The sequence below is a fragment of the Silene latifolia genome, chromosome 2 (genome assembly GCF_048544455.1).
Source record: "Silene latifolia isolate original U9 population chromosome 2, ASM4854445v1, whole genome shotgun sequence".
Taxonomy (NCBI): Eukaryota; Viridiplantae; Streptophyta; class Magnoliopsida; order Caryophyllales; family Caryophyllaceae; genus Silene; species Silene latifolia.
In genome coordinates this window covers 94,360,712-94,432,800 of record NC_133527.1, presented here as the reverse complement: position 1 = coordinate 94,432,800, position 72,089 = coordinate 94,360,712, and the positions used below count along the sequence as shown (strand labels likewise).

Below are 72,089 nucleotides of genomic sequence, written 5' to 3'. Positions count from 1 at the left end.
ATCGAGTACTTTCTTCAGCAAATCTACTCGATCGACCTCCACAAACTAGTCGATCGAGTACTTTCTTAGCCGTTAGCTCATTTCCTTTGGCAGAACACTGTTCATCAGCAGTTATAACCTTCCTCGGGTCTGATTTCAACACTTCCGGTCCCTCATATGAAAGACTGCTTCTCAAATTAATTAAATTTACCGTCTCATGTGGATTTTTCTCAGTTTGTGACGGAAATGACCCGGTTTTCTTGCACATTGGTTCGTGGCTAACTGGGCAACTTGAGTTTCAAGTGCCTTAATTGATGCATCTTTCTGTTGATCACTCAGCTGCCACTGCTTTGTAAGAGACTGTAACATAGTCGTTAGCTCACCTATCTCACTCACCCCTCCAGAAGATGATGCACCGTGATTGGGAGGAGGGAAGGAAGGAGGCTTCTGAAAGCCTTGTTGATTCTTATGTGGAGTTACATACGGTTGCTGTTGGTGCGGAGGAGGGGTAGAATTGAGCACATTTTGACTTGTCCACTTTAAATTAGGATGGATTGCCCTTTGGTTGTTATAATAGGAACCCCCTCCTTGCCTATATTGTTGAAAGGCAAGGACCTGTTCCTTCTCTATAAGACAGCCAACAGCAGTATGGCCGTCGTTGCTACCACACCTCTCACATGTGACGGTCTCCCCTCTAGTAAGCAAATGGATCGTCTGAGGCTCCCCAATAGAATGTAACTCCAACTTGTCAAATCTAGCATTCATGGCTTCCAGGTGAGCCACAACTTGCTTATCAACTGCATGAACTATTCGAATACCATCCCTCGGGTTTCCATACTCAGCACTGTGATTCGCCATCTCTTCAATAAGGGCCCATCCCTTATCATCGTCAGTGTTATCTTGGAATCTCTTATTAGATGACGCATCAAGTATGGATCTGTGATTATCATATAGCCCATTGTAGAACTGGTTAGACAGAAACCACGGATCGAAACCATGGTGAGGAATAGACCTCACTAACTTCTTGAAACGGGACCATGCCTCATATAAAGTTTCATCAGGTGCTTGCTTGAAACTTGTGATCTTTGCCCTCAGCTTAATGGTGCGCTGTGGAGGGAAATATCTCTTGTAAAAAGCAAGAGCAAGGGTCTCCCAGTTGGTAACCCCTGCGGTCGTGCGGTCCAAATAAGTCAGCCACTCCCCGGCTGAGTCAGTTAAAGAAAAAGGGAACAGAACCTCCTTAATCTTGTCTTGAGTTACCCCCTTTGTGGCGGGGATAGTAGAACAGTAGTCCGTAAAGACCTCCATGTGCTTCCTCGGGTCTTCACCTGCCACACCTCTATAGAGATTCATCTCCACCAGATTGATGTAGGAAGGACGGATGTCAAATGTATTCCCATCCTCAGTCTGGAGATTGAAACCCTTTGGAATTGAGGCTGCTTTAGGCTCCGAGTGACTAGCAATGTTTGGCATCTTTACTGGTTGATGGGCAGAAATAGGAATGTCTTCTACTAAAGTCTGGTCTTCTGCGAAAAGAAAATGCGGAAGCTCTGGTTCGAAAGTACTCAAGGCTTCCTTTCGTGATTCTCTTTGCAGACGGAGTCTATGCCTAAATAGTCTCTCTGGCTCTGTATCAGTTGCAACTAACTCAAACCTGTCTGACCTAGGCATAAACAACACTGAAAGAAAATAAATAAGAACTGCCTCAAGGAATAAAAATTCCCTGAGACGGATAAAAATAAACGAAACAAAGACAGATAGGGCAATTGCCTTCCCGACAACGACGCCAAAATTTGACAGGGCTGTCGTGTACCTATCAAAAATAAACTAACTAAACTAACTATATAGCTAGGGAAGTCAGGTCGATCTCCTCAGGGAGGCAAGATATCTGTAGAAGTCCGTCTATTTGGTCACAAATGGGGGTTGTTTAAATTGGTTTTCTAAACTAAAGGTTTAAAAGAAAGAGAAACAGGGAAAAGAGTAGTAAAGGCAGAGAAATAGAATTAAACTATCAAATAGAGAAGGGTCATGTCAGGATTTCGGTTCACTACGGTAGTCCAGTGACTCGACTGTAAACAACTTAGATAAATTAATGCGAGATGGATATGGAAAGGTCCTTCCGGTCCACTTTCTATCCTAAACTTCCACTAACTTAACTTCCGTCCTCGTCAGGGTAGTCTACTGTTCATAGCAGGCCTATTTAGTCCAATCTTCCGATCCAGGATTAAATTGAGCCAGATTAAAAGGGTGACTCAGAAGCGTGCACTCAACTAAGTCGGTAAAATACAGTTAAATTGCTATAGTGACAGAATCTCACAATTCATTCATCTAAACTATTCACTACATCGTCACATTTCTACCGTAGATCCCTTAATCCCAACATGAAAAAGAATTAGCTACTCATATTGCTATTAATACTATCAAAACTAACAGCAGATAAATAACCAGCATTCAACATATAAAAACGATAATTAAATTGCATAAAAGAGAATTAGGGCAGAAATTAAATAAAGCGAAATAATCCCGAAATAAAGTTACAGTGATGGAGAAAGTAACGCAGTCTTTTTTATTTGTGAAGATGAATAAAAATGATAGCTTAAAATCTGATGCTAATGACCTAGTTAACGTAAGTTTAAATAGAAAACAAACTAAGTCCAAAAGCTAAAACAAGCTTACGGGCTAATTAAAGCCCACGCCAGAACAAACCATTCGATCGAGTAGAATAAATCCACTCGATCGAGCAAAACTCCAGAAAATCTACTCGATCGAGTAGAATAGTTACTCGATCGAGTAACCTCTCTTTTCAGCACTTCTTGATCGAGTAAATAACTACTCGATCGATCAACCAAGGCTATAAAAACCATTCGATCGAGCAATAAAACCACTCGATCGAGTCTTCTTCCTTCAAATCAGCCTAAACTCGTGCCCGACTGCCTCGTAAACCGTGCCTTCGCGCATTCCAATGCAGTATCTCACTCCAGAAAATCCCGTCTCCTCAAAATGCATGCAAAAGGACGAAAAATGGTACGATTACACTACTTTCGCCTTCATTTCTACAAAACGGACAAAACGAACCAAAGTAGCCAATTCGGGGCATAATACTATATAAATAGTACAAAAATGCATGGAAATACGTGCTAAAATAGGCTAAAAAGACTATACAATATGCACGTATCAGTGATTATGCTAGCCTACTTCCATAGGTTCAATTTTAAGGGCAAGGCTATGAAATGCACTCTACCACTAATTGGTCGGACTCTCTTGAGAGGTTTAGTTTTCGGTACTTGTCGTTAGGAGCACCGAGACCAAAACACTATTTATAACTCCACAAACAACTCTACAATTAGTAAAGAGGCAAGTAAAGGTCGGATCCCAAGGGACGGGAATTGAGATGAGATTTTCAATTGCAACTAGCGGTGTCTAGGGGTGTCACAATTTGGGGTTGGAATAGAAGATCACTAAAATAAATAGCAATGAAAGTAAACAAGCAAGATGATTAAAAAGGGGTGTAAACAATTGATAAAAGGCACTAGGGTGTCATGGGGTCATATGCGATTCATGGGAATTGATCATACAAACATATTCTCCAATTATAAGCAAGCAATTATTGTTGTGATGGATCGAGTTGGTTTATATCTTACAATCCTAGGAATGTTTGGGTCCCGGAGCCGAATCGATTAGATTGTACAACACCTACAAGTTGACTTAATCTTCCCTACTAACTATATGCATGGTCTAGTGAGACTCGAGTTGTTTTATGTCTTACAAGTCTCATTGAAAAGATAGGTGATGGGTAAAAAATGCAAGGATTCATAGGCTCGCATTTCATCAAACATAACATGTGCATAAGTTGAGATCACAACAAGCAAGCAAATAAACTATGAAAACATATTAATTTAAGCATGAATCATCCCCCATGTTGGTTTCCCCTAATTACCCATTAACCTTAGCTAAGGAAACTACTCACTCATTATCATGTTGAACATGCTAGCAAGGTTGTCAATCATACCAACAAAGTAAAACATGATGAATAAATGAAGATGATTAACAATAATTAAAAAGGGATTAAGAGAATTATACCTACTAATGATTCCAATAATAAAGCAAAGAATAATAGAAGTACTTGATGATTGATTGGAAGGTTGTCAATCTCCCAATAATAACCCAAATAATCTTCAATTACCCCAAATTAAAGATGAACAAAAGAGAGATTAAGGAAATGAGATTTGTATTAAGACTTGATTAAAAGTTGATTACAAGATTAGAAAGATATTAGATTGATATAAACTACACTAGAGATTGCTAAGAAGAACATGATTATCTAATTAGACTAATGGGGTATTTATAGTGGGGATTAGGTACACAAATTAGGGTTTACTAAGGGCTTAAATGACGATTAAGTCCTTGAGGAATCGCTCCTCTCAGAAAAATATGCGAGTCTCCTTTTTGCTAGTCTTTCCCGAGGTATGCGCATCCTTCATAAAACAAGTAGAAGTCGGATTAGCTGTCACACAATCCGAGCGTCCAGAGCACGGGACGGGCGGATTGTGGGTCTTTTGGACGAGCGGATTTGTGGGGTGGACGGGCGGATTGTGGTGGTTTTGGACGAGCGGCCTTCTGAGGAAGACGCTCGAATTGCTTGTCTTGGACGGGCGGATTGTGGGCAATCCGCTCGGATTGTAGATCAGCTTCTTCCTTTCTTCTTTTCTTCCTTTCTCTTCATACAATCCTTGAGGATTTCCTCGGGGATGCAAGGATCTTTTCTCATCATTGGCCATCTACTATAGTATGTACAAAGGCCTTCTAGTCTTATCTCTCCTTGATGCTTGGTCATTGAATTCAATCAATTTAGCTCTATTTTGCCATGAAACTGCAAGGTTTGCACTTCTTTCCTACCAACGGATCAAAACTTCAAAGAATATGCAAAACAAAGGACTAAAGACAATAAATGACCCAAATATGCACTAAAAAGCATGGGAACAAGGCTAATTCGGGGACTAAATATGCTCAAATTATGGTCACATCACTAATCCAACATTGGGATGATCTGACTCTGACATCAAGAGTTGAAGATGAGAAGAAAGCAGCAATATTGGGGAATGCACCAATTTCGAAAATTGAGTACCCAATCTGTTTATCACAACAAGGTCAGGAGAAAATACAACATTTCTATGTATATTTATCATTAAGTACTCAAGCTGTTACGGTATGTTTCTTTGAATCTTTGATAGAGATAAAATTTCAGTGGCTAACAAGAGATGATAAATTTTTCAGAAGAACCGGAGATGAGACTTACACAAACCTCTTAGAAAGATGATGATGAAGCTGAACCTGAAGCAAAAGAGGGCTACATCATGATTAAGCTGCCTAAAGGAGTTGAAACTGATAAAGAAATCAAAGCAAGAGCAATGGATGTAAGTACTAATGTCTTTTTATTGTCCTTACAGTTACATTTATTGCTTTTCTTCTTACTTTGATATTGTTTTGTACACATTGTGATACGTTTGTGTACCCAAGTTGATATTGTTTTACCATTATTTAAAAACTGTCAGGGAGAATAAATTTTGTTAATAATAATGATATTTTATCAAACTGTGATATTGTTTATTACGAACTGTGATATTTATGCTGGTTATTTGTGATATTGTTTCATAATAGTAACCAATTGTAATGCTTCTGATATTGATTCACAGTAAGACAAATAGAGTGATATTGTGTCACATGAAGTGTGATATTGTAAAACAATATCACACAAATAGGTAACGTCTACAAGCAAGTGTAATGTTGTGATATTATTAAAGAATAATAGTGATATTTTTTCAGTAAATTATGATATTGCTGTGATTAAATATTTAATACTCTTGTTATTGTTTGGTATTGCCTTATTTTGTCATTAGGTAATAGTGTATGTATGTTTAATATTTTTATTATGTTATTTGGAGAGTGCTCATGAAACTTATCTGCGTATAAAGAGGGACAACGAGTTGTTCTTTTCAAGATTTGTACATAACATGAAGAAGTTCATCAAGACGAAACCCAACAATTCAATGGATGAAACAACTATCTCTACCCAACCTGCTGCTGTGGACAGGGGCTACGGGGGCGCTTGGGAACAAGCGTTTGCATTTGTGGAGTCGCCACCAATTTATTGTGGAAAATTGGAAACCGTTCGAATACCTCGTGCCATGTCAAGACACAAAGTAGTGACATGAACACCAAGAACTCGTTACCCTTAGCATTCTATGTCTAGAATGACTCTCGTGGATGCCAATGAACAAGGATGTTCACAGAGATCTGGAGTAAGGGGTGAGGGTACGTATTAGGAAGCTCTTTTGATCAAACACCTAATCCCGCCCGCCTCGATAGCGGCATCTACTAATGATTAGGGAAAATTTTCCATACTCGATATATTGTCGATTTATATGTATGCAATGCAACATTCATTAGATTAATCCTAACATGTGAAGAATTAGACTAAGTCGGTGAAACATATAATTTTAGCATACAATTGATGTCAAAAGTAGAAATTTAATGTTGATTACATGTGAAGGCATACAATACAATATGATACAAGGAATACAACGAATACAATAAGGAAAAATTACAATAATGAAAATAACAATAATTACATTGGATTAATTGATTTATGTCGAAAATACTTCTAAAACGGATGGTTTGAGAAAGAATAAACAAATAAATTAACGAATAGATTATTAAGGTGATAATATGATTAATAGTCGATTAGATACGTAATTAGTAAACTAGGTCAAAGCAACACGGGAGTTCAGAGACAGAAATCAGCCAGGAACAGGCGCAGCAGAGCTGCGTCCCTTGGAAGAGGCGCAGCAGTTGCTGCGTCCGTTCCTTGGCCCAGTTCTGGCTGTGAAGCCGGAATTGCAAGTCGTTAACGTTCGTTGGTTAATTTTAATGATTGATTAATATTATTTACTCGGATGAAAGTGATTAATAGATTATTTACATACGATTAATGGTCATAAAAACAATAAACATGGATAAAAACTAATTAGGACGAATTATTCACAAGATTAATGAGATTATTTACAAATTAACAAACTAATCAAATTAATTAAGTTAAACAAGATTATTAATGACGAGTTAGTGATGATGATGATAATTAACAGGTGGAAATATATAAAAGATCGAATTCCAGAAACCCAATATGAATGAATCGAATTTCTACAACCCGGTTTTGACTTTAATGACGAAAACCCGCAAATATTAATTATTCGGGATTTAATGATAAATTATATGTTAATGATGATGAACAATATGTTAAATTATCATTTGAACGAAATAGGAACAAACAAAGACGAAATAAAACAAAAGACGAAACCAACAGAAGACGAAGGAAGAAGAAGAGAAGCAGGAACGGCGGCAACCTCAGGAAGAGGCGCAGCTAGTGCTGCGTCCTTTCCAAGAGGCGCAGCAGTTGCTGCGTCTCTTCTCGACGTCTGTCTCCTGTTAATCCGTAAAAAGGGTTTAAACAAAGGGTTTTAGAAATCGGTTTTAATTGTATTTTCGACATAAATCTTACAATATGATTACAACAAATAAATAACAATAAATAAAAGAAGGATTTACACCCTCAGACTTACATGTTTGACGAAACGAGATGAACTAAGTTAACGATTAGTGATGCTCGACTCGAATGTAGACGAAAGTGCCCTCGTAAGAGGAAAAAGACTAAGATTGATTAAAGTTGATTATGGTGGAGTTGGTCAAATTGGTCGGTCATGCAAAACGAGGCTGGTACTCAGAAATATTCGAGCTTACGTGGTCGAAAGTTCAAGCACGTAGACGCCAATAAGTAAGAACGTGGTCTAGAATGCAAAGGGAGAAGAGAAGGGCGGACACTCGCGTGAGAAATATGTGAGACCGAAGGTCTCTATTTATACTAATCACACAGAGGAAGTAGGGTTTTCGGAGAAACTTTGGAAGTGAATCTCGAAAAGATATGAAAAGATACGAAAAATACGCAGAAAAGGACTTGGGAAGAGGCGCAGCAGGCATTGCGTCTCTTGAAGAGGCGCAGCACTTGCTGCGTCCTTTCCCAAGTGGTTTCCTCCTGCGGAACAAAGATTTCCGTGTTTAGTTTATGGAATAACGGAATAATTTGGTTTTCCTTAATATTTTGTATGAATATTACGGGAAATTGTTTACTAAAGATTAAAAGATTTATAAAATATGGAATAGAAATATCCGGAACATTCCAGAACATTCCGACTCGGGATTTAACGGTTGTCAGAAAATGAACACGGTTTTAGGCCCTGACTCCAAATGTACTCTAATTACTGTCAAAACGACCGTATCGGCGCGTAGTTGAGAATTAAGAGGTGGACATAAATGTTTGAGCGATCACTTGACGATAAACTTACGAACTGTCACAAATCGTTCCGCGTATCAAACATGCGGCCCAATCATCACCGGGTGGTTTACGGGAGGTGCAGAAATGAGGTATCTACAGAGCCCCCACTTTGACTGAGGCTTGGACAAGGCAAAAGTCAAAGTATAGCCATCAGGTCAATCGAAGATTACAACCTGACGACTATGGCGACGCGAGGTGGTTCAAGGGGTCTGAACCAAGGACCTATCGTCGGGAACATTTTAGAGTCTGTCGACTTCCGGGGAGGGTCGTTTAAAGTCCATTAGACTACGTAAGGAGGCTCGCCAGCCATAAGAAGAGACCATACCTAAAATTCTTTGAAACTCTAGGGGAAACAAAACGCGATATTGGGAGAAGACAGCAGGACACAGTCTGGAACTGCTGGGAGAAATCTGCTTGTGTTTAACTTCAAACAAACTTCGGAAGTATTTGGGGTCGGTGTTGATCTCCATGTCTCGAGAGAGAATGACTGTCGGTCGTGAACTCTCGCTGGGGGAACTTAACCGGGAACTGATCTCCATGTCTCGAGAGGGAAAGTCTATCCCAGTACTCTCGCTAGGGGAACATAATCGGGAACTGATCTCCATGTCTCGAGAGGGAAAGTCTATCCGAGTACTCTCGCTGGGGGAACAAAATAAAGGTGTGTCGAAACACCTGTCAAAGAAAGAATGCTCGTTGTGACAAGCTAGGTCTTGGATAAAAAAAAGGTGATGATTTGCTGTTGGCTTGGAAAATGTGGATCCGGGTGAAGAACATACGTCAAATGGACCAAATATGCGATATAGCATCAAGGAAGAGGCGCACCAAAGATGGGACCACAAAATAACAAACTCATAACGAATTTTTGAAAATTCGTATCGAGGAAAGCTGAGGAAAAGGCACAGCAAGAGCTCCGTCCCTTGGAAGAGGTGCAGCGCCTACTGCGTCTATTCCTGGGTGTGGCTTTTCTGCGTAAAAACTCGATGAAACAGGGGTCTCATTTCATTATTTCGAAACATAAAATCTCAATTACTCTCTCAAATTCCAACCATTTCCGTCAAAATTTGATCCAAAAGCTTGCATTTGCCATGACTAATCGAGGTATGTGTATCAATCTTGCATTTATCTTTCGTATTTGATCAAATGGGATCGACAAAATTAGGGTTTTTGACCCTAATTAGTCGAAAATTTGGGGCTTTTCCCCCAAACAATTTTGCCTTACAAAATTGACTTTGTAAATGGCCAATTGGTAATATAAGGATCATAACCATGTATTTGTTTCGAATTTTCGTTGAGTTTTGAGCATTTGAGTGAAATTGAGACGGTTTCACAGCTAAAACGTAAATCGCTTCGAAAATAGCCTTAGGATTGCCCATTTGTGACGAAACTTGATATTTGGAATCCTTGTGTGACGGGTAAACTTCCTACCATCTCGGAATTTTGGGTGGTGACGGCTTTTTCAGGACACTTTCTAGGGCATAATCGCCGTTATAACGAAATGCTGCCGAAATTCCGACTCGAACCCATGGCTAGGCTTCAAATTAGGCTTGACTTGACCCAAATTACCACATGAGCGGATGGGTTTGTGGGAAAATTGCCAAAGATGGCGAGAAAAAAGGTGATTTCAGGGCTCCGAAAACTCGAAAATCCCCTAATCAAGGCTTGTCATCACTTGATGCGGCCTAAATTTACTTTAATTTTGCAGATGATGAGGCTTCTACATCTGGGAGAGCTCCCATGGACGTGGACACTGCTATTGACCCTTCTCAGGTGCTTGAGGAGGCGTTGGAGGAGGCTTTCACCGCTGCGGTGATGGCTGCTGAGGACGAGGTCCTAGAGGAGGAGGCTGCTGAGGAGGAGGAGGCCCCGAGATGGGCTAACGTTGGACGAGGCGGTTGCCAGCTGAGGGGAGCACCTGCGTGGGCCGAGACTTGGGACAGTAGGCACCTGCTCTGGGCTGCGGAGGGTCACCTGTCCTACAGGACGGTGAAGAGCTTGGTAAATAGGATTCATAACTCTTCATTCATCTTCTTTCATTTCTGTTTGTCACTCCTTTTCTTCTTCATTTGAGCTAAAGATAGCTTTTGTTTCAAATCAACATAGGAGGCCGGGAACATCAGGTCGTTCTCGGGCTATACGACGGCGATGGGGTGCTACGAGAGGCCGTCGGCTGAGGAGCGAGCCATGATCGAGCGGGGAGCGTTCGGCGCCTTGGTGCTGGCTTGGAGGGATATTGCGAGGAGGAAGCTTCGGGCTAACCTCAGTCTCGTCCTAGCTTTCTTGGACCGGTTTTGGGACATGACCTCCACGTTTCACATACCTTTTGGTGAGGTGGGGGTCATGTTGGAGGACTACGGCATGATTTCTGGTCTGCCGTGTAGGACTGAGGTGGTGGAGTGGCCAGAGACGGCCATGAGGGTTAACTCGGCGGAGGCCAGGAGGTTGATCGGCTGGAACTTGGCGCCGAAGGCGGCTACGGTACCTGGCTTGGTGCCTAGTTCTTACGTGTGGGATTACTTCGCGGGAAAGACCCCAGCGTTGGTGGTGATCGAGGGGAGGGAGATGGCTCCTTCTCCCTGCACTGCAGAGCAGAGAGTCCGTTTGTGGCTCTGGTGGTTTCTGTCTTCGATCTACCTCGGAGACAAGGGAGAGAGGCTTTCGACGAAGCTCCTTCCCTTTCTTTATAACTTGAGTTCCCTAGGCCGTTGGGACTGGGTCACTGCTAGTTTTGCGGTCCTCATCTGCTTCATGGGGCCATGGTTGGTCCGGAGTTGATGGAGAAGGGGACTTCTCCTGCTGCTGTCGGCCCTGGACTGCCGTTGGAGGTATGAACCTTCACTTCTTCTCATGAAAGATCATTTCTTTTTCTTATCAAATCACGAACGATCGTTGTTGATTATCTTGATTTATAGGCGTGGGTGTACTCCTACTTTCCGGGCCTCGCGCCCAAGAGGACGGAGCCGGTGGAGAAGGCCTATCCCGTCGTGAGGGATTGGGTGATGTGCCGCACGAGGAGTCGGCGTTCCTTCCACGACGTCTATCGGTGGGAGGTGAACGCTCTTCAGCTGGACGGTGTGAGTATTTTACCTTAAATTTGACTGTGTTTCTTTCTCCTGCTTTTTGATCGGTCCGTTTCGTGTTCACAATTTAAGGTGTGGTCGTTGGGTCATGTCCGAATCAAAACACAATTTATAACTTCACAAACAACTCTACAATTAGTAAAGAGGCAATTAAAGGTCGGATCCCAAGGGACGGGTATTGAAATGAGATTTCTATTGAAACTAGTGGTGTCTTAGGGGTGTCACAATTTGGGTTGATGTAGAAGGTCACTAACTAAAATAGCAATGAAAATAAATAAGCAAGATGAATTAAAAAGGGGTGTAAACAATTGATTAAGAAGCACTAGGGTGTCATGGGATCATAGGGGAATCATGGGAATGGATCATACAAACATGTTCTCAAATTATAAGCAAGCAATTATTGTTGTGATGGATTGAGTTGGGTTATATCTTACAATCCTAGGAAAGTTTGGGTCCCGGAGCCGAATCGATTAGATTGTACAACACCTACAAGTCGAGTTAATCTTCCCTACTCAACAACATTCATGGTCTAATGAGACTCGAGTTGGTTTATGTCTTACAAGTCTCATTGAAAAGATAGGTGATGGTAATAAATGCAAGGATTCATAGGCTTAGCATTTCATCAAACATAACATGTGCATGAGTTGAGATCAAAACAAGCAAGCAAATAAAACATGAAAGCATATTAATTTAAGCATGAATCATTCCCCATGTTGATTTCCCCTAATCACCCATTAACCCTAGCTAAGAGACTACTCACTCATTATCATGTTGATCATGCTAGCAAGGTTATCAATCATACCAACAAAATGAAACATGATGAATAAATGAAAGTAATTAACAATAATTAAAAAGGGATTAAGAGAATTATACCTACTAATGATTCCAATAATAAAGCAAAGATAAAAGAAGTACTTGATGCTTGATTGAGAGGTTGTCAATCTCCCAATAATAACCCAAATAATCTTTAATTACCCAAAATAAAGGATGAACAAAAGAGAGATTAAGGAAATAAAACTTGTATTAGAACTTGATTAATTGTTGATTACAAAACTAAAGAGAGATTTGATTGATATTAACTACTCTAATTATTGATAAGAAGAACATGCTCTTCTAATTAGACTAATGGGGTATTTATAGTGGAAATTAGGGAGATGCATTAGGGTTAACTAAGGGCTAAACTAGTAATTACACTTTTTAGATTGAGCAGGGAGGAGCCGGTATTTTTCGAAGGAAGGGTTTCTTTCTTTGTAGCTTGGAGAAGACGAAAATGCGCTGTAGAGGAATCCGAGCGGATCAGGGTCGGGACGGGCGAATTATGGCGATGGAACACGAGCGGATTCAAGAGAATCCGGGCGGATTGTGGTGGCTAAACCCGAGCGTCTTGGTGGAAAACCGCACGGATTGTGCAGGTGGAGGACGGCCGGATTGTAGACAATCCGCACGGATTATGCCTCAGCAAGACTTCTTCTTCTTTTCTTCCCTTTTCTTCATAAATACCTTGGGGATTTCCTTGGGGACTCAAGGATCCTTTCTCAACATTGCTCATCTACTATCATATGTACAAAGGCCTTCTAATCTTGTCTCTCCTTGATGCTTGGTCATTGAATTCGATCAATTTAGTCTCGTTTTGCCATGAAAATACAAGATTCTTACTCCTTTCCTACCAAGGGATCAAAATCTCAAAGAATATGCAAAACAAAGAACTAAAGATAATAAATGACCCAAATATGCACTAAAAAGCATGGGAACAAGGCTAATTCGGGGGCTAAATATGCGCTAATTATGGTCACATCACTTTTAGAACAAGGCTAATTCGGGGGCTAAATATGCTGGCGCTCCTCCTTTCGTGGTTAAGGTACTTCGACCTAGGAGCTCGAGCCGGCTGCTGTTGAGGACGTCGATGGGTCCTGTGTGGTACCTGGGTGAGCGCCTGACTCGACAGTGCTCTCGAGACGTCTTGACGGTTCCCATCGATCCTCTTCGGACGATGTTTAGGGAGCCTTTTGAGGTTGAGAGGGAGGCTGACTTGGCTGGCGTCAGTGGCGACACCCTCCTTCTTCCTGGTGAGGACTACTCGGCGTTCCTCTACGGGAGGTTGGCGTACTGGCCGGTTGTGGTAAGTGCTTTTATCATCTTTCATTTTTGATTGTTTGAGCATGTGATGAAAGATCATCGGTTAACGGAAGCCATTTGACCTTGTAGGAGGTCGAGGCGGCGGGCATCGAGCCCCTAGAGTACCCCGAGACCCTTGAGTACACCAACACTGCGGGGATGATGACGATCTCCAAGCTGCGTGACTTTGACGTGGCAGTGAGAGATGCTGGCTTAGACGATTGGCAGCATCTTATTCGGAGGGTGAGTATTCTAACTCGTATAGTTTTCGTGTAAGAACACATTTGCTCAAGTTTGCTCAATTGCTAAACATTTTTCTTTTGAAATGCAGGTCGCGCCATCCCGGTTCGTGGCTTTGTGGAGGGTAGCCAACCGGCTGCGGGTTACTGCCATCGAGGCACTTGCTGGTGGCCGAGGACGTCAGGTATGAACCTTCCGTTTACTTTATTTTCTAATCTTCCTTAATGCTCTAAATGATTGACATGAGCCAGTTTTGTCATTTGTAGAGGGAGCACGAGCTTGCCCAGTCCAGGGAGGAGACGGCTCACTTGCCGAGGGAGCTTGAGGTTCGTGACGCCGAGGTTGCTGCTCTCGAGGCGAGAGTTGCTGAGCTAGACGACGACCAGCAGTAGCCTCCGCGTTGCTTTCTTTTTTTTTTGGTTGTATTTTTGTACATTTATACATCTTTGGACATTTGGATTTTATTTTGGGGCTCGAGCCCCCAGTTTGGCGTACATATCCCCTTTTTGGTTGTATATATGATGGCCCGCGTGCCTTTGCTGCTGGGTTGCTTTGTTTGTTCCTGTAGGTTAGCTTTGAACAGGTTTGGTAGATGACGGTTTACGCCGTCATGCTGCCGAAATTTACACAGGAATCTCATAGAACATATATTTATACATATAGCCTAAATTAGCGCAGAACAATGACTCGACAATGCAAAATAAAAAAAATGACCAGAAATGAAAATGCAAAAATTTGGTCGGAAATGGCAAAAATGCAAAAATTTGGTCGGACATGACCGAACGGTAGGGAGGGTTACCCCCTAAAAAAAGAAATAAAAACATATAAGTTTGAAATGGAAAGTGAAATGATCCCCAAAAAGAAAATTAAAAAGAAATGTACAAGTGTGCTAAAATGACGAAAATGTCGATATCGTCTCGAGATGCGTGCCTGCGAAATTAGGAAGCACGAAATATGGTAACCTGACGCATTTACCAAAACAATAACCCGTATGAATAGGAAATTATTCGTTGAGGAATTTAGGAAAGATCCAACGCGGAAAATCACAGAAAGAGTGCTGAGGAAGAGGCGCAACAACAGCTGTGTCCCTTCGAAGAGGCGCAGCACCTGCTGCGCCTGTTCCCTAGTGCGTCCGTTCTGACGGATTTTAGAAAACAACTTTTAGTATAAATAGAGACGTTGAGGGAGGTTTATTCACATAATTCTTCCGTCTTTCTTCGTCTTATTACACAAAACTCCCAAAATAAGCATACATCATGAATACTTTTGAGATTCGTCTAAAAGAATGGACAAATGAGTATTCTAGTGTGGAGAAGCATGACATGGGTGCTTATAATTTTGGAGCACTTTTGAGCTTGAAATTGATCAAGGTAGTCAAACCGTCCTCGATGCTTGTCTTGACTATTGGGACCTGAATTATCACGTATTTGCCTTTCCTGGGGGCGACATTTGCCCATTTCCCGAGGAGATTGCTGCGATTGGTGGTTGGGATCCGGAACATTTGCCTGCTATTCCCTCCACTTCTCAAGGGTATAAGAACAAATTTAGAGACTTGCTTGGATTGGCCAGAGTTGATGTTGACCGTCTTGTGACTTCTAAAGGAGTGCGAATGTTGGATTTCATCGATCGCTTCATCAATAAGGCTGATCCTACTGTCTCTTATGTTGCGAGGCGAAGGGCATTCGGATTCTGCCTATTACATGTATATGTCCTTCAAGGGCATGTTGATGAGGACATGAGGGGCGACCCTCGTCTTTTGAGCCTGATTGAGCAAATGGAGCTGCGCAGGAGCCCGGCTTGTCTGTGTTTAGGAGAGATCCTATTGGGCTTGGATAACAGAAAAGCCAATCGCGACCTACCTTATCTGGGAAGTCCCATTATTTTGCAGGTAAAAGAATATTTTTCGTTCTTTTTCTTTTTTTTTTGTTTCGTTTTTTTTGTTCTTTTTTTTTTGTTCTTTTTTTTTTGTTTTGTTTTTTTTTTTTTTTTTTTTTTTTTCTAATACCCGCTTTTGGTAGGTCTGGCTTATGGAGCGTCTTCGATTGATCGAGCCCCCAGCTAATGTTCCTTCTTATCATGCTCGTTCGATTGTAATGAGGACCAGGCTTTACATGGTGGACTTCACTCGAGTGTGCAACTACTGGGAAAACAAGTTGAAAAGTGAAGATGGCCCCTTAATTAGATGGATCGTACCATGGTGGCACCTCATATCATCCTTTGGAGTATCTTCCCGGGTCCTACCCGATCGTTCGCATTCCGGCTTGGAGTTTATGATATGCATCTTCCGGAGAGGTTGATGAGGCGGGTTGGATTGAAGCGAGAGGATCCCGAAGCTTGACACATTCCATGACTCGCCGTGGCGCTTACTACGGAGAGTCGAAGAGAATGGGCCATCAAATGGGCTCAGAGGAACATTTGGTTCTTGAATTCTTCTGTCAGTGCTCTATGGGTGTCGGACTCCTATATGCGGTGGAGGAAAGCTACTACTCCGGAGGAGCGCAAGAGACTGAGGAAGCGTGAACCTGTTGACTACAATATTCGCGAGGTGGAAAAGGAGTAGGAGAAGCATCTGACTGAGGGAGAGGAAGAAGCCGGGTTTCGAGTTGTTCATCCATCGAAGAAACCGAAGACTTTTCCTGCCGTCGAGATGGTGGTTGACAAGAATGGCAAAGCAAGACCGCGAGAGAGACCATTGGTGATTAGGTCGGAAGTGGCGCAGGAGCGTCCGGCTCGAGGTCGTGACAAGAAGTGTGATAAAAATAACAAAGGCAACGGGAAAATGGAAGAGTAGCCTAAGTCTTTTATTATTATTTATTATGATTACTATTACAATAAGAAGGTGGGGTTTTTAGAATCCTAGCCTATTTATTTTTATCATGATTTTATTATGCAACGTATTATTACTATTAATGAAATAAAAAGGTTAATTGGTTATGAAACCATCATGATTTTCTTTTCATTATTCTTGTCGAATTTCAAATGCATTTGCAAATGTCTTTCTATTTACATTTAAAATAATAAAATGGGTTGTATCCCGTGAAGGATTGCCTACGTATTCATTTTAAAAAAAATGAAATCAAACCCTTGCGCGTAGTTCGAGTAAATGTAAAAGAATAATTGTTCTAAGCAAGAGCTTGTAATGAACTTTAGAAAATAAGCGTGTGCTTTACTTACTCCGAAGATGCAATTTAGTTTATTTGATGATATGAGAATGACAAATTGTCAAAATGCAAGAGCAAGATGACATTAGCTTGATTCAGCGTGGCCAGGGGCCGTTTATTTCGTGCCACAAGAGCGACACGTGAGGTTACGCGAGGCGCGTTTTTTTTTGCTCCCATTCTAGGCATAATAACGTTTCAATTGGTCGAGGTTTGTCGGGTTGGCAAATTCGTTCCCGTCTAGGTATGTGATCCTAACCGCACCCCCTGGAAGTATGGATTTGACTAGGAATGGCCCAGCCCAATTGGGCTTGAAATTTCCTCGTGGATCGACAGGTAAAAGAGCCCTAATTGATTTGAGGACCAAGTCTCCTTCTTTGATGTTCCTTGGCTTAACTCTTTTGTTGAAGGCTCGTTTGATACGCGCCTGATATGTTTGCATATTATGTAATGCACGCAACCTTCGTTCATCCAGAAAGGAAGAAAAAAAAATGAAAAATGAAGAAAAAAAAGAAAGAGTTCACGTGAAACAGAAGAAAAAAAAAGTTTGAAAAAAAAAAGTTGATTTGTTTGTTGTGATTCACTTAGACGGTGTTAAAAAAAGGGAAGTTTGTGATCGTCTGACTCCTCCATTCTTATTCTATATTTTTGAGGAGATTGTGTTTGAGTTTAGTGAGTTGTGTGCCAAATGAAGGGCACTTGTACTTAGTTTTTCAGTCAGTTGAGATTCGGATGGTTTATTATGGTCCTATTAGGAACTAGCTTGACGCTTTTATCTCCACATTTCCATAACTTGTTTTGCCTTTTCTCACCTGAACCTCACTATTCCCATATATGTTGTAAGCCCTCGGCTATGACGGACATTATTGGTTGGAGTGTGTGCATTAGTACTTGAATTGTCTTTCATTTTTGTTGCATGCATGCTATGTAGGTCGCAGTTAGGTGAGTGACTGTCTTTCCTTCTCTCTTTTACATATAACATTCACCCTCTGCTTCATGAGAGAAGAGTGACCACGAGAGAGTCCGATTTTGTTGGTCTTGCAAGGTCGATAGGTTGGCTATATTTCTGAACAGCTTATAACTCGTTTGCGTATTGACTGCTTAGCTTTAACTGTTAGTTTTTGTTGCATTAAACTGGTTCAAGTAGACAAGTTAAGCTAGCTCTGAGTTTTCATTTCCGTTCCATTAGTTGCATTTTAGTTTACTCGAGGACGAGTAAAGGTTCGGTTTGGGGAGATTTGATACGTGCTTTTTGTGTAGTCTTTTTAGCCTATTTTAGCACGTATTTCCATGTATTTTTATACTGTTTATATAGTATTTTGCCCCGAATTGGCTACTTTGGTTCGTTTTGTCCGTTTTGTAGAAATGAACGCGAAAGTAGTGGAATCATACCCTTTTTCGTCCTTTTTGCATGCATTTAGAGGAGACGGGATTTTCCTGAGTGAGATACTGTATTGGAATGCGTGAAGGCACGGATTACGAGGCAGTCGGGCGTGAACTTGAGCTGAAATGAAGACATAAGACTCGATCGAGTGGTTTATTCACTCGATCGAATGGTTTCTGCATCCATGGTTGTTCGATCGAGTAGTTTTCTACTCGATCCAGAAGTTGCTGAAAGGGAGTTACTCGATCGAGTAACTATTCTACTCGATCGAGTAGATTGTGCTGAGGTTTGCTCGATCGAGTGGTTTTATTCCACTCGATCGAGTGGTTTCTGTTGTTATGGGCTTTAATTAGCCCGTGAGTTGATTTATTTCGATAAACTTATCTATTTTCTTATTTAAGCACGCTTTACTAGGTCATTAGCATCGATCTTTTATCTTAATCAGTTTTACACAGAGAACTTTATTACGTTGTTTTTTCCCCTTCACTGAAACCTTGTTCTCGGAATTATTTTGCTCGGATTTTGTGTTCTTTACGCCGGATTCGCACGATTGTAATTCCTTTCCCTTCTCTTAGTAATAATCAATCATTTGTTTGCTTTAATTGCTTGTTTACCTCATTTAATCTGTTGCTCTAACTTACTTTTATGCACCTTATTGTTTATTTCATTATGTTTACTGTTAATTCGTTGTTGATTGTTAGTTTTGATATTAATAGCGATATGAGTAGCTAAACCTCCTGCATGTTGGGATTAGGGGATCTGCGGTAGGAATATGACGATGTAGTAAATGAAATAGATGAACTAATTGTGAGATTCTATCACCATAGCAATTTAATTGTACTTATCGACTTAGTTGAGTGCACGCTTATGAGTCATCTCTTTAATCTGGCTAAAATTAATCCTAGATCGAAAGATTGGACTAAATAGGCCTGCTATGAATAGTAGACTACCGTGGCGAGAATGAAAGTTAAGTTAGTGGTATTTTAGGATAGAAAGTGGACCGAAAGGACCTTTCCACATCCGTCTTGCATTAATTCGTCTGAGTTATTTACAGCTGAGTCACTGGACTACCGTAGTGAACCGAATTCCCAACATGTCGCTTCTCTATCTGATAGTTTAATCCTATTTTCTTGCCTTTACTGCTCTTGTCTCTATTTCTCTTCCTTTAACACTTTGTAGTTTAGAAAATAATTCAAACAACCCCCCCCCCCCATTTGTGACCAAATAGACGGACTTCTACAGATATCTTGCCTCCCTGAGGAGATCGACCTGACTTCCCTAGCTATATAGTTAGTTTAGTTAGTTTATTTTTGATAGGTACACGACAGACGTATCACACATTTTCATAATTTTTTGTGTCACTAATAGTTCTATTTCAGTTGTTTCATATTCAAGTATGACAACTTGGTGCAATGGTTGTGTTGTCAATCTTCTCGATGAGAATCAACTGTCCTTTCGTGCCCTTTATGTCAGTGAAAAACAATCAGCTATGGGTTTCTCTTTTTCTCCGTTAAAGGAAGTTATAGTGACTGGCCGTCACTATCAAGCATATCATTCCGTGTTTAATAATCAAGATCTTATGCATAAAATCTTCTCTAAAATTGATCTTCATGAAGATAAAGCACATATGGCGCTCGTATGTCGAAATTGGGCTCAACTGTTTCTCATACATCCAAGTGCACCTGGTGTTAGCATGGCATATTGGCTTATTGTAGACATAAATGATTTGAATGGTGTTCGGATTATTCGTAGGGGTCCTAGAATAGTCTTTCAAACATGCAAATGTTTCCTGACGGAGGATATGATTGCCAAATTCTTAGTGCATTTTCAGCAAGCAAAAATTCCATCTCAGAATACTCATCTTAATGTTCTTGATGATGTTGCACGCGGCCAAGTGAATGAGTTATTGCATGCTTTAGCTGCTTCTAGTGAGGAACGAGATAGAGCCATTGGCATTGCTGCGGACTTACTAGTCCCTCGTAAAAATATATCTTTTCTTGATTTACCTTTGATGTTGTATATATAGCTCATGTGTTCCCACTGTTGTAATTAGGGTTTTGCATGTTAAGGTTTTAACGTTGCCCTTTAGGTAGCCGTCTACTTGTTTATTATTTATATTCCGATGTACTGTCAACCTTCTTAGTTTAACATTTTGGATAATATAAAATTTCATGTAATCCTGTACTTTATTTTCAATATGGAATGGATCACTTTTTCTATGAACTTGTTCTGTATTACCAAATACAATGTTCTTTACTTATGAGTTTTCATTTAATTTTATATCTGTTATACTTCCGTCTCTTGTTACAATTTTATTTTGTTACATTTTTTAGGATACCCGGTCCCCCTACTTTTAATTTTGTATTCTGCCCCCCTTAACTTGATACACTTTTTGATGTTGCTAGACACACACCTTTAGCTAGCTAGATACACTTTCTCCCCTCTCCATTACTAGCGAGTTCCGCTTTAGTTAATTACTAGACACACATCTTTGATCAGCTACATACACTGTTTTGATCTGATAGATACACAACTACAGGATAAAGTTGGCTAGATAGCCTTTACTCTGTCGATCTGTTTTAAGATACATACACTTTGTGGAGTCACTAGCTACACATCTTCGGACAGCTACATACACTGTTCTGCTGGCTAGATAGACGTAACTTAGTTCTGAGATACACAACTTTTGGCAGTCACATACACTTTTCTAAACTGCTAGACACACATATTTGATCAGCTACATACACTGTTTTTATGTGCTAGATACACAACTACAAGATAAAGCAATATAATATGGAGATAGAAGATAAACTTGGCTAGATAGCCTTTACACTGTTGATCTGTTTTAAGATATATACACTGTTTTGAGCTGCTAGTTACACATCTTCGGGCAGCTACATAAAAGATAAATAAATTAGTTGCGATATACACGACTTTGGGCATTCACATACACTTTTCTAAACTTCTAGATACACAACTTAGTTACACTTTAGCCACTTACTCGATGCACGTCTTTGGGCAGCTACATAGACTTTTTGTTAGACCTATTTCTTTGTTTCCCCTCTCAACCTGTTTTTTTGTGGAAAAGCAAATTTACTTATAACACTAATCATTGTTTTACATATACAGAAATGATGGATTTAACGATAAGCAATCATGGTGCGAGTACAAGCAAATAACAAGCTATTACTGAGACAAAACTACCTAAGAGAACTACTAAAAGGAAGAGAAATGATGATGATGGTGGTGGACAGTGTTTTCTACAGACTCGTATGTCTCCTAAAATGTTGATGTCATTTATCAATAGTGGTTTAAGTGAGAAACAAGTATTTGATATTAAAGACATGGTATTCGGAGGCCTTCTCACTCTCAAGACAGATATGGCGCCGGGTGCTCTTGGTCATTAGCTTGTTACCCGCTTTAATTCTGTGTCTTGCTCTTACATGAAAGGTCAGTTTCATATAGCAGACGAAGATATTCATTTGACGACCGGTATTCCAATCAGTGGAAATGAAGTCCAAATAGCTTCCTTAAATGATAAGAGTAAGGAGTTTCTTGAGTTGAAGAGTAGTTGGATGAAACAATTTGATAAAGAAACGGGCACATTGGAGACTGAGGACATCCTTAGTCTGCTTATCACGCAAAAGGAGGGCGGGGAGCAGTTTAAAAGGAACTTCATTGTATTTGTTGTTTCTACTTTTCTTATGGGTGTTAAGGGGACCCTTGCAAGCCTTCGAGTCCTGAAATGTCTTAAGGATGTTTCATCTATTCAAACATTAAACTGGAGTGGGTTTACCAAAAAACAGTTTATTGAAAGTGTTGACTCGTGGAGAATTTCGAAGAATGATTGGTTTGGAGGTCCCATCATGGTTTTTGTCTTTTGATATTTAGATAGAGTGTGCTACAAGTTTTTCTCAGTTACCCTCGTCTTCCCCACCCTAGCCAACTGGACAAAAGACAAAATTTCAGAGAGGCTTAAGAATGAGATGCAGGATGGGTTTGGAACAGGAGCTGTTCTTCCTCGGATTATCAAGGGTGTAGTTAAGGAAATAAGTTTCATTGTTCCATCATCAGTGCCTGAGTCTTCTAATCAGCAAAAACAGAAGTCTGGTGACGAACTGAAGACTTCCTCAAAGGCGGGTGAGACTGACAGTAAGCAGATAAATGCTATCAAGGTTCTGGCAAAATCTGCAACTAATCTTGCAGATTCTTATGCAATGTTCACAAATTCTTTGGAAGCAGCCAAAGTTGTTCACCCTGACTCTAAACTTTTACAACATCTAGCTTTAATGGATGAAGCTTTTGGTGCATGCTGCCCTTCATCACAACCAACAGATGACACTGAAAAAGATAAAGAGAAGGAAGTCTGTTTCTAATACTGAGATGAACATGACGATCAGAAATCAAATCCATAGTCTAAGCTAAATGGCCAGTCATTTGAATCTGAAGATGAGTTGTGGGCAGCTGTTGTTAAATTAGAAACTGCCTTGGGAAAACGGCCGGTTAATGTTCAAAGTAATGTTACAAAGAAAGGAAAATCTCCTATCGGTTTCTGCCAGTCACAAGAGGAGTTGTGTGAATCATTGAATATTGATAAACAGCTAAAGCTTCAACTTCGTTCCGTCGATCACCAAGGTTTACACACTAGTCCCCTTCATGCAAACTTCAAAGTTCAGAACCACAACAAGCTGTTGAGAAAAAGTTACACGAGGATGGTTTAGACATTGGAGATGAACATATGGAGAGTAATGTTTTGAAAAAAGCAAAATCAGTTAACCTTTTGGATTCCAAGACTTCAGCTCCAGACTTGCCAAAGTCAACTTCTCCTATCCTTCTGGACTCTCAGTCACAAAAGGAGTTGTTTGAACCGCTGAATTTTGAGAAAAGAGCAGAAGCTTCAACCTTAATCCGTCGATCACCAAGGTTTACACACCACTCCCCATCCGCTTTTACACCACCTTCATTCAAACTACTAAGCTCAGAATCAGAAGAAGATGTTGTTAAAAAGAGACATGATGATGGTTTACACATTGGAGATGAAAATGTTGTCAAGAAAGTAAAATCTGCTAACCTTGTGGATTCCATTATGGTGCGTCTGAAGAAAGCAGAATCTGTTTCGTCCGAAAAATTGTCAAAGTCAACTTCTCCTATTCTTGTGGAATCTGAGTCACAAAAGGAGGAGTTTGAACCGTTGAATGTTGAGAAAACAGGACAAGCTTCAACCTCATTTCGTCGATCGCCAAGGCTTAGACACGACTCCCCACCAGTGTTTACTCCTCCTGTGTGTCCATCACCTGATCCTTTAACCCCACTTGAATTCCCACTACTTCTTCGCTCAGAATCACAAGAAGATGTTTTGCAAAAGATCGTTGATGATGCTTTAAATATAAATGTAAATGTGGAGCCACTTGAAGTTGTACCACTTTTTTCTTTGCCCCCAGATGAACCCACAAGGGCTAAGAGGGTTAGAGTTCAGACAGAAGCTTTTCGATCTCCTTTTCTTCAAAGAAGTATCAGACTTGACTATGTATTTTCAGAATTTTCTGATGACAGGTTTGTACGGTACTTCAAATTTATTGCTAGATACATTCCAAACAATTCTTCAATTCATATTTATAGTTAGGTAGATACAGTCATTACTTTTCTTAATTTATTTTCTCATTTCATTTTGACTGAACCACTATGTATGTAGTGAGATCCTATTCAAAATTGGTACAGACATTTCAGTTACTCAAGCAAATTTGAAGATGCTAGTATCAGGTGATATAGTGCCTAAACAAGTGATACATGCCTGGTGTTGCGTGTTGAATAAATGTGAAACAATTAGAGCACATACTTCACCTTCTAGGTTGTATCTCCCACTATCTACTGAAGTAGATGTCCTTGACATGAAGCCAGGGGAGATTATTCTGAGATCAAATCTTGGTAATGGAAGTGATACAGGAATTTACCTCATGTGGTTGTTGGAGAAATACAAAGGAGAAAGAAGGACTTGTGTTTTGGGACTCCAAGATGTAAAGCTGCTTTACAATGCTTTTCCTTATTTATTTACTCGTATGTATAGGAGTAGCATAAATCAATGTTCCTGTTCCTTGTTTGTAGAACAACCAAGTTAAGGTTTTTGGTACAAGGGCATGCTATGAGATGTTGTCTTTTGCTGGTAATCAAGACTTCCAAAATCCAAGAAAGAAACCCAGAGGTGCCACCAAGGATACCCGTCAGTTGCTAGACACAGAAATATTGGGTCGGTTAATCAATGCCCGCAAGGATGACAAGTAATTTCTAAACTTTATTACATATTTGTTTGATTTTTGTTCTTAGAAGTTGTGCTAATTGTATTAGTTTGAAGGTATTTGGATGAGATTATCGTTGCCACAGAATGGATGAATGTCTGCCGAAACACAATGAAAAGTTTGCAAAATCGTCATTGGATAAGGGATACGGTTAGTATATAAACATTTTTTTATTTAATCGACCAGATAGGTAATCAAAATATTGTAACACTATTACATTTGTAGGTGATTGACATGTTTGGTGTGATGTGTACATATAATCGACCAGATATTCTGTACTTGCCTTCAACAATGAAGGTAGGTATCTAAGTAATACATTTTGAATTTATTTTTTACTTTTCCCTTATTTACTTCATTTTTGTGAGGAATAATATGTCATCTCAACTATGTTCCAAAACAAAAAAACTGATGTCATATATTTGTTAGTATAGTTTATTAACTTATTTTTTTAATTTGTCAGCATGCTAAGCCCCAATTAAAGGTTAATGAGGTAAACTTTGTTTAGTGCCCTCATCTTAAGATGCACTACACACCAAAAGATAGAGCAACTATTGAGAAGGTAAATTTACTAATGTCCAAACTGTGATAATATATGCATAAAATACTAATTACCATGCATATCCTAGTTACTTACCTATGTAAATCATTTTGCTTTTATGTAGGTTTTTTTCACAATCGGCAAAGATAATAACCATTGGTTAGCTTGTGTGTCTAATCTCAAGGAGAAGAAGAACTATATTTTGGACTCTCTCAAGAAATATAGGAAAAATGACAAGAAAGCTGTGGAGGAATATAATACTTATGTGGAGGATATTGTATGGTCGCCATTGTTTATTTTAATTCGGTCTAGAAGTCACAATCTAAGATATTCATACATATATTTTTGTTGATTGTTTGTTGTTCACAGATAGCCAATGTTGCAAATCAGATACCCAACACCAATGGTTACAAGCGTGTCAAGGCCATCAGTTTGTTTCCTACTAAAGTCAAGGATGTACCTCATCAAGCAAACACGTTAGTTTGTTCTATATTTTTGTGTCATTTTTGCATAATGTTAATTATTTTAATATCATTTTCAACCTCATATGTTGTTTGAATAGTTTTGACTGCGGAGTATATGTCATGAAGTTTCTAGAAGGTGCAAAGTTCAATACAGATTTGTGGACGAACAAGAAACACTACAAAGTGAGTTTAAAGGACTTGATAATTCATATATATTTTATCTTAAATTTCCTGCCATTTTATCTTAAATTTCTGCCATTATGTCCCATGTTTTAAGAGATTCGACCAGCTTTACATTACCCGTTGTAGACTGACTGTAATGATATCCTAAATGCACCAATGCCAAACCGTTCTGTGGGAAATGCACCCTGTCTTTAAGAATAGCACATTAGCGATAATACACTCGGGAAGAATTTTGGGATGGAAGTTACATAGGCCCAGATGTACGGCAAACTGACCTGATATTTAAGATCGTCATGGGCAAAGTACAAATGCGGCTGAGTTCCAGGTTCACCCCCAGGAAGACCCCCAGTCCTTAATATGTCACAGAGAACCTAAAACTATTGCAGCATTAGTAGAACACGAAGGAATCATAAGAAATTGCTTAAAAGTGATGGGAAGCGTTAAGCAAGTAGCAGAAGAGAAATTATGGGAACAACCTGAATATCCCTACTTCAGTCAACAGAATCACTAACAATGAAGACTGCTTGGACCCTGTTGGAGGATACGTACTTCTTTCGGGCTGCCATTTTATCTTAAATTTCTACCATTTTTTTTTGCAGGACTTGATTGCTTATCGACGACAAAGTATGTTGCGACTGATAAAATGGGAGAAAAACACTTCTCAGGTATCCCTTTCTCTATTCTTATTTGTTTGATTTTTCATCTTAGGAGTCCTTCAGGTTGATACAGTTTTCTTAATTGCTAGATACACTCCTTCAGGTTGCTACATATACTTTTTAAAATTGCTAGATACACTTCTTCAGGTTGGCTACATAACGTTTTTTGAACCGCTAGATACACTCGTTCAGATGGCTACAAACACTATAGTCCGTCACTACATACACCTTACACATCCATAAGTTACTTTACAATAATTCAAGCTCATGTCATTCTTTTTTTAATCTCCAGGCGATTTTTCACAATGGTTTATGAAGAAGATTATTGGATCATTTTTTTTAATCAAGCCTCATTTCAAAGGATCCGGCATCAGTTCACATTTTTATTTTTCTTGCAATAGTAGTTTGTACTTTGAAGAGGTTGATTAAGTTGGGGTGACTATGTCTAGTATTTCGGACTTGAAACATGGATAATTTGTTGATAGTGTATGGCGTAATACTTGTTGACTAAGTTTGTAACGTTTCAAAGGGAAATATTTTTGTTAAGTTTGGCTACTCTCAAGTTAAGGAAATAACTTTGAACATCTCTGGGCAGTTAGATACACTTGCTTGGACTGCTAGCTACACTTGTTCAAACAACTAGATACACTCCTTCAGTTGTTTTATAAAAGGACGTTTGATACAAACGCCATCTTTGTAGGAGAATTCAGAATATTTTGTCCATTTATTCATCTAAGAATATGAAAAATTTAGGACTATAGAAACAAGACAACCTTTAGTAGTTGGCTAAATTTATAAAAAGAGATGATGTATTTTCCTAATTTATATACACAAGTATACAATGACGTTGTGACCATACACATTTCCGGACTGCTAGTTACACTCCACGAGTCCATAATTACTCCAAGCGATTTGCTTGGAGTAATTTGAGGTTCAAGAGTTCATTGAAATGATGTTGCATCCTAACTTTTGGCTTTCTCAATTTTTCGGAATCCTATTTTTTTGAACTGCTAGTTTCACTTTTTCCGTTGGCTACATACACTTTGTTGGACTGCTTGTTACACTCCTTCTGTTAGCTACATACACTCTAGTCAGCCCACCTCCCTATTTGAGTACAATGTATACACTAACACCCTCTATACTCGATGAATCCATAGTCAGTATAAAAACAGTAAAAAAACTGCAGCGTAAAGACGTAAATAAAAAAAAAGTTGGAAGTTTATACAAAACCAGTCTTTACATGAACCACATAAACCAAAAACCCACTGAAATCAGTTTTTGAGTGAGTACATAACATTACAAAGGATAACAGACTTTTTTGAGTGACATCTACAAATGCCACTAAAATCAGTTTCAAGGGAGTCGACTCGGGCAATTTCTACTATCATGGTTACTCATTTCACCGCACGCACGGCATTTCCTCAGAGGCTTTGCATTTTCCAAGACTGCCTTTTCCTTGTTTGATGTTATCCTCTTTCCCGATCAATTATTATTGCACTTCTCTGGTGGTAATACAGTAACTTCAGTTGCAATTTTTGACCCAAGAAACATCTCAATCTCAGCTTTCTTATCTTTTGACTTGCCCGACTTAACTGAAATAATCAACTTTTCATTGAAACTCCGGAGCAATTGAAATAGCGCATCAAAATGTTCCACATTATCCTCAACAAGTGAGACTGCATTAAATACCTCCGACCATAATTCACTTATATTGTTCCGGCGACTTTCGATTGACACATAATCAGCTAGTGCAGTTTTTCCAACAACATTAGAAAGAGGGTGGGAGGTTGCACATTTACTCCATCTAAGTGCTAAATACTCTTTAGTTATATGATCAAATCCCCTATCTTTCAACACCCATAAAATGTGCCTACAGAGTATCCCAATTCTTTCAAACATCTTACAAGAACAAGAAAACTTATTATCACTTAAATCAACTTTGTATTCCTTGTCTTTCTCACGATCAATTATTGAAATATTATCATTCTCTCCAGTTGAATTTGGTGATGGTAAATGGCCACAATTATAACATGCTGCTTGGACTTCTACTTGGAAAATATGAAATATAACGATTGTGTAAAATTCAGAAGCTTGCTTTTCTAAAAGGAGAGGGGTTGTCAATTTTGAATAACAGTTCTTATCATCAGCTATTACCTTAGAATATTTCCATCTCTGAGCATCCATTGCTGTTTGGAAACGCATCCAAAACCCGACAAGTGTAACATGTGGGTTGGTGAAGTTTCCAAAGAAGCTATTTCAGACTCTGACCTTGATGTTGTGCGCAAAATCCCACCCAAATATGTGTCTCTAATGTAAGCATTAATCCAAAGAGCACGGTGCTTAAACATTTTCTTCAACTACTTGTTATCACAAAGCTCATATGAGGAAATTATCGAATTCCATTTCGATTCAAAATCTTCTGGAGTGATTTCTACATCCCAAACAACTGAGTTTATTTCCTTCAAAAAAGTCGTGTCTTGGGAAATCGATGGACCAACCTTGTCAGGCAACTTCTTCATTATATGCCACATACACAGTCGGTGGCGTGTTTTGTCACTAAACACACCTTTAACAGCTTTTTTGATGCCTCTACATTGATCAGTTATTATAGTAATAGGATAGCGATCACCCATAGTCATTACAAAATTTTGAAACAACCACGAAAATGATTCTGCATTTTCGTTTCGTATCAAACCCGCTGCAAAAGTAACGCAACCTTTATGGTTATCAACACCCGTGAAAGGGACAAACACCATTTTATATTTGTTGAAGTTATAAGTGGCATCAATAGAAACAACATCACCAAAAAGGGCATAATTTTTAATTGATATTGGATCTGCCCAGAAAAGCTTAGTTATTCTGCTTTGATCATCCACATCAAAGTCAAAATAGAAAGATGGAGACATAGCCTTTTTTTGCATGAAGTTCTCTATTAACATCTGGGCATCACATTCTTTGATGTATTTCTTAACATCCCTTGAAATTTTTTTGAAATCTTGTAAAGAAGCACCCACATTTTTGTAGCCCTTCACATACTGTTTGAACATCCTAAATGTTTGCACAGGACCATGGTTTACATGGGCATTATCCATTATCATTTTTTTGTGAACCAAGTTTAAATCCCTACATGATTTCAAATGTATCATAGTTGTTGGCGTATTCATAGCATGTGAGTGAACCTCAACAAAATCATAAATCTCATATTCACCCGTTTGAATTCTTCTAAAACTAACTTTAGCCTTACAACCAATTCGCGTAAGGGTCCTCTTCCTTTTTGTACCCTTGTGATTACTTTTGCCTTGTTTATTACACACGCACCACTTGTATGTAACTATCCTATCAACTAATTTTGTTGAGTCTAACCTAGTAAGAAACCCACAAACCTTGGCATATTCCTCATAAAAATGTATGCCTTCTTCCAAAGTTGCAAATTTCATCCACAATGCTGGTTTTAATTCTGCTGAGCATCTCGGCAATCCCACTATTTGATTATCGAAATCAACTTCTGGGGTGCCTACAACAACAACAAAAAACGAAAGAAAATGATTGTAATTTTATCCGTTACAACCTACACAAGCTTCTTAGAAAATACAATAATTAATTAAAAGCTACAATTTAATACCTGGTACATTGTTGGAAGGAAGTTCATTCGGTGCATTAGTGACAAGTAACTGATTTCCTTGTGAATTACTTGAAGACGTTTGCACATTAGTAACTTCTACAATGTCTGCACAGAAAATCAATATTTGAGCTAATGAAAAGAACTGAGTTTACATTATAAGCAAGAAGATAGGAATAAAAAAGAATTCCAGAATCAAACATAATCCCAAAATCCTAGGTAGGGAAACCCGGAATTTATTTTGTCAAGTTACATACAATCCTTTACCTAGTTATATACACTCATTTGTGAAGCTATATACACTTTGTTACCTTTGTTTATTTCCCTATTTTCATCCCATTCCCTCTACGGTATCTAAGGGTAGCTAGATACAGTTTTAAATGCTTCTAGAAACACACCTTCAGGTGGCTGTATACACTTTTTAGACAATTATTGATAGTCATTGCTTACAAACAGAATCCCACGATCCTGAAATCAACTACGAAAGATGTTCCAAACAGAATCTCAAAATCAAAACAAGGCCTTAATATGTAAGCCGATGAATACGGAAACTCAGAATACATTTTTCATTTTGACAGATGTTGCAAACACGACGTCGTCATCAAAGTAATACTCCCTCCAAATTCACAATCATACATTTTTTCATATTGACAGAAACCCATCCTCAACTACCTAGATACACATAACTTTTGAAAGCAACTTATTTTGGGTCTCAATTAGTAGCAAAAATAAAATAATGTATCACGATACTTTCCCCCTTCAAATTAAATGTAAAAAACAAGATTTGAAGACACATTCATACATCTACATACATACACATCTTTAACTTTCTGGATACAAAGAACATGCAGCAGTAGTTACCTATAACTTCTGCCATTACCGAATCTTCTTCTTCAATTATTACCATCTGAAATAAAAAATCGTTCTTGTTAGATTATTACCAAAATCAGATGGTTTAATCAACAAAGAAACTCTAATTTTTCGATCACAATAATGTTAATCAAGTAATGAACCAACAAATCTAGAATCAAAATGACAAAATACCATATTAAATCAAAAATCTAATCAAGTTAATTTTTTTAAGCAAACCCTAAGTTTTCAAATTGGATTTGTTTCAAAATCAGAATTAAAACTTACCTTGATTTTGTATTCCGAGGTGCAATAATGGAGTTTGATTGATGCGCAACAATGAAGTCCGGAAGAGAAACGAAGAAATCAAGATACGCGTGCTTTATCGCATTAATGGTGTCTGAAGAAGTCCTGAGATTTTCGACTCTTTTATAGGAGGGGTTAGTTCGTAGGGTTCGTACTGAACTTTAGTTCGTACGTGACCCCGACTCTCTCTCTCTCTCTCTCTCTCTCTCTATATATATATATATATATATATATATATATATATATATATATATATATATATATATATATATATATATATATATATATAGGGCGGGATCCGGTGAGAACCACTAAGATAATGAGAACTGTGAGAACCTCTCACAGCCCTTAGATCTTAAACAAATTAAGGGCAATCTAAAGGCTGAGATCATAGATCATATTTTGTCCAAACCCCACACCCACTATTATCTATCTAAACAAAATAATACTCTCTTTCAACTATCTTTGTCTCTCCCCGATCTCCAAACTACTTCCATGAATGGAAGACAAGCCTCAATATCTTACTGCTTCCTTTATCAATGGAGACGCAAAATAAATCATCTTTCACCAACGCTATAAATTCGACGAGGTTTGTTTAACTTCCATTAATTTCCTAGAATTTCGACCTTATTTTTTGGAATTTGTTAATTCGTCAACAAATTACGGTTGACGAATTGTTGATTCGAGTTTATATACATATAATTGGGAACATAATTGAAATTGTTGACTTATATTTGTGAAATTAGGGTTTATGTTCATGAAATTGGTAAATTAGGGTTAGGGGTAATTGGGAAATTACCTCAATTTGTTGAAATCGTGAAATTGGGAACTCAATTTCGTGAATTAGCTGGTCTGGATCTGTTTGTAGTATTGATTAAGAAAACTTAGTAATCCCTTTCCCATTGTTCCATTATATCTGTTTTGATGTTATATACGACATTGTATTACGAAATGCATAGACGGTCGCACACAAGAGTAATTGTTTATCTAACGGTCTTACCCAAGACAAATTTACTTGCTATTTATCAAAATTTTCACGTGAAAATGTGAGATGAATATTTTTTGATGGAGGATGTTCTTTTTTGTTGATTTTAGTGTAAAACTTGATGGAATTGTCGAGTTGATATCAAGCTATTAAGTAGCAGATCGAATTTTGCGAGTCTTTGGTCGACTAGAAACTAAATTATAAATCCGCCTTAAATCTATGTTTCTTAGGTGTATTATGTTTGGTGTTATTATTTTTTTTTTTCCATCTTCGAGTGTTTCTCTGAGAGCCTGATTGATAAATTGTAAAACATGAACAATTGTGAATGTTTAATTGTTCTAAGTAGACACTGAGGATATTGGCCAATTTTCTAGCTAGGAGGATTTAGTGCTTTATGAATTTTGTTAGTTATAGCGTGGGTGCTGCTAATTGTAGTAGAAACTTACAATTATGTAGTACTCCCTCCGTCCCGGTCAATTTTTTTTTTGAGGAAGGTCAATTGTTGTTTTTTTGTTTTGGCTCAAAGACCAAAGAAAGAAGAGGGACCCAATTATTAGATGACTAATGGACCAAATTGGGCGTGAATGATCAAATTGCTCATTAAATAAATTCCTAAAATAGAAAGGACAACAATTGATTGAGACACCCCAAAATGGAATAGGACAATAAATGACCGGGTCGGAGGGAGTACGAAGTACTATTTAACCTGGCTTTTCTTAGAGCTTATATACTTATATTAGTTTAGGTTGATGGGACTGTTAAAGGAGTGAAGGAAATTATGAAGTTGGCAATCGATCTCTCTTTGATTTTCCATCAACATGCTGTTAGACTTTTAGAGTCTGGTTGACATAAGGGAGGAGGGGCATTGATGATAAATTGATAATCACTTGTTCTTTTATCATTATAACTCGGGAAGATATGATAGCTGATATTTCCGTGCTTTGGAGTTTTGAAGCCATGCACCAGAAAAATATCAAAGAGGGGAATGCAAATATTTTGCTCACAAATTCTATTATATTAGTTTAATTACGCTAGTGCATATGTGAAACGTTTAGTGTAAATTCACATATGTAAGTGTTTATTCAGTCATTCTGCCCTTTGTACTAGTTAAAACTGCTTACTGGACCTCTTGCTGAATACTTATTTTGTCTGGCTTGTAATATTTTCATGTTTAGGTATTTAGAGCTAGTGATGTAGTGATTCTAAGTAATATAACTCATGTTGGTGCTGTGAACCATCGTCAACTTGCAGCTCTTCATTGTAGTGCTACCGCTAGTTTGAGGTATGTGTGTTTTACTCAAAATACCTTTTTATTTGTTTCCGTTCATGATCATTAAAATGCATATTAACAAGCAGGTGGGTTCTTTATTTAAATCACATTAAAATGGATTATACTACTTGGAATAAAACCTGGACCCAATTTAGGTGATGATGATGAATAAAGCTTCCACTACCTGTGCAAACAAGGTTTCTACAAGCACCATTGTGGAAGTCCTGGAATACTCTGTTTCTGTGGTCTTGGAGCATCTTAGCATGAATGTAAAACCAGGAATAACCAAAATTCGTAATTTTCTTGGCAAGTAATTCCACTTGATTCAAAGAGTTATAGAAAATAATGGACTGGTGATGGGATGATGTCGTCGGGTCTCCCAATCAAACACATTTATAATTCTCAACAAACAACTAGTTAGTGGTTAAGTCGAGGTCGGTCCATGGGACGGTGTGCTTTGGGTTCTAAGTCTATCTATCTCAATTTATGCTAGTGTCACAATTGATGGGGTTTGCAGTTGTATTCTAAACTAATGAAAGTAACAAAGTAAAGCTAGCAAACAATGAACTAAGAAATGTAAACAAATGACTAAAAGCACTAGGATATCATGGGGTCATAGGGGATTCATGGTATTGATCATACAAACATGTTTACAAAGTTGCAAGCAATTAATGTTGTAAAGGAACCGAGTTGGTTTATGTCTTACGGTTCATAGGAAGAGTTGGGTCCCGGAGCCGAATCGATTAGATTTTACAACACCTACAAGTCGACTTAATTTCCACCTATTCAACTTCTATGCATGGTCTAACAAGACTCGAGTTGGTTTATATCTTACAAGTCTTGTTGAGTAGATAAGAAATGGGTAAAAATGCAAGGATTCATAGGCTTAGCATTTCATCAAACATAATATGTGCATAGGTTGACATCACAACAAGCAAGCAATTTAATTATGAAAATATATTAGATTAAGCATGATTTATCCCATGTTGGTTTCCCCTATTTACCCACTAATCCTAGTTAAGAGACTACTCACTTATTATCATGGTAAACATGTCATTAATGGTGTCAATCATCACAACAAGTGTAAACATGATAAGAGAATGAGGAAATAAACAATAAAGAGTAAAGGGTAAAAGAATTATACCAACTTAAGATGATCCAAATAATAAAGCAAAGAATAATAGAAGAAACTTGATTGATTGATGAAGAGTTGTCAATTCTCCAATAATAACCCAATAATCTTCTATTACCCAATAATAAACTTGAATAATAAACTTGAACAATGATTAAGGAAAGATTAATGTGTAATTTGTAGAAAGATTAAAGAGTAATCTAATCTAATCTACTCCTATCTAATCTAAGAGGAATTTCTAATATGGAAGCTTGGTTAAGAGAGCTTGGTCTTGATTATTACAAATGGGGTATTTATGTTGGGAAATGTGTCCTCAACAATAGTGCGATCACATGATTTAAATATCATTATTAAATCTCATTTTAAGAATACATGTGGGATGTAATTTTTTACAGTCAACTGGTCCACACATATCGGTAATGATTGGTCGACTAGAGTTTGACATTCTTGTCGTGCGGACGGTGGTGATCAGTTGATCCCCTTAGGTCATACCTATAGGGAAATACTCTTAATTGATTATTTAATTAATCGTATACCGATACGAGTTAATTAAATTGCTTAAAATTGACGGATGATTTTGTGAGTATAATTTACGTATCTTATTGTAAATATGATTAAATGAGACACGGTCTAAGTAATCGAATTGTTTTATTACTTAGATGAAATTATTGTTTACAAAAACAATTGAAACGGAATGAATAAATTATTATAAATATAGAATGTTGTAATTTATAATTTGGAAACATTTTTGGTACGAGTAATTACGAATTACTAGTCGATTTTGTAAATGACATATTTTATGAGTATGTTGATTTTTAATATGTTAAAAATACATTACATTGTGACATGTCATGTAACATGTTATATGTGACAAATTTGACAAATGACAAAATAAAATGGATTCTCCATTTTATGCTTAAAACCGAAAATAAGGGTGGGAGTGTATTGTTTATATTGTGTTGTTTATTTTTAAATGGAGACACAATGATAACCCTAGGTTGTAGGCTTGCATGCCTAGTCTCTTGTGAAGAGCAAAAATGAAAAATATTGGGTAACCTACCCAAGCCATTTTTTCGGCCAAAAAGAAAAGAAAAGGAGAGGTTCTTTTTCTTATTTATTCATTCATTCATTCAAGAACATAATTTTTCTAGAGTAAGAAAATAAATACGCTCTCTACATCTTATGAGATTTCTAGAGAAATAAACCACACAAAATACTCCCTCTTGACCGAAATTTTCAAGAGAAAAATACAATTTATTTTGTGTCAATTTTATAGTAAAACTAATATTATTACTAGATCTAAATAATATTGGTTATTATGAGTTTTCCTTGGGTATATGCTTTTGGGAGGGATTCTATATTTGAATCCTTGTTCTTCCATTTGGAGAGCTCAAGAACAAGTGAGTAGGAGAACTCACTTGTGCCCATAAACTGAAAATCCAATGTAAGGATGAATGTTTCTTCTTTATTTTGTTTATAAGTTTGCATGCATAAGATCACCATTAATTTTATGACAAATTAAAATAAAACATATATGAATATGTTAAGTATATAGATCTACTTTTCCTTCAATCGGTATCAAGAGCCATGGTTGTTTGCATGCAAATCGGTTAAAAGTTTTTCCGAGTTATAAAGATTAACATTTAAAACTTGTATAATTTGTGTTATTATGATATATCACAAAATTAATTTTTGCATGTTAAATTTTATGATCCTAAAATGTATTTAGGATATTTTGGTTAATTTATGGATTTTATTGTTCATTTTATATAATATTGGCATTAAAATGTGATTTTTATGATAAAAATGTCATTTTTGGACGAAAATTAGCTAAACATAGAATTTTCCAGTGTTTTTTGGATATGTTTTCACATATATTATTTTTAGATGATCTGGAAATTTTCATAATTTTATGAGTTCTTATGCTCGAAAAATGGATTTTTCATGATAAAAATCGGATTTAGATGAAAAATAGGTTAATATGAGAAATATTTCGAATCTGGTCATAGAAATTTAGTATGTTGTCACATGCAATTTTAAAAGATGTGTGTAAAATAATAGGCTATAATGAAGTCTTTATGCATGATTTATGGATTTTTGATGTAAAATAGCATAAATAGTGACTTAATTAGTGAAAAATTGCTAAAACATACTTCATGACTAAGGAAAAACGTCACATGTTGCATTTTATTATCTTTTTCAGATATAAAATTGAAAAGTTGATGAATATAATTTTTCTCATGTTTTTATGATTTTTATTGATAAATCCGATAAACCGCAACATTGTTTTTCCGATAACTTTCGAAATTTTTAACCTAAGTTTTTGAATATTATGAGTGTCATGGTAATTTTCCAGAATGTTCATGAGTTTAAATTTCAAATTTTGAATTTATTTGAAATTTTTAGTGATTTATTTGAAGTTTATAGTATTTTATTGTAATTTTTAGTCCTTTTATGAACAATATTAAGAAATATGAGTTAATTATGGTCAAATAGTTAGTGGAGACTAATTTTGAGTCCTAAGAAGTTAGGGTAATTAACTTGTGCATAAATATGAATTTATGTTATTTTTGTGATTATAAAATGTTGAATCACGCAAATCTGTAAAAACCGAGTAATATACGATATTGGCTAATTAAAGGCGATTTAGCATAAAATTGGGCATGTTTATACATATTTTAATGCTGCATTTTCTTTATGATTGTCATAATTTTATTTATGTAATTTTTGAATTATGTAATTTTTACTTAGTATGGCCTTAGTTTTTTAATTGGTATTTCCCGAAATGTATGGGAATATCGATTCGGTTGTAATTTATTGTGATCTCGTATCACCGTTTTGTAATTTAATAGATTTATTTTATTTTAGTTACAAATGTATAATAGGAAATTATGTAATTTATTATGTAATTTTATTCATTTCGGAGTTCCCAAAGACGGATTTCTTCAAGATGGCGATACATAAAGACGGTGTTACCTCGAGATGCGTGCCACAACCGAAGTTCCAAGGACCAATGGAGTTGGTTTCCCAATATGTAATAGTTAGATAGTTTTCTATTTTAGGAAGGCCATACTAGGATTTATTTAATTTATGCTTTGCATTTTATTTATATGTCGCATGCATCGCTAAATCGCCATAACTAAAACATGCATTATCATTTTAATCGAGTTTATCGACCGTGTCAATTACAATTATCGTAGTTCACCGCTTTAGTTCACTTAAAACGTGATAGATAATAAATCGACATGACCTCTCGCTAAAATAATCAATTGAGACATAACCTTACCAAATAGTAGAAACCATGAAAACCTATTTCGCGAGGGAGTGCACTCGGCCCTACCGGGGTACAAACTTTGTTACGTAGGGGAAGTGGGTGATAAATGTCTATCCACCGAATTCATGTTGATGAGGGATGAATCGGCCCTACCGTGCCCAAATTGATGTGGATTTGGATCATGGACACATTTATTCGAAATTTGGATTGAGCTCAACGGAAGTATTCGTGACCGTAGTCGCATGTGTTCCGGGCTAAAGATAAATGTTAATGTAATTTTATCGACCAAGAGTTCTAAAAGTAGAATCGATTAAAGTGTTAATCCACCGAGTTATATTGATAAGGGATGAATCGGCCCTACCGTGCCCAAGTTAATATGAATTTGGATCTTGGAATCATTTATCATAGTTGGGTAGAGGTCACTATGTAAATGCTTTACTTGTTATCTACAAGTATTATTATAACGATGAATGTTTTTGTTTTCACTATTCCGTTATCATATTGTTCTATTTCTTTACCACAATTCATATACGATATCATTTCGATTTTTGATTTAAAACTTCATTAAAACATCGTAACTATAGACAAAATTTGAATTCTCTTCTAAAGACCTCGAATTAACCATTGCTAAGGATCTCTTGCAAAGAGTATAGATTAAAGTTATTCATTATCAAACAGGTTTTTGATTCTAGACTAACACATCTACTTACAATGGATTGTTTTTCATGTACTTAAATGAATTAAGTACCTTGAAGCGATAAATTGTTTTGGTAATTAGTTTTGTCAAGAATTCGTAATTGACCAAAATAACGCAACCACTTCAATGAAAGTTTTAAGACTAAAACGAACAAATGAAGAGTAATCTTCATGAATTCAATTTTGCTTCTCAAAGCAAAGACTCATTGAAATGAGTGGGGACATTCTCTTACCGTTAAGATGAAGACGAGGTTCAAGAAGTAAAGATTATAATGGAATTCATACAGGTAATGTTAAAGGTAAAGTTGTTGAGAATGACGATACTAAACCTATCAATCCCGACCAATTAAGTTTCCATTGTCTTAAATGTTGGACACAAGAAAGAAAACTACCCCAAATTATTGAAGAATCAACAAATTAGTTGTGGGACATCTAATAAGATCTTTTTCTTTAAATGTTTATATGATTAACATAAATTTTGCTAGTACTACTTCGTCAATATTAGAAACCAATGGAGGTTTTCATCATTGTACTTGATACATAGGATGATTAGAATATGACGACTAGCAGCAATAATGTCGAGAGATAGAGTAATTGTGTACTCAATCTAGTTTTTGAGTTTAAAGTTGTACTTAATTGTGACTATTAAGTGCATAAACTCTAAATAATAATATAAACTTGTTAAGATACAAAAGAGGTTTTCACTTTTGTGACCCTATACACCACGATTTGATGTATGGCTAGCCCATTATCAAGGTGATTATATTCTAAACCAAACTAGAATGATATATCATGTAGGTGATGTAAGATTCAAATTGGTAACCTAAGATTAAACCTTTAATTTTGGAATGATGAACGCAAAGAGTTATCGAGTACTCTTGAAACCATTAGATTGTTAATGGTATATGCGTATCTTGTATTCAAAGCAAGATGTCTCGTGCCTTTTTGGTCGAAAAGGAGATCGAGGTTGTAAATCATTAATCCATAATAGGTTGATCATTTTCTTTTACTAACGATTTAGGTTGACACTAATGTGTTCACTTAATAAGGTAAATAGAGAAATCTTTGAAGAAGTTCAAAGAGTTCAAGAAATCACGATTTAATCGTGATGGGATTATCAAAGTGAAGACTTTGATATAAGCCAAATGAATTGTGATATAGTATCACAAATTAATCTCTCTTAACACGCATTATGGGATAATGTATGATTGGATAAGAATTCAAACGCTATTCGATAAGGTTTGGACTTCGATCAAGTTACTTTGAGTTACTTGATCCTTTGGGGATTTTATCATTTTGTCTAGATTATTTCTATATGAGATATGAAATGGTAGAGTACCATATTTGTAAGTTTTCACAAGAAACAAATGCTCTTTTTCCCTTTCAATTATCACGAGTACGACGGGTTTGCGGCTCATAAAGCTGTCTTTCTAAAATACAAGTTTATTTCTAGAAGACAGAGTGGGAGAAATTATTCAAGAGCCACAAAGTATGTTATGTCGCAAGAAACTGGTCTTTCTTGGCTACATGAGACGTTTTGCGTAAGATGTTGGTTCTTCAAAACCTCGAAGGTTAAAGTCGTCACTTGTTAAAGATGATGAATTCATGCTACTTTTAAGAAAGTAAAGAGCTTATAACTTACAAAAGAAATCGTTTGATTCAAGTTGATTACTTCTAGAAAGTAATGAACATATGACTTACATGAGAGTGTTTAAAGTCACAACTCAATACAAGGCTTAGAGCCATGAAAATCCGAAATTTAAAGGCTTGATTAGTGACAAAAGGTTTTGCACTAATAAAGAGAGATTTCAAAGCAAGATTGGTTGCAAAGGGTTTTGCACTGGTTGAAATGCTTAAGTCTATTTGGATCTTCTTAGGGATTGTGTTTCATTATTATGAAATACATAGCGAGTGAATCTAAAACCCACTTCTTCAATTGGAAGGAATGTATTCAATACATGTCTTGAGTTTAGTAGATTCTTGCAATCCTAAGATAATGTGAAACTTAAGAGAGAATCTTAAGTAGGACATTAATGAGTTGGAATCAATGTTTTGATCATGTTATAAAACTTTTCTCGATAAGTCAAGAAGTTGTGTTTATACATGGAGTTTAGTGGGAGTTACGGTAATTTTAATTAGTCTTATATGTGGATGACATATTGATCATTGCGAATGATGTAAAACTTTTGGAGTATTACAATACATCTTTAATATCCGGATTTATGAAGATAAATCCATATGATATTGGCGTCAATAAGAAGTCTTATGTTGATAAGATTCATGACTAGTTCAATTAAATTGAACATATTTGATTGATTCCATTTGCTTCCGCTGCCGGATCAATTAAATAAGTTGTGGACAGCGGGGGCCACGGGGGCGCTTGGTAAACAAGCGTTTGCATTTTGTATGGAGTCGCCACCAATTTTTATGGGAAATTGGAACCGTTCGAGTACCTCGTGCCATGTCAAGACACAAAGTAAAGACATGAACACTAAGCAATCGTTACCCTTAGCATTCTATGTCTAGAATGACTCTCGTGGATGCCAATGAACACGGGTGTTCATAATATCTGGAGTAAGGGGTGAGGGTATGTATTAGGAAGCTCTTTTGATCGAACACCTAATCCCGCCCGCCTCGATAGCGGCCTCTACTAATGATTAGGGAAGTTATTCATACTTGATATATCGTCGGCTATATGCATGCAATGCAACATCCAAGTTTTAATCCTAGCATGTGAGAATTAATACTAAGTCGGTTGACACGTAATTAGCATACAATTGGGTCGAAGTAGGGATTTAATGCTCATTTACATGTGAAAACATACAAGCAATAAAAGAAATATAATAATTATAAATTACAATAATGAAAATTACATTGATTACAATGGAATAGGCGATTTATGTCAAAAGTACCTTTAAAACGGATAATTTGAGAAAAGAAAATAAAGGAATAAATTACGACAAAACAGAAGGTGATAATACGAATAATAGTTAATTAATACATAGTCTAAACGAACTAGGTCAAGGCAGAAACGGAGTTCAGGGACAGAACTCAGCCAGGAACAGGCGCAGCAGAGCTGCGTCCTTTGGAATAGGCGCATCAGACGCTGCGTCTGTTCCTTGGCTCAGTTCTGGCTATGAAGCCGTAATTGCAAGCCGTTAATGTTAATTGGTGATTTAATGATCAATTGGTGATATTTACTCGGATGAAAGTGATTAGCAGGTTATTTAACATATGGATGGGTCATGAAAACAGTAAAACATGAATAAGGCGGATGCAAACGAATTAATACATGATGGAATAATGACAGAAGTGAAAAATATTAATGAGTCAAACGAATTAATCAATTAACTAAGTTAGATGCGATAGATTAATGACGAATATGCGATGAATATGTGAAATAACAGATGAAAGCTATATCAAAGACGAATTCCAGAAACCCAATATTGACGAATTGAATCTCTACAACCCGGAATTGAATTTAATGACAAAAACCCGCAAATATGAGATTATTTGGGATTTAAGTCGGATTTGTGACAATTAAAACATATGTTAATGATGATGATAAATATACATGTGAATTATAGGCTATCATGATGAAGAATTAACAAACAAACGAAACAAGTTTTGACGAATAACAGAGGACGAACGAAGAAGAAAGGAAGCAGGAACTGCGGCAGCCTCACGAAGAGGCGTAGCAGGAGCTGCGCTCCTTCGAAGAGGCGCAGCAGTTGGTGCGTCCTTTCTCGACTGTTATCTACTGGAAATCCGTAAAAAGAGGTTTTAAAGCATGGTTTTAGAAATCGGTTTTAACGGTATTTTCGACATAGACCTTACAATTGTGATACAATAAATAAAATACAATAAATAAAAGGAGAGATTACACCCTCAGACTTACATGTTGACGAAACGAGAAGGACTAAGATATCGGTTAGTGATGCTCGACGCGAATGCAAAGAAAGTGCCCTCGTAAGAGGAAAACGATTAATTAATTAAGTTGATTATTGGTGGAGTTGGTCAAATTGGTCGGTCATGCAACGGGGAGGCTGGTACTCAGAAGGATCCGAGCTTACGTGGTCGAAAGTTCAAGCACGTAGACGCCAAAAAGTAAGAACAAAGTCTAGAATGCAAAGGGAGAAGAGAAGGGCGGACACTCGCGTGAGAAATATGAGGAGCGAAGGCTCCTATTTATACTAATCACGTGAAGGAATTAGGGTTTCAGAGACTCTTTGGAAGTGAATCTCAGAAAGATATGAAAAAGATACGAGAAACATGCAGAAAAGGGCCTGGGAAGAGGCGCAGCAGTCACTGCGTCTCTTGGAAGAGGCGCAGCACCTGCTGCGTCTGTTCCCAAGGGGTTTCCTCCTGCAGAAGAAAGATTTCCGTGTTTGAGTTATGGTAGGACGAAAATAATTCGGTTTTCCTTAATATCTTATGTGAATATTACGGGAAATTGCTTACTAAAAGATAAAATTTATGAAATATGGAATAGAAATATCCGGAACATTCCAGAACATTCTGACTCGGGTTTTAACGGGTATCAGAAAATGGAGACGGTTTTAGGCCCGGACTCCGAATGTACTCTAATTACTGTCAAAACGACCGTATCAGGACGTAGATGACAACTAAGAGGTAGACATTAATATTTGAGCAATCACTTGACGATAATCTTACGAACTGTCACAAATCGTTCCGCGTACCAAACATGCGGCCCAATCATCACCGGGTGGTTTGCGGGAGGTGCAGAAATGAGGTATCTACAGAGCCCCCACTTTGACTGAGGCTTGGACAAGGCGAAAGTCAATGTATAGCCATCAGGTCAATCGAAGATTACAACCTGACGACTATGGCGACGCGAGGCGGCTCAAGGGGTCTGAACCAAGGACCTGTTGTCGGGAACATTTTAGAGTCTGTCGACTATCGGGGAGGGTCGTTTAAAGTCCATTAGATTACGTAAGGAGGCTCGCCAGCCATAAGGAGAGACCATACCTGAGACTTCTTTCTCGAGATGCTTCCGTAGGTGCGTAGGAGCTAAGGTTAAGCGTAGGAGCTAAGGGTAAGACCTAAAGGATACATAAGGATTGGTGCTAGGGTGTGGGACCCTAAAGGAAAGCATCGGCGGGAATGAGGCCTAAAGTAAGTTCAACTTAAGCTTGGGTATAGGAACTCTATTGGTTTGGGAACTTGAAGGCTTATGAACCTAAAAGGATTGGGATCTTATAGTTAAAAAATCCTAATTTCGGGTCTACGAACCTATGAAAGAAGGCTTTGGTTTGGGAACTTCTGGAGAACGACACCTTTGTCGCACCCCGCGGGGAAACTAGAAACATTGTGAGTAGCAGGACACACGCGGGAGCTGCTGAGAGAAAAACTGCTTGGGTAGTCTTCGGGAAATAATTGCGAGTAGCAGGACACAGGCGGGAACTGCTGAGGGGGAATCTGCTTAGGTAGATCGTCAATCCTTACGTCTTGAGAGAGACAGTACGTCCGCTTACTCTCGCTAGAGACGCGATTGGGAATTATTCTTCTCGTCATGAGAGGGAAAGTATATCCGCTTACTCTCGCTGGAGACATAATGAAGGTGTGTTGAATTTTGTGAAGGAATGAATGCTCGTTGCGACAAGCAAAAGGTCTTGGACGGAATAAATAATACGCAACAGTCTGCTGCGGGCTTGGAAATGCGGGCCGGAACGAAAGAAAATCGTCGAACGGACCAAAAGAATGAAAATAGCATCGGGGAAGAGGCGCACCAAAGATGGGCCCACAAATAACGAATTCATAACGAATTTTTGAAAATTCGTATGGAGGGAACAAAAGGAAGAGGCGCAGCAAGAGCTGCATCTCTTGGAAGAGGCGCAGCGCCTGCTGCGTCTATTCCCCAAATTGATTTTCCTGCGTAAAAACGCGAAAATCAGGAGGCTTTGTTCATTTTTATTCGAAACACAAATCACTCAGTTCTCTCTCAAATCTTCACCATTTCCGCCAAGGTTTGATTCAAAAGCTTGAATTAATCATGACTAATCGAGGTATGCGTCTCAATCTTGCATTAATCTTTTACATTTGTCTAATTTTGAGCCGAAAAATCTAGGGTTTATGACCCTTTCGATCGAAAATTTGGGGCTTTTCCCCCAAATGAATTTGCCTTGTCAAATTGACACTAGAAATGGATAGTAGGTAATATTAGGAACATAACCATCTATTTGTTTCGAATTTTCATCGAGTTTTGAGCCTTTGAGTGAAATTTGAGACGGTTTTACAGCTGAACCGTAAATTGCTTCGAAAATAGCCTTAGGATTGCCCATTTGCGATGAAACTTGATATTTGGGATCCTTGAATGATGGGTAAACTTTCTACCATCTCGGAATTTTGGTTTGTGACAGCTTTTTCAGGGCACTTTTCTAGGGCATAATCGCCATTATAGCGAAATGCTGTCGAAATTTCGACTCGAACCCGGAACTAGGCTTTGAATTAGGCTTGACTTGACCCAATTTACCACATGAGTGATCGGCTAGGTGGGAATATGGCCAAGGATGGTAAGAAAAGATCGATTTCAGGGCTTCCGAAGGCTCGAAAATCCCTTAACCAAGGCTTGTCGTCATGTGACGCGGCCTGAATTTGCTTTAATGTTGCAGGTGATGAGGCTTCTACTTCTGGGAGAGCTCCCATGGAGATCGACGTTGCTACCGTCGAGGAGGCTTTATAGCAGGCCTTCACCACCACGGTGATGGCTGCTGGGGACGAGGCTCACGAGGAGGAGGCCGTCGAGGAGGAGGAGGCCCCGAGACGGGCCAACGTCGGACGAGGAGGTCGTCAGCTGAGAGGAGCTCCTGCGTGGGCTAAGACTTGGGAGAGCAGGCACCTGGTGTGGGGCGCAGAGGGTCACCGTCCTACGGGATGTGAAGAGTTTGGTAAATAGGAATTCACTACTCATTACTCATCCTCTTTCGTTCATTTGTCCAAATTTCTTTCAAATTTCATTCAAAACTAAAGATAGCTTTGTTTCAAATCACAATAGGAGGCCAGGAACATCAGGTCGTTCTCGGGTTACACGACAGCGATGGAGCACTACGAGCGGCTGTCGGCGGAGGAGAGGGCCATGATCGAGCGTGGAGCGTTCGGTCCGTTGGTTGTGTCCGGAGGGATATCGCGAAGAGGAAGTTGCGGGCTAACCTTAGCCTGGTCCGTGCTTTCTTGGACCGATTATGGGATACGACTTCCACATTTCACATGCCTTTTGGTGAGGTGGGAGTCACTTTGGAGGATTACGGCATGATTTACGCAGTGCAGGTGCGGGACCGAGGAGGTGGTGTGGCGAGAGCGCCATGAGGGCGGACTCGGCCGAGGCGAGGAGATTGATCGGTTGGAACTTATCGCCGAAGGTATTCTGATCGGGTTTGATACCCAGTTCCTACGTTCGAGACTATTTTGCGGGGAAGACCCCGGCGCTGGTGACGATTGACGGGAGGGAGACGGCTCCTCCTCCCTGTACAGCTGAGCAGAGGGCTCGTCTGTGGCTCTGGTGGTTTCTGTCTTCGATTTACCTTGGAGACAAGGGCGAGAGGCTGTCAACGAAGCTTCTTCCTTCCTTTCTGACCTGAGTTCCCTAGGACGTTGGGACTGGGTCACTGCTGGTTTTGCGGTCCTCATCCGCTTCATGAGGGCCATGGTTCGTCCGGAGTTGATGGAGAAGGGGACTTCTCCTGGTGCTGTCGGACCTGGACTACTGTTGGAGGTATGAACCTTCCTTTGGACCAAAGTAAATTCCTTTTCTTTATCAAATCACGAAAGATCGTCATTGATTATTTTGCTTTGCAGGCATGGGTGTACTCCTACTTCCCGAGCCTCGCGCGCAAGAGGACGGAGCCGCTGGAGAGGGCCTATCCCGTGGTGAAGGATTGGGTGATGTGTTGGACGAAGAGCAAGCGTTCTTCTCACAACGTCTACCGGCGGGATGTGAACGCTCTTCAGCTGAGCAGCGTGAGCATCCCACTTATATTTGCTCATGCTTCTTATATTTGCTTTTAATTGATCGTAGGAATGATCCTTTTTATCTTGTCTCAGTGGGTGCCCCGACCTTGGGCGGAGTACGCTGGAGCGCCTCCTTTTGTGGCTGAGGTTCTTCGACCTAGGAGCTCGGGCCGACTGCTGTTGAGGACGTCGATGGGTCCTGTGTGGTACTTGGGCGAGCGCTTGGCTCGTCAGTGCTCGCGGGGCGTGTTGACGGTTCCCGTCGATCCTCCCAGGACGATGTTTAGGGAGCCTTCTGAGGCTGAGAGGGAGGCGGACTTGGCTGGTGCTAGTGGTGACGCCCTTCTTCTTCCTGGCGAGGACTACTCGCCGTTCCTTTACGGGAGACTAGCGTACTGGCCGGTGGTGGTGAGTATCTTTTATTTTTCCTTTTGATTTGATTTTTGAGAATTATGATGAAAGATCATCGATTGATGAGAAACATTTGTCTTTGTAGGAGGTCGAGGCGGCGGGCATCGAGCCCCCAGAGTACCCCGAGACCCTCGAGTACACTGACGCGACCGGGAGGACGACGATCTCCGAGCTGCGTGACTTTGACGTAGCTGTGACGGATGCTGGCCTGGATGACTGGCAGCATCTGATTCGGAGGGTGAGCCTCTAACTTGTATAACCTTTGTGTAAGAACACATTTGGTTGAGTTTGTTCAATTGTTTGAGAATTTCTTTTTAAAAATGCAGGTTGCGCCGTCTCGGTTTGTGGCGTTGTGGAGGGTGGCTGATGAGAGTGTCGTCGTGGCTCTCAATCAAACACATTTATAATACTCAACAAACAACTAGTTAGCGGTAAGTCGAGGTCGATCCATGGGACGGTGGTTACTCAAATTATTCAATCTAATTATGGTTATGCTTGGGGTTGTCACAATTATAATGGGTTGATGATTCTAATCTAATAAAAGTAATAAACAAGCAACAAAAGGAAAGATGTAGACAATTGATTAAAAATGCTAGGATATCATGGGGTCATAGGGGAATCATGGGATATGATCATACAAACATGTTCTCAATTTATAAGCAAGCAATTATTGTTGTGATGGATTGAGTTGGGTTATATCTTACAATCCTAGGAAAGTTTGGGTCCCGGAGCCGAATCACATAGATTGTACAACACCTACAAGTCGACTTAATCTTTCCTACTTAACACATGCATGGTCTAATGAGACTCGAGTTGATTTATGTCTTACAAGTCTCATTGAAAAGATAAGAGATGGTAGTAAATGCAAGGATTCATAGGCTTAGCATTTCATCAAACATAACATGTGCATGAGTTGAGATCAAAACAAGCAAGCAAATAAACCATGAAAGCATATTAATTTAAGCATGAATCATCCCCATGTTGGTTTCCCCTAATCACCCATTAAACCCTAGCTAAGAGACTACTCACTCATTATCATATTGATCATGCTAGAAAGGTTGTCAATCATACTAACATAATGAAACATGATGAATAAATGAAAGTAATTAGCAATAATTAAAAAGGGATTAAGAGATTATACCTACTAATGATTCCAATAATAAAGCAAGAATAATAGAAGTACTTGAATCCTAGATTGAGAGGTTGTCAATCTCCCAATAATAACCCAAATGATCTTCAATTACCCAAAATAAAGTAAGAACAAGAGAGAGATTAAGGAACTAAAACTTGGATTAAAACTTGATTAATATTTGATTACAATATTGAAGAGAGATTTGATTGATATTAACTACACTAATTATTGATTAGAAGAACATGCTCCTCTAATTAGACTAATGGGGTATTTATAGTGAAAATTAGGGAGGATGCATTAGGGTTAACTAAGGGTTAAACTAGTAATTACACTTTTAAGTTGAGCAAGGAGACTCCGGTATTCAATGAGAGAAGGGCGTCTCCATTTTGTAACTTGAAGGACGAAACCATCTTTCATCTTGTGATCCGAGCGGATGGAGGTCGAGACGGACGGATGGGGCATGGACGATCCGAGCGGATCAAGCGCGTAAGACGCTCGGATTGGGCCCGGGGGATCCGAGCGGATCTGGTAAGGACGCTCGGATTGAGCGGGCGGACGGACGGATCATGGATGATCCGTTCGGATTCTTCTACAGCGTCATTCCTTCTTCTTTTCTTTCCTTTTCTTCATAGAATCCTTGGGGATTTCCTTGGGGACTCAAGGATCCTTTCTCAACATTGATCTTCTACTTAGCTATGTACAAAGGCCTTCTAGTCTTGTCTCTCCTTGATGCTTGGTCATTGAATACGATCCATTTAGCCTCGTTTTGCCATGAAAATGCAAGATTCTTACTCCTTTCCTACCAAGGGATCAAAATCTCAAAGAATATGCAAAACAAAGATCTAAAGATAAGAAATGACCCAAATAGGCACTAAAAAGCATAGAAACAATGGTAATTCGGGGGCTAAATATGCGCCAATTATGGTCGCATCAAATATCCCCAAACCGAACCTTTGCTCGTCCCGAGTAAAGAGGTGACAAAGACTAGGACCAAAACTAACCTAACCTAATAATAATAGCCGATATGAGACAATTAGCGGGTCTCACTCCGCCCCTTCAACTCACAACAAGACAACCATGAGGTAGGATGCCTTCTTGCAAGGCAAGGTGGGTCTTGCCAAAATGGCGACACATCCAAACATTAAGCACACAAAAATCACATAATGGATGCATCTACAAAAAGAATAGCCACTTTCCTCATCTAAGTGGCGGAAATTATCTACAAGGGAAGCAATTCAAGGGTACACAATCCTTCATAGATGCAATTTGTTCAAACTACTAAGCCTAGAAGGATACCAATAAATCACCTCCAAAAGGTGTCAAGCTAGGGTACCTTTGTCCTCAATCGTTAAATGCTTTTGTCAAGAGTAGACTCCTTATGGTGTTAGAAACACTGGAGGATCGCGGAATTCCCCCTCTTGCCTAGACAAGAAGAAGGGTCGTCCCCTCTCTACCATGCACAAAAATGGATAAGATGGAAAAGGGATCGATAGTATTTGAGTTTCATTTGGGAGTTTGCTTTTGTTTTTGTTTTTCCCCCCAATTTCTTGTGGCATATAACATTTGAGAACACTTTCTTTTTGCCATTTCTTTTTGATTTTTGGCTTTTCAACACTTGACAACTTTCAACTTTTCTTTGCATTTCTTTTTGAACATTTTCAAAGTCACCCCATATGTAGGGAGGGTGCCTTATTTTTGAAGCTTTAGGAGTCTATTTTTGCTCCTCTTTTCATTTGATGCATTTTTGCAAACTTTCTTTCACTTTTCATTTCTTTGAACTCAAATCAATTTCTTTTTGTGCCCATTCCCTTTGATGACAAAAATGTGGTAGAACATGGATGATGGATAGAAGTATGCATGGTTTCAAGGGTCACCTTGGAATAAACGGTAGCCAAGGAGTTATCACACCACAAGGTACTCTTGACTCGGCCTTAAACCATGGGTCAAAGGATACTAGCATGACACATCCTAGGGTGTTTTACAAGCATTCTAACAAGCAAAGTCTTAAGAATAAAAAGCATCTACTAGGGCCTATATACACTTGTCAAGCTTCCGAAGTAGACGGTTTCGCAAAATTTTTCTAACATGCAAACTACATGCCATGATGCAACTAACATATAAACATCCTAATGCAAATGATTCTACCAACTAATATGACATATAAACTAAATGCAAGTCCTAAGTTCACATTGTTTTACCGCATCAATCAAAATAAAGCCACATAGTCATTAACATAAAGAGGAAAAAGGAGATTGGAAAGATCATACCATGCGGTCTTCAATATCCTCATGTCTCGGATGTGGCGTAGTCAATCAAAGTGAACAAGGATGAAACAAACATAATATATACAAGACAATATATACAAAGGAGAATGAACTTGTTTTTGGATTTTTAAATTTTTCAAATTTTTATGGTTTTTGATTTTATGAAATTAAAGAACATATTTTTGGGATTTTTCGAAATTTTTCAATTTTTATGCATTTTTGGAATATAAATTCCCATCCCCCACTTTATTTTGGACATTGTCCTCAATGTACATGTAGGAGTAGGAATAAAAAGGAAATACATGTTTTTGGAATTTTGATTTTTTTTGAAATAAAGTGCAAATGCAATGATATGATATGAATGAATGCATGCTCTAACTAAATGCAATTCTATATGACATATATAACAAGTGAATGCAATCTAAACTATACTATATGATGCATGCTAAATGCTTAAGTCACCTATGATCAAACCTCCCCAAACCGATTTAAACACTATCTCTAGTGTAGAAAAGAATAGGATTGGTCATTAGTGACTATGCATGAATTTTAATCTATATGCAACTATCTACATGAATCATGTGAATTATATACAATGCAAACTATACTATATGCAAATATACAAATTAATGGTTATTAAGGAACTCCATCAAACCAAGGATTATCAATAAACAATTTCATGGAAAATCATCACTAGCACTCAAAGCACGTAGAAGTCGGTCAAATTCTTGGGAGTGGGACATGAATAGGCATGCATAGCAACACAAGATTATGCAATTTAAGAATGCCCAAGTAAAAGACCGAACAAGCATGTCAAGAATATTATGACAAAAATCATAAGAGAAATGATGGATGGAAGGAACATGAAATGGGTAGTTGGTCGGCAATTCTCTTAACTCGTCCTCCAAATAGTCAAAATCACCACATTCAATGCAAGTACTCTCATTATCATCCAAGGTGATTTTAAGGGTGTCTATTTGGGGTTCCCAAATGTCCTCATCATATTCCTCATCCCAACAAGGTCCATTATCAAAGGGGTTGTCGTAACAAGGCTCACCAAGTTCAACACAATTGTCTCCCTCAAATATGTCATCCTCAAAGGGTGAGTTTTCTCTCAAGCTCTCATCCATATCATTCTCACTTTGCCCATAATCATCAAATTCCATGGAGGTTGATTTCATTAAAACACAAGAAGAGTAGGATGACGGCATCCAAGCATTAGTTTCACAATCAAGAATGTACTCCTCCTCATCATCACTCTCCTCATCTAGCACTCCATCTTCCCAAGGTGGGGTAATTTTGTGGGCATAGTAGGTTGGCTCAAGGTTATAGGAAGGTTTCTCATCCTCACAAATCTCATTTTCATCATAGTTTTCCTCAATGAATTTTTGAAATGTGGTTTTTATCACTTCCATACCTTCCTTGGCATTCTCGAAGATGTCATGTACAATTTGCTTAAGACAATGGATGGTCATGAACTCAACAAATTCCCAAAATTCCTCACAACTCATCTCACAAATTCTACCACCACTCAAGTGAAATGCCAAGTTGCGGGTTTCAAGGTTCATACCATTATAAACAACACAACATGCTTCATAATTTGAAAGAGTAAAACCATGATGACAAGCATGAGTCATATAATCTTCAAATCTAGCAATGTACTTATCAAAAGACTCATTTTCATGTTGCCAAAAAGTGAATGTAGACATGTTGAGCATGTGAAATAGAACAAGTACGATAAAATTCAAGAAAAAGAAGCACAACAAAAACTAGACAAAAGAACAATTCAAATAAACAACACCGTCCCCGGCAACGGCGCCATTTTGATGAGAGTGTCGTCGTGGCTCTCAATCAAACACATTTATAATACTCAACAAACAACTAGTTAGCGGTAAGTCGAGGTCGATCCATGGGACGGTGGTTACTCAAATTATTCAATCTAATTATGGTTATGCTTGGGGTTGTCACAATTATAATGGGTTGATGATTCTAATCTAATAAAAGTAATAAACAAGCAACAAAAGGAAAGATGTAGACAATTGATTAAAAATGCTAGGATATCATGGGGTCATAGGGGAATCATGGGATATGATCATACAAACATGTTCTCAATTTATAAGCAAGCAATTATTGTTGTGATGGATTGAGTTGGGTTATATCTTACAATCCTAGGAAAGTTTGGGTCCCGGAGCCGAATCACATAGATTGTACAACACCTACAAGTCGACTTAATCTTTCCTACTTAACACATGCATGGTCTAATGAGACTCGAGTTGATTTATGTCTTACAAGTCTCATTGAAAAGATAAGAGATGGTAGTAAATGCAAGGATTCATAGGCTTAGCATTTCATCAAACATAACATGTGCATGAGTTGAGATCAAAACAAGCAAGCAAATAAACCATGAAAGCATATTAATTTAAGCATGAATCATCCCCATGTTGGTTTCCCCTAATCACCCATTAAACCCTAGCTAAGAGACTACTCACTCATTATCATATTGATCATGCTAGAAAGGTTGTCAATCATACTAACATAATGAAACATGATGAATAAATGAAAGTAATTAGCAATAATTAAAAAGGGATTAAGAGATTATACCTACTAATGATTCCAATAATAAAGCAAGAATAATAGAAGTACTTGAATCCTAGATTGAGAGGTTGTCAATCTCCCAATAATAACCCAAATGATCTTCAATTACCCAAAATAAAGTAAGAACAAGAGAGAGATTAAGGAACTAAAACTTGGATTAAAACTTGATTAATATTTGATTACAATATTGAAGAGAGATTTGATTGATATTAACTACACTAATTATTGATTAGAAGAACATGCTCCTCTAATTAGACTAATGGGGTATTTATAGTGAAAATTAGGGAGGATGCATTAGGGTTAACTAAGGGTTAAACTAGTAATTACACTTTTAAGTTGAGCAAGGAGACTCCGGTATTCAATGAGAGAAGGGCGTCTCCATTTTGTAACTTGAAGGACGAAACCATCTTTGCATCTTTGTGATCCGAGCGGATGGAGGTCGAGACGGACGGATGGGGCATGGACGATCCGAGCGGATCAAGGCAGAAGACGCTCGGATTGGGCCTGGGGGATCCGAGCGGATCCTGGGTAAGGACGCTCGGATTGAGCTGGGCGGACGGACGGATCATGGATGATCCGTTCGGATTCTTCTACAGCGTCATTCCTTCTTCTTTTCTTTCCTTTTCTTCATAGAATCCTTGGGGATTTCCTTGGGGACTCAAGGATCCTTTCTCAACATTGATCTTCTACTTAGCTATGTACAAAGGCCTTCTAGTCTTGTCTCTCCTTGATGCTTGGTCATTGAATACGATCCATTTAGCCTCGTTTTGCCATGAAAATGCAAGATTCTTACTCCTTTCCTACCAAGGGATCAAAATCTCAAAGAATATGCAAAACAAAGATCTAAAGATAAGAAATGACCCAAATAGGCACTAAAAAGCATAGAAACAATGGTAATTCGGGGGCTAAATATGCGCCAATTATGGTCGCATCAGTGGCCAACCGGCTGCGAGCTACTGCCGTCGAGGCACTTGTTGGCGGTCGAGGTCGTCAGGTATGAACCTTACACCTGTTTCCTTTTTGAGTTTTTTTTTGATTTTTCTAGTTTTGCTTGAATCGATTGACATGAGCCAATTTTCTTGTTTACAGGGTGACCGCGAGCTGGAACGAGAGTTGACCCAGTCTCGGGAGGAGACAGCTCGCGTGTTGAGGGAGCTCGAGGTTCGGGATGCCGAGATCGCCGTTCTCTTGGCGAGAGTTGCAGAGTTGGAGGGCTCCCAGCAGTAGTTTTGTGTAGCTTTTGTCGTATTTTGCATATTTGTACATTTGGACTACCATTTCGAACATTTTTGGACTTTGTTTGGGGCTCAAGCCCCTAGTTTGTACATTTCCTCCGTTTGGTATATATACGATGGCCTGAGTGCCTTTGCTGCTGGGTTGTGTTGCTTGTATCTGCAGGTTAGTTTCGAACAGGTTTGCTAGATGACGGTTTATGCCGTCATGCTGCCGAAATTTACATAGAAAAACACGCAAAACATACATTTTTATATACATATGGCCTTAATTAGCGCAAAATGAGAGACTCAAAAGAACGCAAAGAATGCAAAAAATGCAAAAATTTTGCCGGAAATGACCGGACGGTAGGGAGGGTTACCCCCTAAAAAAAGAAGAAAAAAAAGAAATCTATAAGTTTAGAAATGAAATTAAAGAATAGAAATCAATATATACAAGTTGAAATTAAAATGAAAATTATTTCCTAAAATGAAAATGAAATTTATTTCCTAAAATGAAAAATATACAAGTGTGATATAATGGCAGAAATGTCGATGTCGCCTCGAAATACGTGCCCGCGAAATTAGGAAATCTGAAACATGGTAATCTTCCCGTATTTACCAAAATAATAGCCTGTAGGAATAGGAAATTATTCGTTATGGAATTAGGAAAGATCCAACGCGGAAAATCATAGAAGTGAAGCTCGGGAAGAGGCGCAGCATGTGCTGCGTCCCTTTGAAGAGGCGCAGCAGGTGCTGCGCCTGTTCCCAGGTTGTTCTGTTCTGACGGATTTTTGGAAACAACAATTAGGATAAATAGAAACGTCGATGGAGCGTTTATTCACACAAATCTTCCGTCTCATCTTCGTCTAAATACATAAAATTCTTCAAAATAAATTTTCTCATCATGAATACTTTGGAGATCCGCTTGAAGGAATGGACCAACGAATTTTCAAATATGGAGAAGCATGATATGGGTTCTTATAACTTTGGATCGTTGTTGAGTTTGAAACTCATCAAGGTTGTGAAACCGTTCTTGGATGCTTGCCTTGACTATTGGGACCCAAATTACCATGTTTTTGCGTTCCCTGGAGGTGATATTTGCCCCTTTCCTGAAGAAATTGCTGCTATTGGTGGATGGGACCCCGAACATTTGCCTGCCATTCCTTCTACTTCGCAAGGGTACAAAAGCAAATTTAGAGATTTGCTCGGATTGACTAGACTTGAGGTGGACCGTCTAGTTACCTCAAAAGGTGTGAGAATGAAGGACTTCATAGATCAATTTATCAACAGGGCCGACCCCACCGTTTCTCATGTTGCTAGGCGGAGGGCATTTGGCTTTTGCTTGTTGCATGTGTATGTCTTCCAAGGGCATGTTGATGAAGACTTGAGAGGTGATCCCCGTCTTTTGGGCCTTGTTGAGCAGATGGAGCTGCGCAGGAGCCCAGCTTGCTTATGCTTAGGAGAGATTATATTGGGTTTGGATAATAGGAAATCCAACCGTGACCTGCCGTTCTTGGGGAGTCCCGTCATTTTGCAGGTAAAAGACACTTTTTTTTTTTTTTGGTTTTTGTTTTTTTTTCGTTTGATGTTTAATACCTGCTTTTGGTAGGTTTGGCTTATGGAGCGGCTCCGATTAATCGAGCCCCCAGTTCATGCGCTTTCCTATCATGCTCGTTCAATCGCGATGAGGACAAGGTTGTATATGGTGGACTTCACGCGGGTTTGTGATTATTGGAAGAACAAGCTAAAGAGCGATGATGGTCCCTTGATTAGGTGGGTCGTACCGTGGTGGCACCTCATGTGCGTCACTGGAGTGTCTTCTTTGGATCCCACTAGGTCGGTGCGCATTCCTGGATTGGAGTTTATGGTGTGCATCTTCCCGGAAAGGCTGATGAGACAAGTTGGGCTGAAACAGGCGATCCCAAGGCTCGATACCGTCCCGCAGACTGCTATGGCGCTTACTACAGAGAGCCGAAGAGAGTGGGCTATCAAATGGGCCCAAAGAAACATGTGGTTCTTGAGTTTCTCCGCCAATGCTTTATGGGTGTCGGATTCTTATCTGAGGTGGAGAAAGGCTACAACTCCGGAAGAGCGGGAGAAATTGAGGAAGCGCGAGCCTATCGACTACAAGGTGCGCGAGGGAGAGAAAGAGAAAAAGAAGCATCTGACAGAGGGAGAAGAAGAAGCCGGGTTTCAAGTTGTTCATCCTTCGAAGAAACCGAAGACTACTCCTGTCGCAGAGATGGTGATTGGCAAGAATGGAAAAGCTAGACCTCGAGAAAGGTCGTTGGTGATTAGGTCTGAAGTGGCGCAAGAGCGTCCGGCTCGAGGTCGTGACAAGAAATATGACAAGAATGACAAGGGCAAGGGGAAGATGGAGGAATAGCCCAAGTCTCTTTATTATTATTTGATTATTATTATTATTGTTGTTGTAATAAAAAGGAGGGATTTTTAGAATCCTAGCCTATTCTATTTTTTTTATTATGTAGCGTATTATTATTAGAAGATGAATGAATGAAATAAAAAGGTTAAGTGGTTATGAAACCGTGGTGATTTTCTATTTATTATTCTTGTCGAATTTCAAATGCGATGCAAATGTCCTTCTATTTACATTTTAGATATAATGGGTTGAATCCCGTGAAGGATTGCTTACGTATTCACTTAAAAAGCGAAATCAAACCCTTGCGCGTAGTTCGAGTAAATGTACAAGAATAATTGTTCGAAGCAAGAGCTTGTAATGAACGTAGAAAATAAGCATGAGCTTTTGCTTACTCTGAAGGTGCGAATTTAGTTTGTTTGATGATACGAGGATGACAAATTTGTCAAAATGCAAGAGCACAGTGACATTTAGCTTATTTCAGCTTGGCCAGGGGCCGTTTATTTAGTGCCAAAAGAGCGACACGTGGGGTTACGTGAGGCGCGTTTTCATTCCTATCTAGGCATAGTATCGTTTCAGTTGGTCAAGGTTTGTTGGGTTTGAAAACTCATTCCCATCTAGGTCTGTGATCCTAACCGCACCCCCTGGGAGTATGGATTTGACTAGAAATGGTCCGGCCCAATTAGGTTTGAATTTTCCCCGTGGGTCGACATGTAAAAGAGCTCTAACCGATTTGAGCACTAAGTCTCCTTCTTTGATGTTCCTTGGCCTAACCCTTTTGTTGAAAGCTCGTTTGATACGTGCTTGGTATGTTTGGACATTATGTAAGGCACGTAGCCTATGTTCATCCAGGAGGATGAGCTCTTCATATGTATCCCTCTTCCAATCGGCTTCCGGGATTTGACTTTCTAGTAAAATACGCAAGGATGGTATTTCTAGCTCGACTGGTTGTACAGCCTCCATGCCGTAGGTCAAATAGAAAGGAGTAGCCCGGTGGGCGTCGACAGATGTACGATACCCCCATAAAGCAAAGGGTATCTTGCTTGGCCAATCTCTATAGTTGTCAATCATTTTCTTGAGAATCGTGACAACATTCTTGTCTGCCGCCTCTACCGCGCCGTTAGTCTGTGGTCTATAGGGCGAAGAGTGGTGATGCTTAATCTTGTATTTGGCTAGCAATTGCTCGGTTTCAGCTTGGAAATGTAATCCGTTATCGCTAATGATTTCATGTGGGCAACCATACCGACAGATGATGTTGTTTTGTATGAACTTTGCCACATTTTTAGCCGTAAGACCAGTGTAGGAAGCCGCTTCTACCCATTTGGTGAAATAGTCGATTGCTACTAGAATGAAACAGTGACCTCCTGTTCCGGCTGGGGTTATCTTTCCGATTATGTCAATTCCCCATGCAGAAAATAGCGAAGGGGACGTCATTGTATAGAGCAATGAAGGAGGGACATGTTGTACATTCCCGAAGATTTGGCAGTTGTGGCAATGTCTTACGTATTTGATGCAATCGGATTCCATTATGGTCCAATAATATCCCAAACGTGTGATTTTCTTTGACATCATAGGCCCACTCATGTGAGGACCGCATTCTCCGTCGTGGACTTCTTCCATCACCTTTCGTGCCTGTGAATGATCAAGGCAACGTAGGACTACACCAAGAGGTGTTCTTTTGTATAATTCTCCCTGCATGAGAATGTATTGGAAAGCTAGTAGGCGTATAGCGTTGTCCCCTCTTGTCCATATCTGGTGGATATGTACCATTAAGCTTAAAATTCAGGATTGCTTGGAACCAGGGTTCCTGCGCGATTTCCTCTTCATCGGTGATTTGGTGGACATAAGCCGGCTCTGACCGTCGTTCGATTCACAAAGGCATTTCCACCATGTGATCTGGCATATTAATCAATGATGCAAGTTTCGCAAGAGCGTCTGCAAATTGATTTTCCTCCCGAGGTAGGTGTAGGTAGGTTACGTGATCAAAGAATTGAGCGACTTGGTCTATCCTAGCCTGATAAGGTGTGAGGCTTTCGCTTCGGATTTTCCAAGATCCTGTAACTTGGTTAATGATTAGTGATGAATCCCCATGTACTCGGAGGTTTTTAATGCCCAAGCTCACTGCCGCTTGTAGTCCAATAAGACAAGCTTCGTATTCTGCAGCATTGTTTGTCACCTCGAAGTCGAGTTTGACAGCAATTGGTGTATGCTCACCTTCAGGAGAAATGAGAAACACTCCTATTCCGAATCCTCTTAAGTTTGATGCTCCATCAAAGTACAGGTCCCAGGAGTCTACATCAGTTTGGAGTATATCCTCGTCTGGAAATGACCAAGTATCTATTGTTTGTGCGTCATCGATAGGATTTTCTGCGAAGAATTAGGCGACGGCGCGACCTTTTATAACTTTCAGTGGCACGTATTTGAGGTCGAATTCTGAGAGCATCAAGGTCCATCTTGCAAGACGTCCGTTGAGGACGGGTTTCTCGAAGAGGTATTTGACTGGATCCATTTTGGAGTATATTTTGACGGAGTAGCTAAGCATGTAATGGCGTAGCTTCTTCGTTGCCCACACAAGAGCGAGGCATGTCTTTTCGAGTTGTGAGTATTTGCACTCGTATTCCAAGAACTTCTTACTAAGATAGTAGATAGCTCTTTCTTCACTTCCTACGGTTTGTGCCAGCATGGCACCCATGGCCGTTTCGGTTACTGTGAGATATAAACCAAGAGGTTGATCTCGTTGTGGTGGCATGAGCACTGGTGGTTTAGCCAATATCTCCTTGATTCGGTCGAATGCCTTTTGACAGTCATCATCCCACATGGTGTGGTCCGTTTTCTTGAGTTTCTTGAAGATAGGCTCACAAATCATCGTAAGTTTCTATATGAATCGACTTATGTACTGTACCTTTCCTAGGAATCCTCTGACTTCTTTTTCTGTTTGGGGTTGTGGCATTTCGATCAGAGCTTTGATTTTGGAAGGATCTATTTCTATACCTCGTTGGCTAACAACGTATCCCAGGATTTTACCAGATGTTACCCCGAACGTGCATTTCTGAGGATTGAGCCTCATGTTGTACTTTCGTAGCCTTGTGAAGAACTTGCAAAGGTTCGCAATATGCCCCTCTCTTTCCTTAGATTTGACAATCATGTCATCTACGTATACCTCAACTTCTTTGTGCATCATGTCATGTAGGAGCGTAGTTGCGGTGCGTTGGTATGTAGCTCTGGCGTTGATCAATCCGAACGGCATTACCGTATAGCAATAGGTTCCCCATTGGGTGACGAACGCGGTCTTATGCATATCTTCCATGGCCATCTTGATTTTATTATAACCCGCGTACCCATCCATGAAGGACAGTAATGCGTGGTCAGCGGTGTTGTCCACTAATATGTCGATGTGAGGTAGAGGGAAGTCATCTTTTGGACTTGCTTTGTTTAAGTCCCTAAAGTCAACACAAACGCGGATTCTCCCATCCTTCTTGGGTACGGGTACTATGTTAGCTACCCAGTCAGAATACTCGGAAACTTTGATGAACCCAGCTTTGAATTGCTTGTCAACTTCTTCCTTAATCTTTAGAGCCCATTCTGTTCTCATTCGTCGAAGCTTCTGTTTCACAGGTTTGAAACCTGGCTTAATCGGAATCCTATGTTCAGCGATATCCCGGTCGATCCCTGGCATGTCTTTGTAGGACCAAGCGAAAACGTCTTTGAATTCATTTAGGAGGTCTATGAAATCGGCCCTTTCGGTAGAGCTCTAGGTAGTCCCTATCCTAAGTTCTTGGGGGTTCTAGTTCGGTTCCTACGTTGATGGGTTCGGTGTCCTCTATTACTGGTCCCCTTTCCCCTTCCTGTAGTATTTCTTTGGCTACGTAGGGAGGTATTTCGATTAGTCGGGTCTTGGTCATCCTCGGTATCATCGTAAAACAGAATTGCACTCAAGATAACACAAAGAGTAAAGCGAACCTGATTTATTCATATTAAAATTTGAGTAAAGTTGAAACAAAGAAGCCAACTGATCCATGGTCGGTGGCGGCAAAGGGACGATGGTTGGGGCATTTCCCGAACTATGCGACTACTCGAGACTAAGCTAGGAGAAACGAAGGGAGTGGGGATGACGACGGGAGTAGACTCTCTAATGACTTCTCTAGACTCCGACTCCGACTCCGACTCGAACTCATCGTCTTCTGGTTCTCCTTTGAACATCTCTCCTTCTCCAGTGGTGAGCTTGAAGAGTCTTCTTTGATTGTTGGTCCATTTGATAGATTTTATCCATCCTTTCTGCTGTTTCGCGTCGGTTTCTGTGGTTAACGCGGTGGGGTTGAAGCGATAGTCTTGAAGTATCATAGTAATGATCTCATCCTGCGCGGCCCTAACGAATCGATCTTCTCCAAACAATAGGCTAACAGCTTGTTCGTCTAAGCAAGGTGCTTGACGGGTTTTGACGGTAGGAACCGTTTCTGGAGGGACGAAGTAGCAATCGTGAAAGATCTCGATTCCGGCTAACTTCCTCTCGAGATAATGCCAAGGTTCGGGAAATCCGTGAAAGAGTTCTAGACTTACTTCTTGAACAAAGTATCCATTTAAAGTAGGGAGATATGGCCTCATTTGGACTCCTACGTGCTTGCGGTTTTGGACTTGGGCAAGCATTTCGAGAACCTCCTCTTTTGTAGGCTTGTACCCTAGTCCAAGTGGTATCCTTGTTGAGTTGCCTTCCTTGTATGGTGCGAAGGTATTCTTCCGAACAGGTTTCAAAGGCATTCCAGGGAAGTATCTGTGGGTTAATATCCGTATACTACCCCTTAAATTGTAGGACTATAACGTAAAATTTACATGTGAATATCGTCATAAAACGAAAAACATAAAGAAACGATAAGGAACAAGAAATCAACCTCGGGTCCTTTAAATTGCGGCGTAAAGAACAGAAATCAAAGCATATTTCCTCCTAATCGTTGCACCCAAGACTTGTCCGAGATATGCCCTTGTGCTAGAACAGTGTTCTCCGATTGCCTTGCAATATTGGGAGAACTGATGTGAGTTTTTCACTGGATGAGAGATCCGAATTTCGAGAGGCACTGTTCTCGAAACCCTAATAATTTTTAGCAAGTGAATTAGCTTAGACAAGAGGAGAAAGCTCTCCTTTTGTCTTGGATGGCTCGGCCAAACCGTGAGGAGGGAGCCTCATGGGCTTTTTAATTTCCTCTTCACTTAAGCTCGCGGTCCGGTCCAAAACTCGCTAAGTGTATATGACGTGTCCGATTATAAATGTTATCGGTTATCGGAAATTAAGGCATCAGCTAATAATACGGGTTAGTTGAATTATTAATACGTGTCCGACAAAAACAGTATTGTATAATTATATTCAATATACATTTAATTAAATATAAATCGCTTATATTTAATTTTACGAATTAAATGGTTAATTCGCCTTAGCCCATGATATTTAATCCGTATTAAATATAATATCTCAACATCACATATTTGACTAATTACTAGTCAAATAACTCGGACTAACTGGTTAGTCAATTTTGGCATCTACATGACAATATTTTCATACCGTCACATCTCTCGAACGTATCCTATAGGTGTGACTTTTAGGGACCGATTGATCACCGCCGTCCGTATGACAATAACGTCAAACTTATCTAGCAAGCCAACCGTTATTGATAAACGTGGATCAAGTGATAATAATACCAAAATATGCCCTTTGATCCTTTTAGAGGTTTATAAGTCCTTGCACTAAGCGTTAAGGACACCAACCCCAACAAGCTCCCACTTGTCCGTACAAGTGTATGTGCAATGACGTTATCCGCACTAACCGGAGGACACAAGCTCCAACAAACTCCCACTTGTCCGAACAAGTGTATGTGCGATAACCGATTCTCATATTCATTTAAAATTTCTCCCACTCAATGTAAAACAATTTGCAGATCTGGATCCACAAAGGTCGTATTTTACATTCGATCTGTATCTAGAGTGGTTTCCCCGACTAGAGAGTAACTTAACTGATAAAACGAATCCGTATCCGAGCATGGCCATGCATTTCGATTCTGACTCCTCGAGTGGCCCCGAGAAATATCGAGTACGATAAAGGCTGAATATTTCCTTCAACTCGACTCCTTCCGATCTAAGCACAGCATGAAATGACCCAGAAAAAATCTACTTGGCCCCCTGTTACGGATGACCGTGAGAAAGAAACCAAAGTCACCCAAAATCTGCCGTAGTCTCAAGAGACAGTCGATAGTCAAAGAATCGACTCTTAGGATCACCATGGAAGTCCTATCCACGACCGGGCAGCGAATGTTATAAAACATTTAGGACTCCACGTCGACGTCACAATGGTGTCCTACGAAATATCCGTATAAATCGCCTCTGTGATTGGTCAGTCAACCGGTTGACTTATGGCTCGTTGAACCCACCATCAACCAACGTCACAGAATAATCGCCAGAGTTATCAGCTCATGTGGGCAATTAAGGACTAACAAGATATGATGTTTGTCAGTTCACTTTGTGGTGTTCAAAATCGTCGTACAATTCCACATGAAAAACAAAAATATATATATAAAATATCAAAACGATGATGTCGTATAGAGTACAAAAGAGAATGAATCTAATCCATAAAAGAGTACTACAACTCAGGAACACGTTTGATTCCCATGGAATTAACGTGCCCTTCATGCTTATCTTGTCGTAATGCTTTAGTGAGAGGATCTGCTATGTTATCATCAGTAGCAATCTTTTCTATCACTACTTCCTTTTGCTCCACATAATCCCGGATTAGATGAGCTTTCCGTTGTACATGTCTAGATTTGTTGCTAGACTTAGGCTCCTTAGCTTGGAAGATGGCACCACTATTGTCGCAATAGATGGTGATCGGGTCATTCGAACTAGGCACTACAGATAGTCCATGTAAGAATTGACGCATCCATATCGCTTCCTTTGTTGCTTCGGACGCGGCATAGTACTCGGACTCGTCGTAGAATCTCTGTAACAGTTTGTTTGAACTCTTCCGGTGACTGCAGCGCCATTAAGAGTAAAAACGAATCTGACCGAGATTTCGAGTCATCACGATCCGTTTGGAAGCTAGCATCTGCGAATCGGTTGCGCATAGCTTTTGTTCGCCTCCATAAGTCAAAGCCCAATCTTTAGTCCTCCGTAGGTACTTAAGAATGTTCTTGACAGCCAACCAATGTGGTTCACCTGGTTCTTTGTTGGAATCGACTTGTCATACTCAATGCATATGCCACGTCCGGACGTGTGCATATCATGGCATACATGATTGATCCTATTGCCGAAGCATAAGGAATCCGTGTCATGCGCTCTTTCTCTTCCGGTGTCTCGGTGCACGAGACTTGCTCAAATGCACCCCGGAGCCATAGGAAGGAACCCCTTCTTGGAGTTAGTCATCTTTGAATCTCTCTAGGACTTTGTCTATGTAAGACTCTGATCGAGAGATAACATCCGTCGTGATCTATCTCGATAGATACGGATGCCAAGAATTCTTTGTGCTCTCTCCCGATTTTTCATCCGGAAATGGTTCTTCAACCATACTTTCACCGAAGTTAAGAGAGGTATGTCATTCCCAATCAGGAGTATGTCGTCAACATACAATATTAGGAAGACAATCTTGCTCCCACTCGACTTGATATATAGACATGGTTCCTCGACAGATCGAGTAAATCCATTTTCTTTTATCACTTGGTCGAAGCGATGATTCCAACTCCTTGATGCTTGCTTAAGTCCATAAATGGAACGCTTAAGCTTGCACACTTTCTTAGGGTGTTTAGGATCGATGAAACCTTCGGGTTGTACCATGTACAACTCTTCCTCCAAAAAGCCGTTTAAGAAGGCGGTTTTCACATCCATTTGCCAAATTTCATAGTCATGAAAAGCGGCGATCGCTAAGATAATCCGAATGGAACGCAGCATGACTACGGGTGCAAAAATCTCATCGTAGTGCAAACCTGGCACTTGGGTGAAACCTTTTGCAACTAGTCGTGCTTTGTAGATATCTTGCTGACCTTCCACAGAATGCTTTATCTTGTAAAGCCATTTGCATTGAAGGGGACGAACCTTAGCAGGTAAGTCAACAAGATCCCAGACGTTGTTCTCATACATGGAGTCCATCTCGGATTGCATGGCCTCAAGCCACAGCTTTGAGTCAGAACTTGTCATGGCACCTTTATAGGTTGCGGGTTCACTACTCGTTAAGAGTAGGACGTCATCTATGTCATGTTCCTCGACCATACCGATGTATCTGTCCGGAGGAATAGAGACTCTTCCCGACCTCCTAGGTTCCTCAGGAATATTCACCGCAGCCGGGATTGAAGGAATTGGTTCCTCCAATGGTTGCTCGGTGTTTGGTTCTGGAATCTCCGACAGGTCGAAAGTTCTATCACTCTTTGCATTCTCGAGAAATTCCTTCTCTAAGAATGTCGCACTAGCCGCAACAAAAACACGTTGTTCGGTTGGCGAATAAAAGTAATGACCACGTGTTCCTTTAGGATAACCTATAAAGTATGTCTTGACCGATCGCGGGCCGAGCTTATCCTCGTGTCTCCACTTGACATAAGCCTCGCAGCCCCAAATCCGTATAAAGGACAAGTTAGGGACCGTTCCCTTCCATAGTTCATATGGAGTCTTGTCAACAGCTTTAGACGGACTTCGGTTAAGTATTAGAGCGGCTGACATAAGAGCATAACCCCACAATGAATCAGGTAAAACCGTGTGACTCATCATGGATCGAACCATATCAAGTAGTGTTCGATTTCTCCGTTCGGATACACCATTCAACTGAGGTGTTCGGTGGAGTTAAGCGTAGGGCAATCCCACAGTCCTTCAGGTGTTGATCAAACTCGTGAGAAAGATACTCGCCACCACGATCTGAACGTAGTGTTTTAATCTTTCTACCTAATAGGTTCTGTACCCTATTTTGGTATTCCTTGAATTTCTCAAAGGATTCACTTTTGTGCTTCATTAAATAGACATAGCCATATCTACTCAAATCGTCCGTGAAAGTGATGAAATACCTATAGCCTTCTCGTGCGGTGATTGACATAGGACCACATACATCCGTGTGTATGAGCCCTAATAGGTCAGCAGCGCGCATTCCAACACCTTTGAAGGAAATCCGAGTCATCTTACCGATGAGACATGATTCACACGTGCCAAATGATTGAAAATCAAAGGCCGAGATAGCTCCATGTTTGATGAGCTGTTTTACGCGTTTCTCATTAATGTGTCCCATACGGCAGTGTCATAGATACGTTTGATCTTTGTCACCAACCTTTAACCTTTTATTCATTACGTGTAATATTTCATTGGTCTGATCTAAAACATAAATTCCATTCATGGAAACTGCCTTGCCATAAATCATATTGTGTAATGAGAAAATGCAAGCATTATTTTCTATTACAAATGAAAAACCAAGTTTATCAAGCGCAGAAACAGAAATAATGTTTTTAGAAAGACTGGGTACATAATAGCAATCATATAATGATAACTCAAATCCGCTAGGAAGCTGGATCACATATGTCCCCTTGGAGATGGCAGCTACTCTTGCTCCATTCCCAACACGCAGGTCCACCTCACCCTTTACGAGGGGTTCGATGTTTCGGAGCCCCTGCACATGATTACACAGATGAGAACCACAACCAGTATCAAGTACCCAAGTTCCGTAACTTGCGTGGTTAATCTCAATCATATGAATAAAAGTAGAAGAGAGAGAAGACATACCAACAGGTTTAACACGACCTGCCTTTAAGTCCTCATGATAAACAGGACATGTGCGTCTCCAATGCCCAATCTTGTGGCAATGATGGCATTCCATGTTTTCACTCTTGCTCTTTGTCATGCCCGATGAGTTGCTCGCCTCACCAGGACCACTCTTCCCCGAACCCGACTTCTTGAACTTCGCCTTACCTTGTTAGGTTTGCGGAGCTTTGCCCTTACCTTTCCCTTTGTTTGACACAACGAGAACATCCTGTTTTGAGCTCCCACTGCACTTCATGTCCTTCTCGGTGCACGAGGAGGGAGTGCGATTCATGGGGAGTTTTCTTCAAATCATTCATATAGTAATTCGCTCTAAATTGCGAAAAACCATCGTGGAGTGAGTGAAGCATGCGGTCGATAACAATGTTCTCGCTGATGTTACAGTTAAAGGTCTCCGACTTCTCGACATTCTCAATCATCTTTGAGAATGTGTGGGCTAACCGGTTGGCCCTTCTCGGAGTCTCGCATCAAAGAAGCGAGTGGTATGCTCATAGGTCACGATTCTCGGTGCTTTCGAGAATTCCTTAGTGAGCGTGGTGAAAATCTTGTTTGCACCTTGGGCTATGAAGCGTTTATGCAAATTGGGTTCCATTGCAAAAATAAGTACGTTCTTTACCGCACCCGCTTCTAAAGCGAAATCGTTATACTTGTTGATTTCGTTAATTCCCGGCCGTGGGACCCGGGTTTAACGGCATGGGCTCAAGCGAGATATCCGAGCTTTCCGTCGCCATGGCAAGCATTCCGTAATCTTTGCCTCCCGATCCGCGAAGTTGGATCCGTCATTCTTGATCGAGTGGTGATTCATCGACTCATGAAGATCCTAAGCCAGGACTCACGGTCCAATGTGGCACTTGGCATTGGGTTATCACTTGAACCAGCCATTTGATGTTTAGCGATTTAAAACGTGATCTACACTTTGAAAAAGAAAGAAAAACAAAACGAAATAAGCAACTCATCGAGGTGATTTAAGTCTATTTTAAAATTCATTTTAAACATGTAGACTCTCGCACTTGCATAATTGATCTCCCTCAAGAATGATACAAGTGATCCCAAGACTCAATTTCGGTAAATTGATAAGCCAACTGTTTAGCTAATTCTTCCGGAAGAACTCTTGGTCGATAGATTTCTGTAAATCCTATCTATAGTCCACCATGATCACAGGATCGTACGAGTGACCACAGTGTTGAGATAAAATAGGTCAATCGGTTCCAACTTACCCGACGTAGAAGGGGTCATAGTATGCCTACCGACGAAGAAGGGACTCATTGGAGTTTGACCTATAAAGACCGTTCTCAATTTTAGTTTATACGAGGAAGATCCCATCAACAAAATTATAATTCATTTTAAGTGAACGAATAACTAGCGTCTGTCGTGAATGAATTTATTTGGATGATGGCTTGAAACGTGTGACATGAGAATGTCAATGAAAACTAACTCGTGACCTCTATATGTGTCGGTTTTTCATGCAATAATTTATAGGTGGTTTGGTTTTTAGGCGGAATATGATGCATATTATCGTTGCATAAAAATAAATAAAGGAATGCGATACGTAAATAAAAAATTTCCTAGTGTGGCCTATCCTAGTAAAATAAAACATAAAACAACTTTGGAATCCACCGTTGGACCCGAGAAGCTTGTCTTGATGTTCCATCTTGATCCAAGTAGCGGGAGTGAGCATCCGGTCTCCATCTTTGGTCTTCTCATAAATTACAATTTAAAATTACAAATATAAACCTATTTACATTCTAATTAAAACTGTAATTACAAGTGAAAAATCCAAAACGGAGATACAAGATCTCAAAATACAACCAAGACCGTGTTCCATCATTACGGTAACACGTTCTACTAAGGCCACACTAAGTTACAACCGATTGTAAAAATTAAATACGTAATAAAATGGCATTCACGGCATTCAAAAATTAACGATAAATAAAAATGCATCAACTAAAAACAAATCCATTCGTGACATAATTCCGTAATTATGTTAAATTTATCCAAACCACCTTTTAATGATTAAAATTCATGTGATAAAACCGCTTCTATCATTTAATTTTAATCCATTACAATCCGTCATTTTAAAGACACTTTAAAACAACTATATGGTACGTGAGTGAACCGATTCACTATTAAGCGAGTGTACTATATCCGTATAAAGTACATTTTGAAGCCAAAAGAAAATTTAAATCAAAAGAAACAAATTTTCAAAGCTGTTAAAGACAAAATCCCTCGATCCAGGGACATAAGTGCTCGATCGAGGAACTAAAGGGCTCGATCGACTGAACTGCAAGTCGATCGAGGGGTATGCTAATCAGGGAGTACTCGATCGACTAATCTGGAGGTCGATCGAGTACCTTTATCAGCAAATCTGCTCGATCGAGTACGAGGACAACTCGATCGAGCAGTAGGGTTTAGAAAGGGGTCGATCGAGTACAACAGGGACTCGATCGAGCAAAAGGTTTTTAAGACAGGGTCGATCGAGTACAACAGGGACTCGATCGATCAAAAACAAGACAGAAACAGCACTCGATCGAGTAGAAATACGCTCGATCGAATGCAAAAGTGGCTGAAACTTCAAAACCCTCGTGAAAACAATATTTCGAGACAAAATCAATTGTAATGTTGATCAAAAACGCCTCAAAACAAATTTGACAATTGACAAAACATGACATATTGTTATAATCTCTGTATAAAACAACAATATGCAAAAAAAAACAAATCGAAAAAGATGAAAATACCGTGTAATACATGACACGGTTTCAACAAGGACAATAACCCTAATCAGCCGTGTATACATGGCACGGAATCCGATGCAGAAAATCATCGTTTCAAAACCGTTTTATGAAAAACACATGAAAAATTCACGCAACCTGGCTCTGATACCACTTGTGGGTTAATATCCGTATACTACCCCTTAAATTGTAGGACTATAACGTAAAATTTACATGTGAATATCGTCATAAAACGAAAAACATAAAGAAACGATAAGGAACAAGAAATCAACCTCGGGTCCTTTAAATTGCGGCGTAAAGAACAGAAATCAAAGCATATTTCCTCCTAATCGTTGCACCCAAGACTTGTCCGAGATATGCCCTTGTGCTAGAACAGTGTTCTCCGATTGCCTTGCAATATTGGGAGAACTGATGTGAGTTTTTCACTGGATGAGAGATCCGAATTTCGAGAGGCACTGTTCTCGAAACCCTAATAATTTTTAGCAAGTGAATTAGCTTAGACAAGAGGAGAAAGCTCTCCTTTTGTCTTGGATGGCTCGGCCAAACCGTGAGGAGGGAGCCTCATGGGCTTTTTAATTTCCTCTTCACTTAAGCTCGCGGTCCGGTCCAAAACTCGCTAAGTGTATATGACGCGGTCTGATTATAAACTGTTATCGGTTATCGGAAATTAAGGCATCAGCTAATAATACGGGTTAGCTGAATTATTAATACGTGTCCGACAAAACAGTATTGTATAATTATATTCAATATACATTTAATTAAATATAAATCGCTTATATTTAATTTTACGAATTAACTGGTTAATTCGCCTTAGCCCATGATATTTAATCCGTATTAAATATAATATCTCAACATCACATATTTGACTAATTACTAGTCAAATAACTCGGACTAACTGGTTAGTCAATTTTGGCATCTACATGACAGTATTTTCATACCGTCACATCTCTCGAACGTATCCTATAGGTGTGACTTTTAGGGACCAGTTGATCACCGCCATCTGTATGACAATAACGTCAAACTTATCTAGCAAGCCAACCGTTATTGATAAACGTGGATCAACTGATAATAATACCAAAGTATGCCCTTTGATCCTTTTAGAGGTTTATAAGTCCTTGCACTAACTGTTAAGGACACCAACCCCAACAGTATCCCTGGGATTTGAGTATGTGGTTGACCACTAAGTTAGAGTAGGGATTATAGTATAAGGGTGCCAACTCACTTTCTATGACGCTTACACTTTGGAAGCCCCCAAGTTCGTATACGGGATCCGCAAGGACTTGATTGTTCGACTGTTTTTCGATTATTGCCTTGATGGGTGACGAAGTGATCGTCACTACTTTGCCGTTTAGTGGGATCTTGATCTTTTGATGAAGGGTGGATGTTACCGCTTTGGAAGCGTGAATCCATGGCCTTCCCAGAAGTATGTTGAATGAAGCTTCAATGTCCACTATTTGGAAGCTAACCTTTCGTTCGATTGGTCCCGTGGCTATGGTTAGGTTGACAAGTCCTACCACCTTTCGTCGTGTATTGTCGTATGCACGCACACCTTGATTGGTAGGGGTCCAATCCGATTCTTTCATGCCTAGCTTGTATGCCGTTTTGAGGGGTATGACGTTGACTGCGGAGCCATCATCCACCAAGGTCATTGGCACATTCTTCTTTAGACAAATGACAGTGATGTATAGAGCAAGATTTTGACTAGCGCCAAAAGGTGGCAAATCTTCGTCCGAGAAAGTAATAGGATTACTTAGCTTTGGTGATTCTTGGAAGACCAAGTTGACTACATCTTCAGGAGTGGAGTTATGTGCTACATTTAGTTTGGCCAGAGCTTGCAGTAAAGCTTGGCGATGTGGGAATGAGCTTGCTACTAATTGCGGTGAAAGATCACCTTTGTTTTTCGTAATTGCTTGAGCAAATGATCAGTGGAGTCATCTTCGTTGTCATGTGGTGTGACGACGTTGGTTGGACCATTTTGAGTAGTGCTTTGATATGGGCGACCCGAACGAGTTAGGTGGTCCACATCTTGGTCTTCACCATTTTGGATTATTTCCTTGACTAGGGAGTTTTCAATGAGATATTCGTCCTCATCATCATCGGCCCAAACCCCATTGATTGCAGCTAGTTCCCTCATTCTTATGATATCATCTTCTAGTCGTATGATTTGATCGACTAGTTTATCAACCACGGTGATTATTTCTTGCATAGTGGCATTTTGAGAGAAGATTAGTGGCACATGTTCTTCGGGTATTGCGTTGGGATTGCGTAAAGTTGTTACCATGTTTTCTAGTTCCCAAACTTGTCTATCTACACTCCTCGCCCATGTGATGAAGTCGGAAACGGTAGGGGAGATAGTAGAGTAGAGCCCTTCATTCTCGATTGCATGAATTTCATTTTCGATGGGAGAAATGAGGTGTAAGCAATATAAGGTAGATTCATCACTTGTGATCACTAGAACTCCATGAGGATTCTGAGTGTTGTTGGGTTTACCTCCCGGTGGTATTGGTAGTCGACCATCTTCGATCATGTCTTGAAGCACGTTTTTCAACTTGTAGCATTTTTCTGTGTCGTGTCCCTTGCCTCTATGGTATTCACAGTACGAATTCTCGTCCCAAAACTTGGACTTCCTTTCGGGTTCGGGAGTAGGTCCAATGGGTTGGAGTTTACCTTGCTTCATTAACCTCTTTAGAGCGTTGGAGTAAGTGTCCCCAAGGTTTGTGAATTTCCTTGGTGGGGTAGTTTTCTTGGATGGCTCGAGAAGGTTAACTTCATCGGTTTTACTAGTAGAGCCGTATGAACGACTTGTGGACCCTTGATATCCTCGACCTACCGTTTTGGACAAGAGTCCTTTACGGATGTCGTCTTCAATCCTTGTCCCTAGTACGGTCAAGTCTTTGAAAGTCTTGATGTTTTGGTATCTCAAATGATTGGCATAGATGGGCTAGAGATTATCCACAAACTTCTCCACAAGAGTAGCCTCGTCCGGGCGTTCTACTAGTTGAGTGCTAGTCTTCCTCCACCTACTTAGGA

General features: G+C 39.4%; 2 protein-coding genes, 1 long non-coding RNA gene and 1 other non-coding gene across 4 annotated transcripts; 1 reads left to right on the top strand and 3 right to left on the bottom strand.

Annotated features, from left to right (window-relative positions):
* The first annotated feature begins 970 nt into the window (after window positions 1-970).
* On the top strand, window positions 971-1,077 carry LOC141644986 (small nucleolar RNA R71). Its single transcript, XR_012544584.1, has one exon. It is a non-coding gene; the product is annotated as a small nucleolar RNA R71 (small nucleolar RNA).
* A 24,859-nt stretch (window positions 1,078-25,936) lies between these two features.
* On the bottom strand, window positions 25,937-26,380 carry LOC141629958 (uncharacterized). Its single transcript, XR_012537392.1, has 3 exons — window positions 26,294-26,380; window positions 26,093-26,188; window positions 25,937-26,002 (listed from the first exon to the last, which is right to left on the bottom strand). It is a non-coding gene; the product is annotated as an uncharacterized LOC141629958 (long non-coding RNA).
* Window positions 26,381-27,955: 1,575 nt separating this feature from the next.
* Window positions 27,956-28,657, bottom strand: LOC141641099 (protein FAR-RED IMPAIRED RESPONSE 1-like). The gene has a single exon (XM_074449775.1). It carries the CDS (start codon window positions 28,655-28,657, stop codon window positions 27,956-27,958), a length of 702 nt encoding a protein of 233 aa, XP_074305876.1.
* Window positions 28,658-28,830: 173 nt separating this feature from the next.
* On the bottom strand, window positions 28,831-30,969 carry LOC141641098 (protein FAR1-RELATED SEQUENCE 5-like). Its single transcript, XM_074449774.1, has 4 exons — window positions 30,954-30,969; window positions 30,096-30,200; window positions 29,837-29,987; window positions 28,831-29,596 (listed from the first exon to the last, which is right to left on the bottom strand). The coding sequence occupies exons 1-4, from the start codon at window positions 30,967-30,969 to the stop codon at window positions 28,831-28,833; spliced, it is 1,038 nt and encodes a 345-aa protein (XP_074305875.1).
* Window positions 30,970-72,089: the final 41,120 nt, after the last annotated feature.

Bases quoted from the DNA above. Each gene is read 5' to 3' on its own strand.
- LOC141641099 (XM_074449775.1), bottom strand. From the start codon at position 28,657: ATGGATGCTCAGAGATGGAAATATTCTAAGGTAATAGCTGATGATAAG.
- LOC141641098 (XM_074449774.1), bottom strand. The intron at 29,988-30,095 runs GTATTAAATTGT...TTGTTGTTGTAG, and splicing joins TCCTTCCAACAATGTACCAG to GCACCCCAGAAGTTGATTTC. The intron at 29,597-29,836 runs GTTAGACTCAAC...GAAATCATGTAG, and splicing joins GTTTGTGGGTTTCTTACTAG to GGATTTAAACTTGGTTCACA.